Source organism: Medicago sativa, chromosome 3 (genome assembly GCF_051527215.1).
Source record: "Medicago sativa cultivar Bolivia chromosome 3, Bolivia_mono, whole genome shotgun sequence".
NCBI lineage: Eukaryota > Viridiplantae > Streptophyta > Magnoliopsida > Fabales > Fabaceae > Medicago > Medicago sativa.
The window spans coordinates 65,599,773-65,664,525 of record NC_140751.1 but is presented as its reverse complement, the minus strand read 5'-3'; the positions used below and the strand labels follow the sequence as shown (position 1 = coordinate 65,664,525).

Sequence of the window (64,753 nt, the reverse complement as noted above, 5' to 3'; positions counted from 1 at the left end):
TTCCCGGAAAGTTATGGTATGAATTGTTACTTCCATGTGCAAGCAAATGTTAAACAAAGGTGCGTCTTAGATTGTAAATATCCTATGGGAAAAAAGGATGGGAAAGAGGTGAGTAATCGCGATGTTGTCAAGAAGATCATGAGGGCATGGAAAGATATGGTTGAATCGTCCACTCAAGAGTTATATGCAAATGCATTAGTGGAGTTCCAAGATGCTTGTAGTGATTTCCCACCTTTCCTAGCCTATGCCATGACCACCTTGAATGAAGTGAAGGAGAAAATAGTGAGGGTATGGACAGACCGTGTGTTGCATCTTGGTTGTAGATCCACCAATAGGGTAGAATCGGCTCATGCTTTGGTGAAGAAATATTTAGACAATAGTGTGGGTGATTTGGGTACTTGTTGGGAGAAAATACATAACATGTTGTTGCTTCAACATACTGCGATACAAACAGCCTTTGGTCAGAGCGTTACCGTGTTGGAACATAGATTCAAAGATGTCACTTTGTACTCCGGCTTAGGTGGTCATGTGTCTAGATATGCTTTGGACAACATTGCTATGGAAGAGTCACGTTGTAGGGAAACGTTGTGCATGAACAAGGAAATTTGTGGTTGTGTTCAAAGGACATCTTACGGCTTACCATGTGCATGCGAAATTGCAACGAAACTCCTTGAAGAAAAGCCAATTTTATTGGATGAGATACACCACCATTGGCAAAGGTTACGCATGGGAGAAGAAAGTAATGAACTTGGTTTTTCGGTGGATGATGAGTTGAAGGGTATTGTAGAACGTCTCAAGAAACTCCCTTTCCAAATGAAGCTTGAAGTCAAGGAGGCTTTGCGGCAATTGGCATTTCCTGAAACCACCATGATGTCTCCACCACCACAAAAAGCAACAACCAAGGGAGCCAAGAAAAAAGTGGACATTGCGAGGTCTAAAGGAACAATTACATCCAATAGCCGGATCCCTTCTTCTTGGGAGGTTGTTGATTCCCAAAATCCAGATAGTCAACCGTCACCATCACCAACAACATCATCATATAAAAGGAAAAAAGGTGCTCGTCTTGGTAAAGCACCAATTTCCCCACTTCCACCACCTTCTCGGTATCCAAAGCCTAAGGTTATCCCGGTTATGAGGCCTATTGATTATATGCCACGCTTCATGCTTCCATTTATTGAAAAAGTGGTGGATGTTATTGGCGATGGACATTGTGGATTCCGGGCTATAGCCGAGTTCATGGGCTTAACCGAACAAAATAATCTCATGATTCGTACACATCTTATTCAAGAATTGAAAGATCATAGAGATGATTATGTTGAAGTATTTGCGGGTGAGGATCGTTATAACTACATTTTAAATGGCTTACATCCTCCTGCAAATACAAAAAGTTGTGCACATCTTGTTGATAAGTGGTTGACTTTTCCGGACATGGGGCACATTGTTGCTAATTATTACAAAAGGTGTGTGGTTGTGTTGACAAATCTTGAAGTTGGTAACTCAGAATCTTTTTTCCCACTAAGAGGGCCACCACCGTCGGGCAAGCAAAAAACTCCCATCATGTGCCTTGGGGTAATTCCTAATCACTTTGTGCTTATTTACTTGAGGAATGGTTGTCCACTACCTCCATCATCTACGGAGTGGCACAATCACAAGAAACAAGATGCGGTGACTTGGGAAGATGAGTATTTGGATCAACATGAGTTGTTCCGAAAGCTCATGGCTATTGAAAGTGGAAACAAACCGCCAAAACCACAAAAGGAATCAAACAAAGCGGCGCCTATTTTGTTGAACACTCCCGAAAAACCAAAGCAACAATTTGAAGTTATTGCGGAAGATGAGGAAGATTTTATGTCACTTGATCTTCTCCAATCACTTGGCAATTAACAAGGGATTTTTTTGTCGGTGTTAGTCCTTTTTTTTTGTAGAAATTACACCGACGTATATTTTGGGGTCAAAATTGTAATTCCAATTTTTTGTGGCCAATATATAAGTAACATTATGTAATTTATATTGATATATATGATAACATGACTTTTATTGACTTGAAACTAGTGCAATACTTATTTATAGCTTATTAATGTTTGCGCATTTGATTTATTCGTTATTACATTCCATTTAATTTTGTTCTAATCTATGATTATTTTGTTAAAGCTTTTGTCAAGTGAAACATGTCAGAGGTTGCAAGAATTGAAGGGCGTGTTAGGTATTGCGCGTTTAAAAAGACGGTTAAGGTTATGATAACACCGACGGACTCTATTGATGATTTGAAGACACAACTTAACACTTATTTTGAGCATCTTGGTGAAAATCAATATACACGTCACTTGTCTGCTCTAATGCCAATGATAGACCTAGGAGAAGATAGAGATGAATTCACATGGAAAACGGCAAGCTATATGCCTTGGCTTATTAAAGACGATAGCGACTTCGGATTTATGTTTAGGAATATGGTGGAAAATAATGTATTATATATATATGTTCGTTCCATATGCAATTGTAATGAATGTAAGTAGGGATTTAATTTAATGATGTGTAATGACTTGTAATGTGTTGTTTGATTATGGACACTATGTTCCGTTTTGATGAATTTCAAACTTTTGTGTGGTTTGAACCAAATGTCGATTTGATTTAATTATGGACATATGTAAAAGATATTGTATTTTTCTTGTTTATGACCGAGTTTCATTGTTGTATAATTTGAATTGCCTATGGAAATGCTCTGGTGAAATTACAGGTCAAAACTGGCCTAAAAACGGCTTGGTAAGGGTTAGCATTAATGCAGGACCTGCTGTCTGCATAAATGCTTTCCTCGGCAGTTAACTACCGAGGAACTCCTCGGCAGTTAACTGCAGCCGGATTTCAAATTCCTCGGCAGTTAACTGCCGAGGGGGCAAAAGCGTATTTTACATGTGTGTCCCAGCCTTCTCTAATGTGTGAACATCAATTTTCTAAAAAAATGGGCATTTACTTCCTTTTTTTGAAATTAAGGGGATACAGCACCAACTCTTTGACACAAAACTCAAACCTCTAGAAAAAATGGTTGTTCCTATATCAGCAAGCAAAGAGAAAGCGAAGAAATTTGGAACCAAATCAAACACATGGTTGATTTGGTCATGCAATAAGTTATAGCTCGCGAAACAATCTGCAACACGGGCCATAAGTACTTCTAGTACTACTCGTTAGTCCAACAGATCTTGGAAATGTAGGTTGAGCCATAAATCCTGTTGAATTTGACTTCAAATTGTGATGCTGTGAAACCCAAAATCGTACCGCGATTTTGGGAGGCGTGGCGCGATTTTTCCTGGCAGAATGGGTGGTTTCTGCTGAAGGCAAATCGTGGCGCGATTTGTGCAGGCGTGACGCGATTTGTGGATAAGGATGTCGTACCTTGGGTCGTACGCTTCAACCGTGGCGCGATTTTCACAGGCGCGGCGCGATTTTTGTCTGTCACTGTGTACTATTTAAGTGTTTCAGCTCTTTTTTGAAGGAAGAGGAGAGAGAACTTCAAGAGAGGAAAACTTGGGAAATCAAAGGATGTAACTTTAGGGTTGAGGGTCTTTGATTAGAGTTCTCCTGGGTTGGGAAAACATTGTAAACACCTTGGGTGAGTGAAAATCATTGAGTGTCTTGTTCATTTGTGAGAATGGGAAAATGGGTAGAAATTAGGGTTGTTCTTTGTGAGCTTGTTTAAGCTAATTTCTTGTAACCCATTTGTATCTCTTTGTAAGAACTCATTGATAGTGGATAGGAGAGATCAATCTCTCCCCCAGAGTAGGTCAAGTTGGACCGAACTGGGTGAACATTTCTTGGTGTGTTTTGTTTCTCTTCTCCCTTTATCTTTTGCTTGTGGTTTTGTGCTTTTCACTTTGATTCCTAGATTAGATCTAGGTGATGTTATTGTTGTTATTGCTTGTGTTTACTTTGATATTGGTTACTACTTTCCTTTGCTCCACACATCATAGTTTGTATTGGTGTGATTTTGAGTTCGAATTCACAACAAATCCTAAAAAACTTGCTTGCATTTTCAAGTCAGATCTGTACTTTAAGAGATGTAGCTCTTCTGAATGAGAAGATTAATTAATGTTCAACCAGACACAAAAGGAAGTTGAGTAAAAATCTAATAAAATATTATACTAATATCACCCACCTCTTTCAACTTATGACAATCTCTAAGGATATGAAGAATCGGTCTGGGTGGATGCATGAGGCAAATTGAACAATCAGTAAAAGTAGCCATAATGATCGAGATTTTTTCTTTTCCCTTTTAGTTGGTTTCCATATTTGACAATTAATGTAGTTTGTTTATTCTGTTGTGTAGTTAACTACTTAACTTGTGGCTAAGTGATTTAATATCATTTGTGAAAGCCTTAAGCATGGGTGTTTGAGAAGATCCTTGGTACTATCTGATTTTGGAAGGTCACCATAGGCATGCTCTTTTTTTCTGTTGATTAAATAAGATAATGGATTTGTTATTTTGTTCTAAATAAGTTTTAGTAGTGATTCAATACTGATGTAAGATTTTTCCTACATGTCATATAACTATGTACACGTGAGTATATATAGGATCGTTTCCACAGGGAGTTACGTTAATCATAAGCATTTACACAATCGTTCACATTAAGGGTTTGGATATAATTTGTTTGTTTGTAACACTATATCCATATATGACACTAACGTAAAAACGAGAGGGGATCGAACTATTTCGCTTGCGGTATAAGATAACGAGCAAGCATAACAGCAACAATCTCTCGATCGATTAACAGACTCTAGCTTTATAACCAATATTATTACAATCATTTCTACAATATCCTTCGTGTCCAAAGCGACATCGTTATTTCCAAATTAGCGTTTAAACATTCGTGTCCAAATTCCTTAAACGATAACAAAGTCGATCGGATAACTTAATCGACCGTGTCCAGCCTGATTAAGTATCCGAAAGCATTAAAATCTTGATTAAAAGTAATTATCAAAGGTTTACAAACTTGTCAAGAGTGATATAACATAAGATAGATTGTTATTCTAGTTCTAGATTCAAGAGTTTGTGTCCAAATCATCTTGAATCTCTTTGAAAGCATTAAAAGCAAGAATAACAACAATATTGAATCATTAAGCTAGAACCTTATATATTAAAAGATCAAAAGATTACATAATAGCTTGATTGTTACCTCAATACTACATAGAAGGTGATAGTTACATATAGACATGTAAACTAATGCAAGGAATGAAGGAAAGATGAAGATTCCATGCCAAGATCCTTGATGTCTCAATGAATCTAGGGTTGAATCTACTCCTTAATCACTTGCTTTGTGTTTCTCTCTTTGAAATAGCTCTAACCTCTCTCTAGAAATGTGTAAAATGTTTTCAATGGAATAGTGAATACCTAAGAGAGAGGTAAAAATGCTATTTAAATGGCCTGTGTTTTTGCACCTGCGCTAATAGCGCAGCTCACGCTAATAGCGTGGTAAGGCGGCCTATAATCTGGCCAATAGGAGTGTGCCACGTTGGCCTTGCCCTGCTGCTACGCTCCAGCCACGCCATTAGCGTAGCTCTCTGGAGTATTTACGCTAATAGCGTAGAATACGCCAATAGCGTAGTTCTTCATGGTCTGCTACGCTCCAGGTACGCATATGGCGTAGCTCTCTGGACAATGTACGCTATTAGCTCAGTATACGCTAATAGCGTAGTCTTCAAGAGTGCTCCAGATCCTACGCCCCAGGTACGCTAATGGCGTATCTCTCTGACCTTGGCCATTTCTTCATCACGCTAATAGCGTGGGACCTTGAACTTTGACGTTTCTTGCTCCTTGCTTGTATTTTCCTGCACAAAAAGGGTAGAATAAGGCTCAAAAGCATAAATGACATATTTACACAATAATTGGAGTTTTCCATAGAGAATCTTGCAAAACAAGTCACTAAAATGCCTAAACTCCTATATGAAATATATCACTTTTAAACACTTATCAAACTCTCCCCAACTTGGCTTTTTGTTTGTCCTCAAACAAATCAATTAAAAAGGAAACTAACAAGGCTTTGGACAAGGTTTTCAACATGGTGTCAAACAATTCAAAACAAAAATAAACAAATGGTGATTCAAATATGATCGCGTGGACAAGCATGAAGTCCTCCGCTACTCTAGGTTCAAACTAAGAATGCGAAAAATGTCCTAAGCACAAACTATACATCATAAACTTCAAGACATAAACATATCTATCTATGAACCACACCTAACACACTTCTTTGAAAGTAAATGCAATATAATGATAACAATGAATGAGGTAATGAACACACATCTAACAATCATGCTAACATCCTATTTAAGTTAGGTGTCCATCCAAATATCGTCTCCAAAAGCATAAAAGCATGGATCAAAAGGTCTTGCAAGGGTTATAACTTGGCCGTGCTACAAAAGAAATGTCATATGTGGGGCAATTGATCAGAAAGCCTATCAAAGAGGAACATTTTTTTGTATCACAACTTGAAATCCATATACTTCCCTACCAAGAATTAAAACCTTTGGTGATTAACAATCAAACTTATAACCTTGACAACTTATTCTATTTTTGATTTTTCTCTTTCTTTTTCTTTTCTTTTCTTTTCTTTTTCAAATGTACAATTTTTTTCTTTGATTCAATGTTGTCAGGTTATTTTACAACTTCACCAGAACTTAACATATAATGCCTCCTTTTCCTCCCCAACTTGAATACAACAAAACTTTAATTGAATGTTCCCCTATCCTAAGGCAAGGGACAAAGTACAAAAAAGGGTAAGGGTTCAACAAAGTAAAATTATCAAAGTCCTATAAGATTCAACCATGAACTGGATTTTTGAAAAATTTCAGGCAAATTCAACAAGCATTGTGCTTATGAATATTGACAGTTCATGTTTGAGGACTTGATTCATTTGGCTCAGATTGGGGTATCAGATACTCGCTCTTCTCACAGGTAGGCTTTATGTGGTCAAGTAGGTTACTCTCAATTCAAAAAGTGCCTTGATCCTTTCCATGCTTTCAAACAATTCAAAATAATTATCAGATTTAACATAACTAAAACAAGTTAGACGATGATTATCGGTCTCCAGCATATATACAACAGATTGAAGCTACCTCACATTTAGGTTAAGTACTAAGTGGTTCAAAGATATTTATGTTTATGAAAAGACTTACATGATATATATTTTGTGCAAAGTACAAGTTTCAAATTCTTATTAAAAACCTAGAATAACAGGAAACCAATACCTTGGCCTTACGCTTTCTCACAAGTAATATCATAATCACTCACCTGCTTTTGCTCAAACATGGCTCCATGGAGCACTTTAAAATTCATTGTTCATGAGCAATTTTCTTTTGAGAGACACAAGCAAGATGTAAACAAAAATTTCATCCAAAGCATAATTTAAGAACCAAAAAGCTAAGTGATAGACGATTGGCAAGTGTACCAATAACTATCGAAGTAGTAAAAATATCGTTCCCACGAGGACTGTTTTTAACTTCAATAATTCAATTGCGTTATATAATTAGGATGTATAAAAGTTATTTTTGGTTTGCCACTAGGCAGTAGATTTGGTTTGATTTTAAGAAATCAAATAAAAAAGAATAGATTTGATTAAGAAAATAGGAGAGAAAGATGAGATCAGATCCGTCGAATCCTCTAAGTTCCCCTAATTGGTCTACTGCACCTATTTGTTATGAATCCTTTTCTAATTTACGATGATTAACAAAATAGCCCTAATCAATCCCTTGAGTTAGGACCCTCTTCTTAAACTACAGCCCCTAATTCCTTAGGTGGTCTAATAATTCTTGAAGGTTTTACCGAACGTTAACCTATTATCACTAACAAACGATTATCTATTCCTAGACTAACCCTGTTTATTAGAACAATTCAATTAGGTCTAAGTTGAAAGCCATGGTCAGTGGTCATTCATTCTCACGAAATCAAGTTATATGTGATCAAGATATAAAAAGCATTAAGAACAATTGAATTGAATAAACTAGAATTGAATTCATAAACAAAATAGAGTTTCACAGCAACATGTGTCAATTAGGGTTACAAAGATTCATCTCGGATCTAATCTCTAAGAGATTTAGCTACTCATAATTGAGTTTACAAATAGCATAATCAATGAAATAATTAAAACATACATGAATTGGTAAAAGGATGAAGAAATCGCCCTTCTAGCCGTCTCCGATGTCTCAAAATCGCACTTTGCTCTCCAAAATCGTAACCCTTGTTCTTCAGATTGAGTGCAGTATTTATAGAAGTCATGGGCCTGACCCGTCAAAATCGCGCCGCGCCATGTATATAGGCGTGCCGCGATTACCCTCAAACAGGGAGGATGTAATTTTGCTTCAAAAATCGCAGCACGGCTTGAAATTGGCGTGGCGCGATTTCCTTCGAACAGACTTCAACATTTAAGCTTTTTGCACTCCAGAACAGTAGAAATTGCATAAGAACTCTATCAAAATGTCACAATAAGTCCCTAATATTACGTAATGACAGAATGTCATCACAACCCCAAACTTAAACCATTCCTTGTCCTCAAGGAATTTGCTTGCAACAGTGACAAACGACAGTAAAATAACAGTTACCTGACAAAACGATAGTACCCAAAAGTTCATTCTCCTTCTAGCTAAAGATGAGCTAGTTTGACTTGTTCGCATCCACCAATTCACAACTCCACGCAACAATATGAAATAGGGTTCTACCAGTCGACATGCAGGTCTACATATTACCATACGCTTGAAAAGTTTCTAAACATCAATCAAAGTCAATATCATTACACACTTTTGAGGTCTTAGGGTTATAACGGGGCTTAGGTGAAAGGTGGGATATATTTGGATAAGTAGGCTACACAAAATTTGAGTTAGGCATTCCTACGGAAATTAAAGCACAAAATTCAATCCTCCAATCATTCACCTTGTGGAAATACAATCAATGCAAAGGTACTAGAGAATATTTTTAACATTTAGGGACAATCGAGTTTGAAGTTACTCGGATTTTCAATGTTTTGTCCCTTTTTCATCATTCAATTTCTTTTTTTTTTTTTTTGATACACCATTTTTATGGACAATCGAGTTTGAAGTTACTCGGATTTTCAATGTTTTGTCCCTTTTTCATCATTCAATTTCTTTTTTTTTTTTTTTGATACACCATTTTTATGTGTATATTTTGCATGACAATCTCATATTTCTTCCATTTTTGTTCTCTTATTCTCTAGTACGCCCACCCAAAACTTAGTTGGTTGCAAATTCCAATAGCAACCCCAAACTTAATCTTTAGCAACATTCTACAATGCCTTAACTCAGAAAATACATTAAGGGACAAGTCCTAAAAGTCTCTAGGCTTGTAATGTAGTTTGTCACCGAACAAAAAGTTCTAAAAGGCTCACAGGACCAAGCACTTTTGCCTCAGTGTGTAATTGACAAAGACCAATCAATAATAGAGAAACAATGCAAGTTCTAGAAATGTAGTTGCATGGAAAACTAATCTAAATATAAGTAAATTGAAAAACAAATTTGGCAATGAACCTTATGGCTGAGATTTCTGGGAGTATGTGACTACCTAGCAACGCCGTACACTTCGCCTTTGAATCAAGTCACCCCTCCTTTAGAACTTTTGGAATACCGTTTCATCAAACAACTGTTACTAGACTGGAATAGGTCACATGAAACAAAACAAATTCATTAATAATAAACAAGTGCAGGAGCAATTACAATAGGGGAATAAGTTCAATGGACTTTGACATTAAAAAGAAAATAAAAAACTGAAAGTATTGAAAAACAAAGTAAATCTAGTGGGTTGCCTCCCACCCAGCGCTTCTTTATCGTCACTAGCTTGACTGCTAAAGATCCTCAGAGGTCCTTCAGAATGAGTGCCACCCTTCCTTTAGGTAGGTCGCCACCTAGGTATGGTTTAACTCTTTGTCCATTTACTTTGAAACTTCGATCTCCTTCAGGTGTCACTAGTTCAACAGCTCCATATGGTGACACACTTTTGACCAAGAATGGTCCAGACCATTTTGACTTGAGCTTCCCAGGAAACAGCTTCAACCTGGAATTATACAACAAAACTAATTGTCCACAGTTAATATCCCTAGGCACTAAGTTTTTGTCATGATACCTTTTTGTCCTGGCTTTATAGATGAGTGCATTTTCATATGCTCTAAGCCTCATCTCCTCAAGTTCATTAAGTTTCAAAATTCTTTTCTTACCAGCGGCTACTTGATCAAAATTTAAGGCCTTAATGGCCCAATAAGCTTTATGTTCTAGCTCGACTGGAAGATGACATGCCTTCCCATATACTAACTGATAGGGTGAGAACCCAAGATGGGTCTTAAAGGCTGTCCTATATGCCCACAGTGCGTCATCTAACTTCCTGGACCAATCTTTCCTATTTGACGCAACTGTCTTCTCCAGAATCTGTTTCAGCTGTCGGTTTGAAACCTCTGCTTGACCACTAGTTTGTGGGTGATAGGGAGTTGCAACTTTGTGCTTAATGTTATACTTTTTGAGCACATTTTCAAGAAAATTATTGCAAAAATGCTTCCCCCCATCACTGATCAATACTCTAGGGGTTCCAAACCTAGTGAAAATATTCTTTTGAAGGAAGTTGACAACCGTTTTGGCATCATTAGCAACACATGGTATCGCTTCAACCCACTTTGTGACATAATCAACACAGACTAGAATATGGAGATAAGAGTAAGAGGAAGGGAATGGTCCCATAAAATCAATACCCCAACAATCAAATGGTTCAACTTCAATGATTCCTTTTAGGGGCATTTCATTCCTCTTTGATATGTTACCTGTCCTTTGGCATCTGTCACATCTTGTGACAAAGTCGTGGCAATCTTTGAAAAGGGTGGGCCACCAGAATCCACTTTGCAAAATTTTTGCAGCTGTTCTTTCTCCACTGTGGTGGCCTCCATAAGCTGAGCTATGGCAGTGCCACATGATACTATGTGCTTCCTCACCTGCAACACAACGTCTAATCAAACCGTCAGTACCTACCTTAAACAGATAAGGGTCATCCCACAAGTAGTGGTTCGCATCTTTGAAGAACTTTTTCCTCTGAGGATAGGTCATATCATCAGGAACTATGTTACCGGCCTTAAAGTTTGCCATGTCAGCAAACCAAGGTCTTTCTCCAATAGCAAACAGCTGTTCATCAGGGAACTCGGCCTTGATGGCCTTCTCCTTCTTTGTTACCTCATCATTTTCCAGCCTTGAGAGGTGGTCAGCTACCACGTTCTCGACTCCCTTCTTGTCACGAATTTCAAGATCAAATTCTTGCAATAATAGGATCCACCTCAACAGTCGAGGCTTTGAATCCCCTTTAGTTAAGAGATATTTGAGAGCTGCATGATCTGTAAAAACAATGACTTTGGAGCCTATTAGATAAGAACGAAATTTTTCCAATGCGAAGATTACAGCAAGCAATTCCTTTTCAGTTGTGGAATAGTTAACTTGATTTTCATTTAAAACCTTGCTTGCATAGTAAATTGCATGGAAAAATTTGTTCTTGCGTTGGCCTAGGACTGCACCAACAGCATAATCACTTGCATCACACATAAGTTCAAAAGGTAAATCCCAATCGGGTGCAATGATTATTGGTGCAGTCACCAACTTGTTTTTAATCAAAGAAAAAGCATTTAGACATTCAGAATCAAAATTAAACTCGTTTTCTTTGACCAAGAGGTTACAGAGGGGTTTGGAAATTTTAGAAAAGTCTTTTATGAACCGCCGATAGAAACCGGCATGCCCCAGGAAACTCCTCACTCCTTTAACATTGATTGGTGGAGGAAGTTTCTCTATAACCTCTATCTTAGCTTGGTCCACCTCAATGCCTTTAGCACTTATTTTATGCCCCAAAACTATACCTTCAGTTACCATAAAATGACATTTTTCCCAATTCAAAACAAGGTTAGTTTCAGTGCATCTTTTAAGTACAGCATTTAAATGGAACAAGCATTGATCAAAAGACTTACCAAAAACAGAAAAGTCGTCCATAAATACCTCAATGTTCTTCTCTATCATATCAGAGAAGATGGAAAGCATGCACCTTTGAAAGGTTGCTGGCGCATTACACAGCCCAAAGGGCATCCTTCGATAAGCAAACACACCGAATGGACAAGTGAAGGCAGTCTTTTCTTGATCTTCCGAAGCCACTGCAATTTGATTATACCCTGAATACCCATCCAAGAAGCAATAAAAGGCTTCGCCAGCCAATCTCTCAATCATTTGATCCATGAATGGTAATGGAAAGTGGTCTTTCCTTGTTGCGGTATTCAACCTCCGGTAGTCTATACACATTCTCCAACCAGTGACGGTGCGGGTAGGTATCAATTCATTTTTTTCATTTGCTACCACCGTCATTCCTCCTTTCTTGGGTACCACATGAACTGGACTTACCCATGAGCTATCTGAGATAGGGTAGATCATACTTGCATCTAGTAACTTCAGCACCTCTTTCTTTACCACTTCCTTCATTGTTGGGTTAAGTCTCCTTTGAGGTTGAACCACCGGTTTGTATTCAGCCTCCATGTGTATTTTATGCATGCAATAAGCTGGACTAATACCCTTTAAATCAGAAATGTTCCACCCCAAAGCTCCTTGATTGTCTCTTAACACCCTCATTAATTTTTCTTCTTCCAAAGGTGTCAAGGTATTGCTGATGATTACTGGTTTAGAGGCATCCTTAGTGAGAAAAACATATTTCAAGTGAGAATGGAGTTCTTTTAATTCTGGATTTTTCTCTCCTTCTCCACTCAAAATAGGAGCATCTATAGAGTGCTTACCCATTAATTCTTCTATTTTTACCGGACCCAACTCTTGCTTGCTTGCTGCTAGTTGCTTCACACAATCACTTACTTCAAGATCTTCATCATCTTCACCTTTTGCTATAGAATTCACAATTGCACGTTCAAGAGGGTGTGTTGGTTGATGTTCACAAGAGTCATCTTTAACTATTTCTTCAACAATGTCAATCCGGTAACACTTGGGATTTTCATCTTTGTGCTTCATGGCCTCAAATATATTAAACACTACTTGCTCCTTATGGAATCTCAACATTAGCTCGCCTTTCTCAATATCAATCAAAGCACGGCCAGTTGCAAGGAATGGTCTTCCTAGAATGAGTGGCATATCTTCATCTTCAGCCATATCTAAGATCACAAAATCTGCTGGAAATACCAAGTCATTAACCTTGACTAGCACATCTTCAAGTATACCGAAAGGATAAGAGATTGACCGATCAGCTAAAGTAATGGTCATTCTTGTTGGTTTTGGTTCCCCACACTTAAGCTTCTTCATCATTGAAAGAGGCATCAGATTTATACTTGCTCCCAAGTCACATAAAGCTCTTCCAATGTCTACCGGTCCAATTGAACAAGGGATAGTAAAAGCACCAGGATCCTTCAGCATAGGTGGCAGCTTCTTTTGAAGAATAGCACTACAATTTTCAGAAAGTGCAATATTTTCATCATCCTTAGGCTTCCTTCGTTTAGTCAACAAGTCTTTCATGAACTTAGCATACAACGGCATTTGATCAAGAGCTTCACCGAAAGGAATATTCACCTGAAGTTGTGAGAAAAGTTGCATGAACTTCTTGAATTGGCCTTCATCCTTTTCTTTCTTCTTTGAAAGGTGAGGGTATGGAAGCTTCACATATGATGGAATAACCTGTGGTTTGTCTCCATCTTTCAGAATTTGACTCTTTGACTTCCTCAAGATTGAATCTTCATCAATTAACTTCTCACTTTTTTCTCCCTCTACTTTTTTCTTCCTTTTGTTTTCAACTACTCCATGATCATTTTCTTTTTCAACTACACCCTCATCATTTTTTTCAACTACATCATCCTCCTCTACCTCTACTACATCATCAACCTTCTTTGGAGCTTTTGGAACTAAAGGTGTCAAAACCTTTTTGCTCCTCAATTCAATAGCATTACAAGACTCATTCTTAGGGTTATCTTTAGTGTTACCTGAGAATCCGCCTTTACTTTGTTCAGCCAATTGCTTAGCTAATTGCCCCAGTTGAGTTTCAAGCATCTTCCTAGAAGCTTCATTGTTCTTTCTTTCAGCTTCTTGACTCTTCTTCATCTCTTCAAAGTTGCCTTGAGTCATCTTCATGAAGTTCATCATAGTTTCCTCTAGAGCTGATGGCTTCCTTTGCTGTTGTTGAGGAGGAGTGAGCATCTGAGAGTTCAAAGCATTGTTATTTGAGTAGCTTAGATTGGGATGCTTGTTGATGCCTGAATTGTAGTATTGATTCTGCCTTTGATAACCTCCCATGAAGTTAGCTTCTTCATTTGACCCTTCTGGAACACATTCACCGTTGGGATGTTCTTCACCACATAAGTCACACTTGATTGCAGCTACTTGTTGTTGCTTATGAGCCAAAGTGAAGCCTTGAAACTCCTTAGTTAGAGCTTCGATCTGTTTGTTCATCGCTGCTTGGTTAGCAAGGATAGCAGTTTGTTCACTCACCCCAAACACTCCTCTTTCCTTCTTCTTAGCTTCAGCACGATACTCATTTCCAGCCATGTTTTCTATCAAAGCTTGGACTTCATGATCAGTTTTGCTCTTGAGACTACCTCCCGCGGAAGCATCTAAGAACATTCGAGTGTTTGGTGTTACCCCCTCAGTGAAGATTTGGAGGTATTGCTTCTCGGTGAACTCATGATTAGGGCATCTCTTGAGAAGCAAATTGAATCGCTCCCAAGCATCATACAATGATTCACCTTCTCCTTGCTTGAAGTTAGAGATCTCCATCTTCTTGTCCCAATACTTAGACATAGGGAAATATTTCTCCAAGAACTTCAGCTCCAACTCTTCCCATGTTTGGACAGTCCCGTTTGGAATTGTTAGCAACCAATCTTTTGCTCTTCCCGTCAAGGTGAAAGGGAATAGCCTTAGCTTCTTTTGTGCTTCAGTCACGGTGGCTGGTTGCACACAAAACTCGCAGGTTTCAGCAAAACGGCTCAAGTGTTCATGAGGACTCATAGCTTCAGTCCCATCGAATTGCTTGTCCCTTAAACCGTTGAGGACAGTTGTCTTGATGTCGAAAGCTACGGGGTTAGCTGGTTGAAAAGTGTGGGTCAGTTGACCGCGATGAGTGGCTAACCCGTAGTCTCCAAGCTTAGGTCTTGGTGGTACAACTCCTTCTCCTTCCATAGTTGCAGATTTAGGAGAAGAGATTGTTTCAGATTCACTTGAGAGTTGCTCCGGTACTTGTTCTCGAACACCCGGTGGAACGGATTGAGCTAACCTTTGTGATCGGACAGCTTTCCGAAGTGCTCTAGCAGTTCTTTCAATTTCCGGATCGTACTCTAAGTCGTCTGAGCTCTGTTTACCTCGCATAAACAGCAAAATACCTTAGTAGCACTGCACAACGCAAAGTAATCAAGTGAATATGAAAACAGAAAAATAAAAAATTAAAAACAGAAAAATTAAATTGCAAAAACCCTAAATTATAACGTAATTGCCTTGTTGAAATAATTCAACAGTCCCCGGCAACGGCGCCAAAAACTTGATAGACGATTGGCAAGTGTACCAATAACTATCGAAGTAGTAAAAATATCGTTCCCACAAGGACTGTTTTTAACTTCAATAATTCAATTGCGTTATATAATTAGGATGTATAAAAGTTATTTTTGGTTTGCCACTAGGCAGTAGATTTGGTTTGATTTTAAGAAATCAAATAAAAAAGAATAGATTTGATTAAGAAAATAGGAGAGAAAGATGAGATCAGATCCGTCGAATCCTCTAAGTTCCCCTAATTGGTCTACTGCACCTATTTGTTATGAATCCTTTTCTAATTTACGATGATTAACAAAATAGCCCTAATCAATCCCTTGAGTTAGGACCCTCTTCTTAAACTACAGCCCCTAATTCCTTAGGTGGTCTAATAATTCTTGAAGGTTTTACCGAACGTTAACCTATTATCACTAACAAACGATTATCTATTCCTAGACTAACCCTGTTTATTAGAACAATTCAATTAGGTCTAAGTTGAAAGCCATGGTCAGTGGTCATTCATTCTCACGAAATCAAGTTATATGTGATCAAGATATAAAAAGCATTAAGAACAATTGAATTGAATAAACTAGAATTGAATTCATAAACAAAATAGAGTTTCACAGCAACATGTGTCAATTAGGGTTACAAAGATTCATCTCGGATCTAATCTCTAAGAGATTTAGCTACTCATAATTGAGTTTACAAATAGCATAATCAATGAAATAATTAAAACATACATGAATTGGTAAAAGGATGAAGAAATCGCCCTTCTAGCCGTCTCCGATGTCTCAAAATCGCACTTTGCTCTCCAAAATCGTAACCCTTGTTCTTCAGATTGAGTGCAGTATTTATAGAAGTCATGGGCCTGACCCGTCAAAATCGCGCCGCGCCATGTATATAGGCGTGCCGCGATTACCCTCAAACAGGGAGGATGTAATTTTGCTTCAAAAATCGCAGCACGGCTTGAAATTGGCGTGGCGCGATTTCCTTCGAACAGACTTCAACATTTAAGCTTTTTGCACTCCAGAACAGTAGAAATTTCATAAGAACTCTATCAAAATGTCACAATAAGTCCCTAATATTACGTAATGACAGAATGTCATCACTTAGAAAGCTAAGTTATTAAACCAAATATAAAGTAACAAAGTAACAAATCAAGCACTAAAAACCACAGTGCTTGAAGAGTACAAAATAAAACCAAATAAACAGATGTTCCAACATGAAATAAAAACATAGAGTTTGAAAGGAAAAAGAAAAACATCACTAAAAACTCAAGAATCACTGATCATCCTCTCCAGCATCATCCATGTCAAGATCCTGGTACACATCATCATCATCATCACCCACAACTCCAGCATCATCAGGTGTCGCCTCATCATCAACAGCATCAGCCACCCCCACATAAGGACTTGGCCTGCCCTCAGGCCAATGAACATAGCTCTGGTACTGGTCAGGTGTCATCACCAGGTAATCAGCATTTCCCAGATACATGTGAGCATTGTAGAGGTCCTGGTGTATGCCCATGTTGCTCCTCCAAATTGCCTCATTCTGATCCATTAAGAAGCTATTCTGGTCCCTCACGTACTGGTTATGCATCTGCTGCTCCAGCATAAAGGTCTGCAAACCTGAAAAATCAAAAGAACCAGTGCCCTCAGATGGGCCAGCCTCATCATCAGATAAATGGTATTGAGCTGCCCTATTCTCTGCTTTCACCCAGGTACGAATGTGAGTGTCAGTAACGGTCCCCTCAATGTCTTCATCATAGGGTCCAGAAATGGGCACTCCATAGGCCTTCAGCAATCCCATGATAAGTCCCGGGTAAAACAAAGCAACCTTCTTAGCACCTGTGGCAACCTTCAAAGCCACAACTTTCATCTCATTGGCTATGATGCGAGCAATATCAACAGGCACTTCTTTCATAATGCACCAGATGAGTGGCAGAACGGCTTTTGGGGCATCGGATGTATGGGCTCTAGGAAGGGCATTGTGGACAAGAAACTGGAATACTAAGCGGGCCTTAGCAGTCATCTCCTTTGTGAGAGCATGTCTAACGTCTCCCTTATCATTCTTTACAAAGCACCTACCCTTGTTCATGATATCCCGCTCAATTTGGTCAAATTTCCAATTCCCCTGAGCATTTCTCTTAGCATAAGTACATAAAGTGGGCATAGTGGGATCAGGTGAAGGCTCAAGGTTTAATGCATTGTCAAGGAAATCATTAATGGAATCCCTATCAAATGGGATTTGTTTCCCTCGGACGTAAGAAGTCCAAGAGAAAACATCAGCAAGGGTGGTTGGGGAGGCATCAGGGGCAGCATTACAATAGAACTCCTTGATTAGGTCGGTGTTAATCTCAGTTGCGGGCACAAGGAGTTTGGTCCATTTGCGACCAGTGAAAATGTGGAGCAAATCAGAGAATTCACCACCCGGTTGAAGGTCAAATGTTTTCTCATGCCAGGTTTTGTACTGTGCCATCTTCTTAAACCTGGCAGAGTGGGCAGAGGTGGGGAAACGGTTTGGGATTGCAGGTGCAGCAGAGGTAGAGGCACCTTTGCCTCTAGGACGTTTAGTCCCGGTAGTTTTTTCAACATTTTTCGGTGCCATCTGCAACAAAACCAGGAAACACCAACATATTGCATAGAAAATATTAGCACAAACTAAAATTGGTCATTTAAAAACATCAAAAATTTTGAAAATCTGGGCAAGTACGAAGAACTACGCTAATAGCGCCTGCCACGCTAATAGCGAAATTTTTCTGGGAAACTTTCGCTATTAGCGTAGGCTACGCTATTAGCGAAATTTTTCTGGAAAAGTTGCGCTATTAGCGTATATTTCGCTAATAGCGTATTTCTTCGTTCCTGCAATTTTTCAAATTTTCAAAATCTTTGTTCCTGCAATTTCTCAGCACAACCCAACATATTTCAACCCTAGGTTTCATCCTATGTCTCAACAACACAATAGAATCATGAAAAGGAATCAAAATCACAACAATTGCACACAAATCATTCAAACCCTTGTTTTATTGAAAAATTTACAAATGGGTCATAGATCCAAAACAGAATGTTTGTTGCATGTGGGTTATGATTCTTGTTCCTTTTCAAACTATAATCAATGAAAAACAATCTCTAATCACAAATCAAAATTCTAACCCTAACCCTAACCATTGCTAATCATGTCAAAACATGTATTTTTCAATTCAAGTACAAGGAAAGGAAGGAGAATCAAACCTGTTAGTGCAGTGATTGGATGCAAGCAATAGAATGAATGATGCAAAGATGAATGCTTGGAACCAATTGACTCAAAAGAAAAGGGTTTTGATTTTTAGGGTTAGTGTGTGAGTGAGAGAAGTTTTTGTGTGTGAGAGTGAAAAAGGGAAGAATGAAACCGTAAAAGGAATAAGAGGAGTGGGTTGTGGGAAGTTAAGGGGAGTTACTCCCCTTGGGCCCACAAAAATTTTTCCCTCACGCCAAAACCATGCTATTAGCGTAGCTCTCTGGAGCTCCCACGCTAATAGCGAAAAATACGCTAATGGCGTGAGGCTTCAGGATCAGTTTTTTCAAAGTTTTTTCTCATTTTTGCTTTCTATGCTTATGTACTACTACTATATGCAATAAACATAAAAATACTTACAAAACTGGGTGTGCCTCCTAGCAAGAGCTTGTTTTACGTCCTGAGCTTGACGCATTTTGAAGAAATCATGGCTCGATTAGTGAAATCGTCGTCAAACACCGATCAATTTCACCACCGAAGTAGGGCTTAAGCCTTTGCCCATTAACAGTCCAGTTGGCTTTGGTGACTGGGTCCTCAAGTTCAACAGCTCCGTACGGTTTGACCTCTTTAACCATGAAAGGCCCGGAAACAATCTCAGTCTTGAATTGAAAAGTAATACCATTTGTCCCGGCATGAATTGTCTATTAGTGATCTTCTTGTCATGATACTTCTTGGTCCTTTCTTTGTAGAGCTTTGAAGATTCATAAGCTTGATTTCGCAATTCTTCAAGCTCATGCATTTGAACTTTTCTTCTTTCACCGGCCTTCTCTTGATCAAAGTTTAGGAACTTCAATGCCCAAAAGGCTTTATGTTCGAGCTCGACCGGTAAGTGACAAGATTTGCCATAAACCATTTGGAAAGGAGTGAGGCCTATAGGAGACTTGTATGCAGTCCTATATGCCCACAAAGCTTCATCAAGTTTAGCCGACCAATCCTTCCGAGATGTAGAGACCGTCTTCTCAAGTATGCGTTTGACCTCCCGGTTAGAAACTTCGGCTTGTCCATTCGTTTGCGGATGATACGGTGATGCTACTTTGTGCTTGACTCCATAATGATCTAGAGCCTTGGCAAGTTGTGCGTTGCAAAAGTGTGATCCTCCATCACTAATAAGCACTCTTGGTGTACCAAACCGGGTGAAAATATTCTTCTTTAGGAACTTCACCACCGTCTTGCTATCGGCTTTAGGCGATGCTACGGCTTCCACCCACTTTGAAACATAATCAACAGCTACCAAGATGTACTCATTTGAATATGAAGAAGGGAAGGGGCCAACAAAATCTATACCCCAACAATCGAACACTTCCACTTCAAGGATGAGTTGTTGAGGCATCTCATTTCTCTTTGACATTGATCCGGTTCTTTGGCATTCATCACAATGCTTGCAATGTAAATTGGCATCTTTGAATAGAGTTGGCCAATAGAACCCGGATTGAAGTACCTTTGTGGCGGTTCTCTCCCCGTTGAAGTGACCTCCATAAGGGGAATTGTGACATTGCCATAGGATCTTCTTTGCCTCTTCATCATCCACACACCTACGCAAGAGATTGTCCGCTCCAATTTTGAACAAGTAAGGCTCATCCCACACATAGTGGTTAGCATCATGGAGGAACTTCTTGCGTTGTTGCCATTCAAAATCTTCCGGAATGAACCCGGTTGCTTTGTAGTTTACCAAGTCGGCAAACCAAGGTCTCACACTGATAGCTAGCAACCGTTCATCTGGAAATTCTTCACGAACCTCCGGTTCATTCTTGGTTACCTCATTGTTTGTCAACCTTGAAAGGTGATCAGCTACAAGATTCTCCGTGCCTTTCTTATCCTTGATCTCTAAGTCAAACTCTTGAAGCAACAACATCCACCGGATGAGTCTAGGCTTTGAGTCGGACTTAGTGAGGAGATACTTGATAGCTGCATGGTCAGTATAGACAACAATTTTGGAACCAACAAGGTAAGAACGAAATTTTTCATGCTATTCACTATGCAAGTAAGGTTTTAAATGAGGCACAAATCAATTATGCCATAACTGAAAAAGAGTTACTTGCAATAGTTTATGCATGAAATATGTGTATAAGTATATGCATGAAAGAATTTTGTGCAAAATTGACTTAACATGACAAAATTGTTTCAATACTTATGATAAAAATTTCCGTTACTCCCCGGCAACGGCGCCATTTTGATGTAAGATTTTTCCTACATGTCATATAACTATGTACACGTGAGTATATATAGGATCGTTTCCACAGGGAGTTACGTTAATCATAAGCATTTACACAATCGTTCACATTAAGGGTTTGGATATAATTTGTTTGTTTGTAACACTATATCCATATATGACACTAACGTAAAAACGAGAGGGGATCGAACTATTTCGCTTGCGGTATAAGATAACGAGCAAGCATAACAGCAGCAATCTCTCGATCGATTAACATACTCTAGCTTTATAACCAATATTATTACAATCATTTCTACAATATCCTTCGTGTCCAAAGCGACATCGTTATTTCCAAATTAGCGTTTAAACATTCGTCTCCAAATTCCTTAAACGATAACAAAGTCGATCGGATAACTTAATCGACCGTGTCCAGCCTGATTAAGTATCCGAAAGCATTAAAATCTTGATTAAAAGTAATTATCAAAGGTTTACAAACTTGTCAAGAGTGATATAACATAAGATAGATTGTTATTCTAGTTCTAGATTCAAGAGTTTGTGTCCAAATCATCTTGAATCTCTTTGAAAGCATTAAAAGCAAGAATAACAACAATATTGAATCATTAAGCTAGAACCTTATATATTAAAAGATCAAAAGATTACATAATAGCTTGATTGTTACCTCAATACTACATAGAAGGTGATAGTTACATATAGACATGTAAACTAATGCAAGGAATGAAGGAAAGATGAAGATTCCATGCCAAGATCCTTGATGTCTCAATGAATCTAGGGTTGAATCTACTCCTTAATCACTTGCTTTGTGTTTCTCTCTTTGAAATAGCTCTAACCTCTCTCTAGAAATGTGTAAAATGTTTTCAATGGAATAGTGAATACCTAAGAGAGAGGTAAAAATGCTATTTAAATGGCCTGTGTTTTTGCACCTGCGCTAATAGCGCAGCTCACGCTAATAGCGTGGTAAGGCGGCCTATAATCTGGCCAATAGGAGTGTGCCACGTTGGCCTTGCCCTGCTGCTACGCTCCAGCCACGCCATTAGCGTAGCTCTCTGGAGTATTTACGCTAATAGCGTAGATTACGCCAATAGCGTATTTCTTCATGGTCTGCTACGCTCCAGGTACGCATATAGCGTAGCTCTCGGGAGCTTGTACGCTAATAGCTCAGAATACGCTATTAGCGTACTCTTCAAGAGTGCTCCAGATCCTACGCCCCAGGTACGCTAATGGCGTATCTCTCTGACCTTGGCCATTTCTTCATCACGCTAATAGCGTAGGACACGCTAATAGCGTGGGACCTTGAACTTTGACGTTTCTTGCTCCTTGCTTGTATTTTCCTGCACAAAAAGGGTAGAATAAGGCTCAAAAGCATAAATGACATATTTACACAATAATTGGAGTTTTCCATAGAGAATCTTGCAAAACAAGTCACTAAAATGCCTAAACTCCTATATGAAATATATCACTTTTAAACACTTATCAACCATAAACCTAAAATGAAAAGTGAATATACATGAAAGATTCAATAACCTTATAAGGAATCACTAACCAAAAAAATCAGTGACCAAAAGAATAAAAGTGGTGATGATGCAACTTGTCGTTTATATAATCATGTACATAGTAAGTTATTAGAAAGAAAAAAAAATTGAAATTAGATTTGCTAATTATATAAGTAACCGAATAGAAAGAATAATTGAGTTTAGCTTAAAAAACATGAGTCAAACATAAGAAAAATTAATATCGAAAATGTTACCTTTTTGTAGCATCGACTAATGTATCACATTTTTCACAAAAGTATTTAGTACAAACAGGTTCAACCTTCTTGAAACACTTATCACATGAAACGTAGCACCACTTCTTATTGGTGTCTATGTCAATAATTTTAGCCAAGACAACACATGCACCCACCTGCATAGTTATTAAATTTATTTTAAGAATAATAATTAGAAAATTAAAACGCAAAGATATGGATTAAGAATTATTTAACAACATAGTATAATAGCATAAGTCAAAGCAAATCAACATAAAGTTGTAGACCTGTTTAGCTTGTGTAATATCTGAAATTGTCATGTTTTTTGTTTGGAGTAGATCATTAGACAAAGAAAGTGAAGATTGTGCTATCATTTGGGTGACCCCTTGGGTCAAAGATGCATTGCCAGTTTCCATTCTATCGTAAAATATAAGAAAATCATACTTAACAAAAACAAAAAACAAAAAAACTTTCAATAATTATCAATATATAATATATGTGTAATAATGATAGGTTAGTGCATACCCTTTCTTGTAGGTGCAACATTCTTCAATGTTGGGATTTATAAGCAACTTGGTTTCATTGAATGCATTGGCAATCCCATACATACCTATTAAAACGATACACCAAAAGGTATTAAGTAATATATATCATTAACAATACAAAGAAATTAAAAATAATTACCTTTAAAAAGATAATCTAATTACCACCAAAAACTTTAAGTCGACATAGATGCATAACAACTACAATAGGAAAAGTATTTCCATTTGTGCTCATATAGCTATTCATTTGTTCAGCAAAATGACCCCATAAAGTACAAATGATTGTATTGCTCCTGAAATTTACAAAATAATTTTTATTAGACTAAGAATAATAATTAAAAAAACATTTATATATGTAGTTAAAACAAAGATAAAAAAAAAAAAAAACTCCACTAACTCAAGGTCTTCAAGAGTCAAGTCCAAGATTTTAGTCATTTTTCCTTTTACTTGAACACCCTTAATGTCAGTCGTTCCAACCACATGGCCAATGACATCTACAAATAAACATGGTTGTAGAATCATAAAAAAGAAATCATAAAAATCTAAAAATAAGTTAATATTTAATTTGTAATTTTAGTATAAAGTACTAACCCATTAAAACACCATTATCAGTACCACCAATAATGTCCTGAAATTTTGTGAAGTTTAACAAAATTGCAGGAATTTTATCATAAGATGTTTTGGTTATAATAGTGCTTCCTATCAAAGTTAGCTTGTATTTGTGATTTGTTGGCTTAAAATTTCCAAGTTGTTTGAAATCCTTGCTTTTAATAGAAGCTTGTATCTTTGACAACTGAAATAAATAAAATATTATGTGAATTTATGTGAATAAAAAGATAATGAGAATTATAAAACTGAAACAAATTCTTTCAAAAAAAATAAATAAAGGTGAAACAAAAAAAAACAATGATATAATCTTATCAACATGTCCATAGTATGGACAGTCATGAATCAAATTAAAAAACTTCTTTTATTATCAATTTATAATAGTTTAGGTTGTTTTTCGGGTGTGTTTTGGGCAGTCCTGTTAGATGCGGCTGTGCAGTTTGGCTGTTTAATTTTTTTTTTAACAGAGCCACCCAAAAAGAAAGTGTAGTGAACTCAAAATAACAAAGAAGATTATAGTGGAGGAAAAGGAACCCCGCGCACCCAAAAACTGCACAGCACCAACCAAAACAAATAAATCCCCACCTCTAAATTTAATAGGCTAATCATTTTACTAACACGTTCATATATGGTTCTTTTAATTTAATAGGCTAATTTAACTGTGATGAAAAACAGAAGATACAACTTGTGAAGTACATGAATAAATCAAAGATCTTTAATAATAAAAATGGATAGGTATAATAGAACCATATAAAAGTATATAGAGGGATGCTGTTTCATCACACATAACACAAACATGATATAGTAATTCAATACTGGATGCCTCTTTTGGTTTGTTGAAATCAGGAATTTTCCAAAGATTAACTATACGAACATGTATCTTCCAATCGATTTTTCCAGCAACAATGTCATCAATATCAGTAATATGAGAAGCCATTATTCAATCTACATAGAATTGAAAAGAAATAAATCATAGAAAGGTAGACAAAGTTAAAAATATTAATAGAGAGATACTTTAATCGTTGATATAAAAAAGAAGTTAGAAATAAAAAAAAGAGATTCAAAGCAATATGACGTACGATTAATTTGAAGCAAGATGATTTAATCGAAGGATGAAGGATGAAAAATATGACGTACGATTAATTTGAAGCAAGATGATTTAATCGAAGGATGAAGTATGACTTATAAATCCTATTTGCTGTTACTTATATTTTGAAGCAAGATGATTTAATCGAAGGATGAAGGATGAAGTATGACTTATAAATCCTATTTGATGTTACTTATATAGAGAGTTGAGAGATGATTAGTTTGGCATAAAGTGGCACAGATATAGACAGAGTTAGTTACCAAAGACAAACGTTAGATGAGGTTTTTTTTTTTCTTTCTTTGGTGGCACAAATTTAATGAGAAATTTTAGAAAAACATAGTTAACAAAAACAAAAAAAACATATGGGGATCGGTGTTTATATTGCCAAATAAATAGAGAAAATAGCACTACCAAAAAATAGAGAAAATAGAAAAAAAACTATGATGTTCATCAAACAAAAAACAAAATAAGATTATGAAAGGAAAAAAAACAAAAAAAAAACAAACTAAGATTATGGAAGAAAAAAAACGTATTTAGTAGTTTATGGCACAAATTTAACAAAAGTTTGTTCAATTGCTTAAATATATATTATTAAATAATAATGTGAAAGAAAAACAAAATAAAATTATGAAAGAATAAAAAACGAAAAAAAAAAACAAACTAAGATTATGGAAGGAAAAAAAAACATATTTAGTAGTTTATGGCACAAATTTAGCAAAAGTTTGTTCAATTGCTTAAATATATATTAAATAATAATAACAATAATGAGTTGTCAATATTAAATTTAGCAAAAGTTTGTTCAATTGCTTAAATATATATTAAATAATAATAATAATAATAATAATAATAATAATAATAATAATAACGAGGTGTCAATATTAAAATGACAAAATTCACCTCAATTTTTGGCTCCAAAAAGCTGTTTAAGACAACTTAAGACCTTTTATAAATAAGATAGTGTGTGCAATCAGCTTAAGAGTTGCCACAACTATAGAAATGAGAATGCAATTGGTGCAAATTAAAAAGTTGAGGGTGTGCAAAATTAGTAAAACTATGATTACTGGTGCAAATATAAAAATCTGAGGGTGTGCAGCAGCATACCCTGGTTATAGGGTAGCTCCGCCCCTGCCTCCAGACACTAGGCGGCGGCTTCCATCTCAGCAAAACCGCAGCATCACAGTCGTCACATTGAACTCAAGGAACTGCATGTATATTGGGTTCAGTTTGGGTATGCATCAAATGCGAATTCAACCGGCTTCTGTCATTCGCCGCTTAAAGTTGCAGATTTTTCATATAACTTTTTGGTTGGTAGCATACCAAAATGCTTGGAGTATCTTCCAAGAACTAGCTTTCAAGGGAATTGCCTCCATGTAAACGTTTTAAAACAACGGACTAATGTTCCATGTGATGGAGCTTCACCTCATCCAATAGTGAAACCAAAACACTTGTCTAAAGCTGAGCATGAATCAAAGCATGAAGGAGGCGCTGTGCTTAGTACTGTTGATATGCAATCATTATTTCTATTGATAGGACCAAATGGTGGTGGTAAATCAAGTTTACTTTGGTCAATTTGTGCTACTGCACTACTTGGGATATGTGGACTTATGGTCCCTGCTGAATCCGCCACGATTCCCTATTTTGACTCTATTACGCTTCATGTGAAGTCACATGATAGTCCAGCATATCACAAAAGTTCATTTCAGAAATCTTTGTTGAATCATACAAGCATAGCTACAAGAAACATGGCTTGTTGTTGAATGACTTTTCCAACAAAAGATGCTGACATTGTTTCTTAATTTGTCAATAGAGAAATCAAGGATTCTAGTCTAGCAGGTTCACTTGTTCATTTGCATGGTAATCTCAAGTTGAAAAACAAACAAGGACTTCCTTATTTTTTGTTTAAGGTAAATTCCCCAGAATATGTCTTTGTTGCAAAGATATGGAGAGTAGGTAATGCTTTTAAATTGGTTATATACCTTTCACTCTTTTGATACTAGAATGAAGAATAATGCAGGCTTGGGATCTCAACAGTGCGACAAAGATTCGTCATCAAGGGTAGCACAAATGCTAGTTTCTTGTAGTTTATGTTCTGAATTAGAAGATGGAGTATTCAAAAACTTTTTGGTTACAGAATTTGTGTTGTATGATTTTACTCATTCAATAGAAAGAGTTACACCAAAGAAAAGGTTTTACAACAAACAACATGCTTCTAAAACTTTGAATGCTCCTAGCCTTGAACGTGCCGCTATTGTTTTGCGAATACCGTTTTATAAGAGAGAAAGTTTGAAATACAAAAGTGATGATAGAATGAATACTAAAGAATATTCTAAACCAAGTGATATCTCTCCACTTGTAAAGCAAGTGAAGGTCGTATTACTAATTAGAAACCATGGTTTGCAAAGTGATATCTCTTCATTGTTGCTTGATCAATGGAAACATGGTGGAAGTTGCGACTGTGGTGGTGGCTGGGACATGGCATTCCCTCTTATTCTTTTAGGTAATCCTAGTGTTCAATTTCGTGAAGATAGCCCTCTTGTGGAGAAATATCAACCACTGGAACTTTTCTCTCAGCCTTAGGGAACCAAAGAAAGTACTCCTACCTTTGGCATGACATTAGTTGAAGGGGGTCTATATGTAGTTGATTTTCATGCAAAATTATCTTCATTACAAGCATTCTTCATGCATCAGGTTGATAGTAAATGCTTGGGTATCTTACCAAATCTAGTTGACTTCAACTTGTTCATGGTAGTTTATACTCAAATGACTGTGATGGATTGCCACAACAATATGCATATACTGCCTTGATAACATGTCCACTTTTGAGAGCTACACTAGATGTCCGAACTATAATGCCGGGGTTTGGATTACGATGTTCACATCCTAATTCGTGGTCCTTACAATTCTACCAAGGAGCCAACATGGAGGGGAAACTTTTTATCAAAATGAGAACTCGGGGTCGAGTTCTTCAGAGGTGGAGGAAACTGATGTAGGAGGGTTTTCTTAGTAATTTAGTAGTGTTTTATTTTAGCCAAATCTTAGTAATTTTCTGGAACTTTCTATTATTATTTCGTTTTGTTTTATGTCGGCCCACAAGTTTGTTATTTCTTTCACTATATAAGCAGAACTTATGCAGTCAAAGAGGCACACTTTTATTCATTAACTAGACTTTTGACCAGTGCGACGCACGGGTCTTATCGACTATAATAGAGATCAATAAATAATCTTTAACCCGTAAGATCATGGGCCGATCAATAAACACAAATTAGATTATTCGAGATACAATATTACAATCAAATGATAATAAAAAAATTATAAAGAAAAAAGATAAAAAGAATACAAAATTATATTGTTGCACGGGTCAATTTTTTTTTTTGTCAAGTAGCTCAAACATATTTAATTGTGGAGAAGTGAAGTGTCCGGGGTTCGAACCCCGGCCCCTGCATATAAAATGCAATATCCCTACCAACTGAGCTAAGCTCACGGGGGTTCGAACCTCGGGTCAATTTTATTTATTACTTTTATAGTCAAACATAAAAAATTAATGCAGTTCATGGTTCCTAACAAATTATTTAGGGTAGCCAAGTTTGCATGAAAATTAGGGTATTCTGTTTGCAAACGTATTAAATAAGTGTACACCAAATTGTCAAAAAAAAATCTACAGAAACAATATGTTAAGTTGTTGCAGACCTAATAAAATTAATAAATAATGAGGATAAGGATTAAGATATCTATTAAATTAATTTTTTTTTACAGAAACAATAGGTTAAATTGCTGCAGACCTAACAAAATTAATAATTAATATGGATAAGAATTAAGATACCAAACAAAATACTGTTAAAAAAAAAGACATAAAATTGGTGCGATGCATTTTTTTAGTATTAAATAAGTGTACAAAATATTTCTTTAAAAAAAAGTGTACAAAATATTGTCAAAAAAAGGCATGAAATTAGTGCGATGAATTTTTCTAGTATTGTGTACAAAATATTGTCAAAAAAAAAAAACAAAGAGGCAGGAGGATAGCAAAAAAAAAAGGAAAGAGGATATGAATGAAATTGGTGCGATGCATTTTTTTTAGATCGAATTTGTTAGGTTAAATTACTGCAGCAAATGAACGGGAAAATATTAGGTTAAACTGCTGCAGACGTAACAAAATTAATAAATAAGGATAAAGCAAATGAGCGGGAAAAAATTAGGTTAAGTTGCTGCAGACGTAACAAAATTAATAAATAAGGATAAGGATTAAGATATCTATTAAATTTTTGCTTTGCAAAATATTCACGGTTATTAGAGAGAGAAATGAAAAACATATATGATGCAAATTTTAGGATATATCTGTTGCAAACCTAATAAGGGATTAGTGGAGGGAAAAAATTAGGTTAAGTTGCTGCAGACGTAACAAAATTAATAAATAAGGATAAGTGTAGAAAATATTTCCTTAAAAAAAAAACAAAGGCAGGCAAGAGGATATGAATGAAATTGGTGTGCGATGCATTTTTTTAGATAGAATTTGTTAGGTTAAATAATTGCAAACCTAATAAAGCAAATGAGCAGGAAAAAATTAGGTTAAGTTGTTGCAGACGTAACAAAATTAATAAACAAGGATAATATTCGAGACTTTTCTCTCAATTCTGGTGGGTTCCGGAAACCCTTATTTGATAGCTTTGTCGCTTGCAGCCTGTCTGTTTATCATTTAGGTTTAGTGTTTGCTAACCTTTGCTTCCGTTCTTCGTCAGTTGGTACCAGAGTATGTAATATCTCGCCTGTCAGTATCGGTATATTACCAGTCGATCGTGTCAGAGGATTAAAGTTTAAGGAAAGTAAGCGTAATGGAAAATATTTATTATATGATGCCAGGTAAGCACGAGTTAAGTATCAGAGACGTATGTAGCACGTTTAAGGCAAGGGCAATTTGGTAATTGCGCGGGAAAGGATATTTATTTGGAAAGGCACCAAAATATCTCACAATTCCTATCCTTTTCTCTCTCTAAGTTTGGGAAAGCAATTTTCTCTCCCTTCTCTCTCTTCTCCTCCACGCCACTTCTTCTCTTTCTCTCCACCAAATCTTCCAAATCTTTTTCCTTCCATGGCAAGTGAGATCATCTTGCTCCCTCTTGATCTCTTAACCCAAGGAAGCTTGGGTTTTGTTCTATTTCTCTATTTCTCCTCTCCTTAATGGGTTCGAGAAGTTAGGGTTTGGTTGGATTGAGTGAAGGTTATGTTGGAAGCTTGGGTTTGTACATGATATGGTCTAAACAAGAACAAGGAAGCAATATGAAGTTTGGTTTGAGATGATTTTACCACTCCTCCTTAAAAAAAATAATTTCATGAGGCTAGGGTTTGTTTATGCTATGGTTTCATTGTTGATTCAAGTATGGTTTCTTCATGATCAAGCAAGGATCATGATGTCTTAGATTGCAAGAAAATAATAAGAAAGCAAGTGGATCAAAAAGCTAGGGTTTTGGTTGCTTGAGCATGGAACTTGGAGCTGCCATGAGAAACTTGTTTATGTGAGTTCCTTAGATAGTTCCCACCCTTGGGATTATGTGATTCATGCTTGCAAGAAAACATATTTATTTAGTGTTTATCATAGAAATCATTACCCCATTTGTATGCCATGCCTGCTTGACTTGGGAATACTTGTTAAGTTCATGTTTTACAGGTTTCTAATGATCCTAAGGGTCATATTGCACTTGGACATGCTTGGTTTGAGGTTTTTAAGTCAAAAATATCAATTTTGAGGTTGCTGGACTGTCACAACTCGCCACGGCGAGCAAATAGCTCGCTAGGCGAGCTAGAGGGCAGAACTGGGGGTCATGCTCGCCCCCAACTCGCCATGGCGAGTAAGAGCTCGCCTCCCACACCAATTCACTCGCCTAGGCGAGCAACACAGTGGGGAAACCCATTGTTTTGTTCGCCTCAGGTCGTTTCGGCGTTTCGCGAGCGGTTTTCTTGTGCAGTCTTTTTAAGAAAAATAAACCCCTCAAACCAAGTTTTTAATAAGAGTGTCATGTCTCTTGTAATCCTTCCAAGGTTGGATTCAAGGGGTTCCCCAAGGGGAATGGTTAAGCCGAAAGGGAGCCGCATTTCACTAAGTTAAGGTGCCGTGTCTTTTGTATTCCATCCAAGGTTGGATATAAAAGGTTCTCCAAGGGGAACGGGGTAAGTCGTAAGGGACCCGCACATCACTAAGGGAGTCCGGTACGCCCTTGCTAGGCATTTTACCGGTAGTAAGGGATTAACTTCCGGGGTTACTCCACCCGGGACTAATCCGTAAAAACGAACTCAGATAATATTGTTTGTTACACGCTAACATAATCAATGAAGCTGACTATGCATTTTGTTCATACATTTAAATGTTATGTCATAGAGCCTTGACGTAGATCGTCAAGAACAAGTAGAGACTTGGCGTAGATCGTCAAGAAGTAGTAAGTTAGCAAGAATCACTTTTGTGATAAGAGATGATATGTTCTGATACAACATACTAAGCATGTAGAAGCAAGTAAAGAAAGATATGCCGGTGACGATCTTAGGTTTCCCCTAATCGTCCGGTTTAGAATCGTGTCATGATTATGATAAGCTTAAGCCTCGATACATAGAGCGTATTCTTGGCATTGCGGTTTTAGTTTCCCTTAACCGCCATGACACGTATAAGTAGAGAAGCCTATAACAAGATAAGAATATTATGACGGCCCTAGCAAGCACAGCCGTCTAAGTAAGCAAGTCCCCACATACGTCTAAGTAACTTCCGGGGTTACTCCACCCGGGACTAATCCGTAAAAACGAAATAATAATAGTAAGATTACTAAGATAAAGTCTCCTACAACCGTAAAAGTAAAATCAATGTTTTTTTTCCCAACTCTATATGTTTCTCCCCTCTATATTAAAGAAAGACAATTATGAATTTTCCATACTCTATATTTCTTCCCCCTATGTTAATCAAAATTATTTTTTCTCTCTCCAAAACCGCTTTCTCTACCGCTACCTTCGACGACTTCATATTCAAACATTATCTTCGCCATGTAGTCTCGTTGGTGGTGATGCAACGAGATTGTTCCCCGCACCACAATGCCACCTCGTCATACGATCGCCACACTAGATCTTTAAAAAAATAATGCTAGTGGTTTGAATTTTTAGAGGTTCCACATCGACGAGTTTTATGTTTTGTGTTTTGGTTCTTCTGCTTGATTTGCTTTTCACTTTGGGTGGATTTGAGGAACTTCTTTCTCGGGGACCCTCTTTCCCATGCGACGGTCCCTCATTCTCGATCTTCATGGGTTGTCATATGAGTCATTGCAAGATTGTTCCAATTAGAGTTGTTGGTTGAAGAAGATTGTGGATTTCAAGATCATTTTTTACTAGTTAGATATAGTTTCGTGGGCGTGGTTGCATTTTCTGGATGCAGGATCGTGCCTCTACCTCTTTGGACGGTTGGGGTTTGTTTAGGAATGTGGTGGCCTTACCGTGGCATTGGATTCTAAATGGTTCCATCTCAAACCTGGTTCTGTTTTCGCCACCGTTGACTGCTTTAGTGATTTGTTTATGAGTTTTGGTGGATCGATCGCTTTTGATTCAATACTGGGAGTCAGATGCTAGATTCAAGATTTTGGGTACCATTGACCGCCTTAGTGATCTATTAATTTATAAATTTAATTTAATTTTAAATGAATTTTATCTAGAATTGATTTCCAATCAAGATTGAGATTATCTAAGAATTTACAATGCATTTTTTGCATGCGGTTTACCCTGTCCCTATTGATATGCCTTTAGTTTTCTTGTCTTTTATACACTGGTGGGGACTTTGGATTCCGAACATGATTCATGTTTTTTTCTTTGTTATTACTGTATTTATAGTTGCTCTCAGCCACAAAATCATTGAGACGTTAAGCTCCAGTCAATTCTATGTAAATCTAGACTAGACTCCTTACCTAAACTTGTCTCAAAAATAATTTGTCAAATTTTTTTTTTTTTGAAAGCGCATTTGTCAATTTTGATAGGTTAGATAAACTCTTAAAAAAAATAATAACATGCGAACAACTTAATTTTTTTTTAAAAGAAAGTGATTTTTGTGGATAGTAAAATTCCCAAAATAAATGAGTTAATTTTTTTTTTCAATAATCGCTAAAGAAAATTATAAAATTTTTAACACAATTTATTTTTCTTAAAGTCAAAACAAAAACACCTAATATGATAAATTATAATTTCCATTATTTTCAAATGGTCATTATGACACCCACCCATATTTGACCACATGTCAATTATTTAATTAAATATTCAAATAGGAATCAAATATCAGTTTAATTATTTATTTTCCCTTAACAATTGTTTGATTTAATTTGAACATTAATCAAGTTCCTATATAAGTGTGGCCAGTGTTGTGCTTAAACGCATGCGCATAAGAGCAAAACTACTATGAAAGAAACAAACAAAGAATAAATATAGAAAAACTAGAATGGAAGTAACTCAAGTACTACATATGAATGGAAGCGTTGGAGAAGCAAGCTATGCAAACAACTCCTTACTTCAGGTATATTATATCTATTATTTACTTATCATATATATATATATATGGCTTAATAGCAGTTTTGGACCCCTAAGTATTAGGAAGTTGTGATTTTAGCCCCCTAACAAAATAAAATACAATATAGCCCTCTAAGTACTGCCCCTTTTGTAGTTTTGGCCCCAGGCCAATTTCGACAAATTCAACGCTGACATGGACGTCACATGTGTAATTTTCAGTTTAAAAATAAATAAAAATGTCACGTGTGTAATACTTAGAGAGCCAAAACTGATATTTTTTTTTTTTTTGAGAGAAGAGCCAAAACTGATATTAAAGGGTCAAATATCATATCAATTATTTAATTAAATATTCAAATAGGAATCAAATATCAGTTTAATTATTTATTTTCCCTTAAAAATTGTTTGATTTAACTGCAAATGGTTATATGCTTCCTATATATATATATATATATATATATATGTATGTATGTATGTATGTATATATGCTAATTTACACATATCAAAAAACACTAAAGAGTAAATTACCATCCTACACCCATTTGATTTTTACCAAAAAACCAATTTTCACTATTTGAATTCATTTAAAATCAAAGGATAGTTTTGTTAATTTTAACTTTGTTTTAAAAGAAAACACATAACCTAAATTGACTGATCCAACGAGTACACTTTTTCCTTTTCCCTTTCATAAAACATAAACAAGTTCACTTCTTGTTAATTTTATAGTTTGTCATCTAGAGTGCATGACCTCGATAGGTTGCTAACTTACTTTTATCACAAATCATGAAGTTAACAAACCTATTTCCAGTTTTTTTTAATTAAAAATTCAATTCTATTAGTTTAAGTTGTGTGTGCGCGTGCATGGGCATTCACACGAGTCTTTTACTAATTAATGATCAAACACACAAAGTTTCATATAAATATAAATTTTTTAGCTATAAATATAAATTACTTATATTGAATGAATTCTTAAAATAATTTTAATGTTTTAATTTTTATTGTTATGGATGTGTTGTATTCCATTTGTTTTTTTTTTTTGGTGTACTTGTGTTGTATTCCATTTGCAGTTATAGAAGTACATCAAACAAAAATAAAAATTATAATTACCACTATATTTAGTACATAATCAAATAATTTGAGACAACAAAATATGTTAAGCATATAACCGGTCTATATTATATATATGGTCTGAATTTTATACATCAATTGTAAATATATAGCGAAAGGTGATTTCTTTAACAAAACATTTGAGAGACGAAGCCATAACCAACCTATATTGCAACACATTCCCCGGAAGCTTGGCAATTGCAGACTTGGGTTGTTCTTTTGGACCAAACACTTTGCTGGTGATATCAGAAATTATCAAAGTTGTGGAAAAGCTTTGTCAAGAGCTTCATCATAAATCTCCCGAATATAAAATATTTCTGAATGATCTACCAAGGAATGACTTCAACAACGTATTTTTGACCCTTGACACCTTTAAAGAGAAACTAGGTGATGAATTGGAAACTGAAATGGGCCCTTGCTACTTCTATGGGGTTCCTGGTTCATTTTATGGCAGGATTTTTCCAGATAAAAGTTTGCATTTTGTTCACTCATCGTACAGTCTTCAATGGCTATCTAAGGTTTGTTTATAGTAATTATCTTTTCTCATTCTTTTAGTACTTTATAATGTACATTTAGTAAACATTTCATCCCAATGTATACATTTCACTTTATTTAATTTACTCATAAAGAATCGTTAAATATGAATATTTGTGTTGGATGGTGATTCATTAGGTTCCTGAGGGTGCCGAAAACAACAAGGGCAACATTTACCTGACGAGCACATGTAATATTATTATTCAATATTATATGAGATAGAACACACTTACTTGTCGGATTCGATGCCATGGCTGAGTCTTCCTTCATGTAATATTATTATTCAATATTATATGAGATAGAACACACTTACTTGTCGGATTCGATGCCATGGCTGAGTCTTCCTTTGCCTTTCACGAGCTCCGGTTCTTAGGGTTGTCGATGGGGCAAACCACTAATGAGCGTATTATCAGAGTGATGGCAAAGGGGACCTAGCCTTTCTATTTATAACCGTGCAACCCTAGGCACCACCCATCATGGGCCTAGTGTTTGGGCCTACACTATGTTTCTACACAAATCAGATTAAGTGCCCAAAAGCCCATTATTAATTTGATCACTTTTATTAGGGCCTAAGCATCATCAAATGGATCACAACATCAGTCCGTTTTTATTAAAACCAAAACCAACAATTGATTGTAGCCCACAAAATATTAGAAGAAATTCTAACATTCTCCCACTTGGGCAAAATCAATTGTGTATTTTAAAAATAAAATAAAAATAAAAATTTAAAAAATAATTTTTGAAAACGACTCTCGGACTGATAACAAACTTCCTAACGTGGCCACTACATGATCCCATGATGCAACACTTAATAAAGACTCCGTCCAACTACGAACTGAATGATATTGAATCATGGCGGTAGTTATATCCTTAATTGATACAACACCTTCCATGGTTACAAATATCACCAATTCCGTCTACTAGTCATCTGTGTAGAGTGTAGCAAGAAATGATATGTCAACGTGATCATCGACCATACTATCATTTTCATTGTCGGTCCTCAATTTCTCTCAATGCCTTAAAGCCAGAGAAACTTATTAAATTTCTCTCAAATGCCTTAAAGCCAAAGAAATTATGTGATTTCTCTCAAATGCATTAAAGCCAGAGAAATTATGTGGTCCACGGAAAACCACATCGCCTCAGCTCCAAAATAGTGTCGACCACCGGCGTAGTGATCCCAATGACACTGAGCTATGATATTTCATATTTGATACATCCATACAATCATATAAATTTTATGGAAAAATCGACTTTATTGATAACAAGACAATTAAATGAAAGTTCTACATCAATAAAGTTCTACATCAATGTATCAAATAACAATAATTCAACATTCGAACTACAAACACAATTTAAACTCCCACTAACCAAGAACATTAAAAGAACTCACTACTCCCATATTTTCAACATGACTCTTGAAAACAATGGGCTTGAGCCCCTTGGTTAAGGGATCAGCCAACATGGAATTTGTGTCAATGTGTTTCACCACTATATTTCCCTCTTTAACAAGGTCTCTAACGGTTAGATACTTCAAATCCAAGTGCTTCGACCCACTAGAAGTTTTGTTATTCTTTGTGTGGAACACCGCAGCGCTGTTGTCACAAAAGATGGTTATTGGCTTGTCAATGGAGTCAACAACACGAAGTCCTGTCACTAGATTCTTTAACCAAACATCATGAGTAGCGGCAGCATAACAAGCAATGAACTCTGCTTGCATAGTTGAAGAGGCAACAAGAGTTTGTTTCTTGCTCTTCCAGGATATTGCCCCTCCAGCTAACATAAAGATGTATCCAGAAGTTGATTTCCTGTCATCATGGCACCCACCAAGATCTGAATCTGTGTACCCTTCGATCTCCAGGTTGTCAACTCTCCTGTATGTCAACATGTACTCTTTAGTCCTCTGCAGGTACCTCATCACCTTCTTGGCAGCTACCCAGTGATCATTCCCAGGATTTGACTGATATCTACCTAGGACGCCAACTATGAAAGCGATATCCGGTCTAGTGCAAACTTGAGCATACATGAGACTTCCCAAGATACTCGCATAAGGTCTATCATTCATTTCTGCTCGCTCAACCTCATTCTTCGGACATTGCTCCATACTTAATTTATCACCTTTGACAACAGGAACTTCACCAGGTTTACAGTTCTGCATATTAAATCTTTCTAAGATTCTATTAATGTAAGCCTTTTGAGATAATCCAAGTGTGTGACGCGATCTATCTCTATGAATCTCAATTCCTAAAACGAAAGAAGCCTCTCCAAGATCTTTCATGTCAAAAAATCTTGTCAGTGTCTGTTTTGTCTCACACAGTAAACCAAGATCATTGGAAGCTAACAATATGTCATCGACATACAACACAAGAAAAATAAATTTGCTCCCACTGACCTTAAGGTATATACACTGATCAACTTTATTTTCTTCAAAACCCAAAGATGTAACCACTTCATCAAACTTTAGGTACCATTGTCTAGAGGCTTGTTTTAGGCCGTAAATTGATCTTTTCAGCTTACAAACCAAATTGTCATTTCCACCAACATGAAAACCTTCAGGTTGATGCATATATACTTCCTCGCTTAGATCACCATTTAGGAAAGCTGTCTTCACATCCATTTGATGTAATTCCAAATCATAATGTGCTACAAGCGCCATAATGATTCTAAAGGAATCCTTTGTGGACACAGGAGAAAAAGTTTCATTGAAATCAATACCCTCCTTTTGTGTGAAACCTTTTGCCACTAATCTAGCCTTAAACCTTTCAATGTTGCCATTAGCATCTTTCTTTGTCTTGAAGACCCACTTGCAACCAATTGCCCTACAATTGTCAGGTAACTCAACAAGCTCCCATACTTTATTTACTGTCATGGATTGCATTTCTTCATTCATAGCATGCTTCCACTTCTCAGATTGAGGGCACGTCACTGCTTCGTGATAACACTTTGGATCAACAATATCTCCTATATCAAAGGCATCTTCACTGAGATAAACTAAAAATTCATCTCCAATAGTGGGTTTCCTTTGTCTAGTAGATCTTCTCAAAGGGACAGCTTCATTTGGTTCAATATGTTGTGGTATTTCATTCTCAATGGGAGCATTTACATTACCATCATCATAATCATTATGAGGAGCATCTTTATTATCAGCTTGAACATTTGTCTCTGTTGAAACAATTGGCAAGGACAAACTCACAGATGATGGTGGAGGAGTGTTGTTTTCATTTGATGGGATAACAGGATCGGCTACATCAAGCTCTAAGAATTTTGCATTTATAGATTCCACAATTTTTGCACCACCTCCAGAACAGTAGAATCGATATCCCTTGGCACGTTCTGGATATCCAATGAAAAAACAACGACTTGTCTTAGGATCTAATTTCCTTTGAAAAGGATCATAAATCTTTACTTCTGCCGGACAACCCCACACTCTAAGATGGTTAAGACTTGGCTTTCTTCCTGTCCATAGTTCAAAAGGAGTTTTTGGGACAGATTTGCTAGGAACTCGATTCAGAATGTAAAGGGCAGTTTTCAAGGCTTCACCCCACAAATATTCAGGCAAGTTACGTTTACTCATCATGCTTCTCACCATGTCTTTCAGTGTCCTATTACGCCTTTCAGCTACACCATTTTGTTCAGGAGTTCCAGGCATGGTGTATTGTGGAACAATTCCACAATCCTGCAAGTATGAGGCAAATGGTCCCATATGTTGTCCTGCAACACCATGTTTGCCATAATACTCTCCACCACGGTCAGACCTTACAATCTTGATTACTTTTCCCAATTGTTTCTCTACTTCAGTTTTAAAAATCTTAAATTTATCAAGAGCTTCAGATTTCTCTTTGATCAAATAAAGGTAACCATATCGGGAAAAGTCATCAATGAAGGTAATAAACAACTTATTGCCACAAATTGTAGGAGTTAGGGGTCCACTAATGTCAGTGTGGATAATTTCTAAGAGTTCAGAACTTCTAGTTGCACCTTTTCTATTGGTTTTGGTGAACTTACCTCTAATACAATCTACACAAGTACCTAGATCATCAAAATCTAAGGAAGGTAGAATTTTCGCTTTGGTTAATCTCTCAACCCTTTCCCTAGAAATATGACCTAGACGCTTATGCCACAAGGAGAAGGAATTTTCCTCAACCTTAGATCTTTTAGCAACATGATTTTCAACAACAAAAGATGAAGCAAGGTTATTTGAAGACAAAGACAATTTATATAAACCATCAACTAAAATTCCAAAACCAATAACTTGGGAGTTTAATGTCATACTTATTTTTCTACTACCAAAAGTGAAACTGAAACCAAGTTCATCCAACAAGGAAATGGAAATAAGATTCCTTCTAAAAGAAGGTACATAAAAGGTGTTTTTCAAAATAAGTTCAAAACCAGAATCTAAAACTATGCTGACATCTCCCACTGACTCCACAGCTACTGCTAGATCATTTCCTACCCTCAGTGTTCTTTCCCTTGGACTGGGCTTTCTCAGGTTTCTGAACCCCTGCAAAGACACAGCAATATGGGTTGTTGAACCACTATCAAGCCACCAAGAATCTATAGGCACATCAACAAGGTTAGACTCAAAACAGACAAGGGCAAAGTTATTACCTTCAGACTTTTGCTTATTTTCTAGGTAAGCTTTCAACTTTGCACAATCATGTTTCTTGTGACCCCTCTCCTTACAAAAGAAGCACCAACCTGATTTCTTAAACGAATTTGGATTAGGACCTCCTACAAAGTTGTTATGACCTGTGCCTGGTTTCTTAACATCCTGACCTTTGTGAGAAGCATGAGATGAGTTTTTGTTTTTCCAGTTATTCTTGCCAAAACGGGGTTTGGAATGGACAGACAGCAAGGCTAATGCATTCTTTTCATTCTTAAGTTTCTCCTCCTCAGCAACACATTTAGCAATAAGATCATTCACAGTCCAGTCTACCCCTATGGTGTTATAGGCAGTCTTGATTTGGGTGAATTCAGCAGGAAGGCAATTCAGGGCATGTCCTACGATAAACTTATCGTTCAGGTCAATCTTGTGGTTTTTCAGCTTGCCTTGAATGTGAACAATTTTTAGAATAAAATCTCTAACACCACCGTCATCATTATCATATTTTTCATCCATTAACTTTTTCAACAGACGGCCAGATTCAGCATTGTCAGACACTGTATACCTCTCCTTTAAAGCGTCAAGGAATTCCTTAGCAGTGCACTCCTCAGGCAAACCACCAAGAAGATGCTCGGAGATAGTCCTTTTGATAGCAATTAGGCTTAACCTGTCAGCTCTCACCCACTTAGCAAGACGTTCTCTCTGTTCAGCAGTACTTTCAGCATTGACCACAGGCTTATCCTCGCGTAATGCTATGTCTAAGTCAGCAATCCCCAAGGAAAAATCTACATCTTGCTTCCATTTCTTATAGTTCGACCCATTCAACATTTCGATGGAAGCAGAACAATTGTTCACAGAAAAATTCACTGTAGAGACAAAACATGAATGCATTATAAATAAATAAATCATATGACAAGATATAGCTCAAAATTAACAAGCTATCACAATGAGGCCAATACAATAGTACAATCACCTTTGGGCAGAATGTACAAACTAAGGTTAAAACCCCAGTCAAAACCTCAGGTAAGTTAATCAATGAGCATGTATTGAATTCAGAAATTTGTCACCTTTGGGCAGGCAAATTCCTTAGTTCAAAACATTCTCCAATAACTTATCCCAAATAAATTTTTAATTGTAAAATGCAATAACCACCTTTGGGCAGGAAACTACATGTTACAATTAAAAACATTCCTCAAACTACAAAAAGAAATTTCATCAATCAATCAATAGAGGCGGTCCCACTTTGGTGGTAACGGCCTATATTAACGCAAGAAATTCTTTTGCATAGGAATCAACAACTCTTGTCAAAATACGACACAGAAAAAATATGCATTATTTAAATGCATCTAGACTGGTCAGTATCATTTCAATTCGCATTCATCATAATTTTGTTTACTACAGGATTGCTGAACAATTTAATAATAGTGTATAGGGAACAAAAAATTAACTCATAATCATGAGTCATTAATTAGGGAGAGTGAACAGTTCTGTTGAACTCAGAATATCAAATTCTAATTTTCCAATATACTTTTCTATTTTATAAATATTATAAAACTGTTTAAATAAACATATCAATGTCAAATAATTTACGGAAAATATTTACGCAGCGGAAAAAATTGTGAAAAGTATATAGAAAAATCAGAAATTTCATTTCGAGATCAACGCAAAAAACGGAATCGAATTCGGACCTACAGGGAGGTCACACGCGCCTGCACTCTCTCTGGGTGAGAGTGGGCTTCGCATGCAGGTGAAGAAAGTTCATCTTCAACCTCTGGCGGGTCAACCCGCGAGCCTGAACCGGGTCGGACACGGGTCTGAGTTGTAAAAATGGGTTTTCGCTCAAAACTTAACGGTTTTATGCGATTTTTGATGGGTTTCGACCGGAATTCAATTTCCAATTCACCACACACAAGAATCGCAAGGAAAAAGCAACATAATCATGTTATTGAATACAAAAATAAACCGGATTTATTTCACCAAAAACAACATGAATTCATGATTCGATTTTCAAAAGAAAAATATGGTTTTCAATGATAATCGAATTTCTAATCGTTTGGTAGCAAAATCCCCAATTAATTTGAATCGAAATCATGAGTTCATGTTCCACATAAACCCTAAAAGTTTTAATTGATTTTATTCGAAATTCTCTCTCTACAGACAACGAAAATTAACGATTTTGATCTCATTGAATTCGTATGATCATAATCTACAAAAAATCTTTGAGTTGCATAAGCCAATTTTCAACGAATCATGAGATATTAATTTTAGGGATCACAATTTCGAACAAAATCAATTAGCAATTCAAAACAAGTGATTATTAGGGTTCTAAATCATATAATAGTGGCTCTGATACCACATGTAATATTATTATTCAATATTATATGAGATAGAACACACTTACTTGTCGGATTCGATGCCATGGCTGAGTCTTCCTTCATGTAATATTATTATTCAATATTATATGAGATAGAACACACTTACTTGTCGGATTCGATGCCATGGCTGAGTCTTCCTTTGCCTTTCACGAGCTCCGGTTCTTAGGGTTGTCGATGGGGCAAACCACTAATGAGCGTATTATCAGAGTGATGGCAAAGGGGACCTAGCCTTTCTATTTATAACCGTGCAACCCTAGGCACCACCCATCATGGGCCTAGTGTTTGGGCCTACACTATGTTTCTACACAAATCAGATTAAGTGCCCAAAAGCCCATTATTAATTTGATCACTTTTATTAGGGCCTAAGCATCATCAAATGGATCACAACATCAGTCCGTTTTTATTAAAACCAAAACCAACAATTGATTGTAGCCCACAAAATATTAGAAGAAATTCTAACAGCACAAGCCCCTCAAACGTCATCAAGGCTTACTACAAGCAATTTCGAACAGATTTCTCTTTTTTTCTCCAATGTCGTGCCCAAGAATTAGTTGAAGGTGCTCAAATGATTCTAACACTTTTAGGAAGAAAATGCGACAATCCATCAAGCAAAGAGTGTTGTTACATTTGGGAACTAATGGCTATGGCCCTTAATGATATGGTCTTGCAGGTAGACTATGATATATATATATATATATATATATATATATATATATATATATATATATATATATATATATATATATATATATCAAATCACTAAGAGGGATTATCACATAACCAAGTGTGAGCAGGAGGTAATGTAAACCACGTGATAACCCCTCTTAGTTGGAGGAGCTAACTTGGTTTACATTAACTCCTTTTACATTCACCCTCAAATAACACTAAATAAATGAGTGAAAGTATGAGAAAAAATTCTAAAATTTTGAAAAAATAATAAAAGTTAACGATATTAATATGAATTATTCAATGTATGCTCCAGGGGATCATTAACGAAGAGAAAATCAATACTTTCAACATCCCTAACTATTACCCATCTCCATCTGAAGTGAAGTTGGAAGTTCTCAATGAAGGATCATTTGTCATCAATAAACTGGAGGTTTCTGAAGTTAATTGGAATGCTCTTGATGATTGTAATGCCTTTGACTTTGAATCTGAAATGTCAGAATCACTTAGAGATGATGGATACAATATGGCACAATGCATTAGGGCTGTGGCTGAACCTTTGCTAGTTAGTCACTTTGGTGAAGGTGTCATTAAGGAGATTTTTGACCGCTATAGAAAAATTTTAACTGATCGGATGTCCAAAGAGAAAACTAAGTTCACCAATCTTAGCATATTGTTGACAAGAAAACCATGAGTAAAACGATTTTTGGTTTCAATTTTATATTTGCAGTCGAAAATAAATTGCAAAGTCGTGTCAGTGGTTAATTTGCATTATTTTCCTTGTCAGTGATTAGCTAGGGAATGTTATGATGGGGGAGTAATAATTTAGCAGTACCAATATAAATGTTGTTAGTTATTTGTTGTGATATATGTTCTTGATTGTATGTTGAAATCATTTATGAGGAGTTTAATCAGTGGCGTTGTCAGTATCCTGAAAAAGGGGGTGCAAATTTACGAAACACTAACACAGACACGGACATTAAACATGATATTGATACAAATATGTCGACATTAATAGTAATTAATGCAAATGTCAAAATTGATTTCCATACAAAAATCAAAACTAATTAAATTAATGTAATCACATGTATTTCTGTTGTATCGGTATCAGAGAGGAATGTGTGTTAGTGCTATATAGGTGCACACTTTATAGTTTCCTTAATTATTATTATAAAATTACCAGTTTTGTTAAAAAATTATTTAGAAGTTGAAATTATGTTATATACGTGATTGTTTTTGTTAAAAGAAAAAAAAATTGATTGTTAGTCATAGTGAAAAAAAATCCCACTTGTTCTATACTAAATTTCATATCCATGTTTTTACCTTCGAGAATTTGGAGTTTTAGTTTTAAATAATGAAATAGATGTTGCATATGCCTTGAATCTTAAGGATGGGTTCAACCTATTTTGCGATGTCGAGGAAGACTTTGCGACACGTAGCTCAAAGGGTTGCCTACACGCGGGAAAGCTTCGTGACACGAAGGCGCAAGTTTTTTGTTTTGTTTGCCGCCAAGTTTTTAGGGGTTGGATGAATCATATAATAGGTAGGTCATGTTTAGGGTTTGGTTGAGTGAAACACATGGTTTTGTAGCCAACACTCAAACTAGGGTTAAGAAAGTTTTCTTTGGTTTTCTCTTCGTAAGAACTCTGGGTTAGGAGAATCAGCTTGTAGGATACGACTGATTATTGTGATTCCTTTTGGAATCTTTGTGTAAAGTTACTATGTTGATTAGTGGAAAAGGCTTGAATATTTCAAAGGGGTGAAGAGAGAATGGAGGTAATAGAAAAGGAAAAGAGGCCATGTCAAAGTCCAAATCAAGGAGTGTTGACAAATCAAAGTTCAAGTAATTTATCTGTCACACCCCAGGCTATTTCAAGAAGGATTGTTCAAAGAGGGGGCAGTAATAACTCTTTTGCTCAGATTGTTGTTGCCAGAGATGAAGGTTATGAAAATGTGAGAGCACTAGCTGTTACAGGTTGGGAACCTGAAAGGAGCTAGTTATGGACTCGGGATGCTCCTATCAAACTTGTCCAAGAAAGGAGTTGGTTTATGCCGTCATATTCTTAGGTTTTATAAGGAAATTATACTTGTCCTTAAATCCTGAACAAAGTCAGTGACAATACTAAAAAACCTTTTCTTCTTGAAGGAAACCCAACTCTTGTGCCCATATTGATATGTTCTTTTTGTAGGCTAAAGACAAAGAAGGAAAAGGTATAGTGGGGTCCAGTTCAAGGTACTCACACATCAATTTAAAGGACCGAACAAAAGCCATGGAATTGGGATGAAGCTGCGAAGAGGCTAACTCCAACCACATGAAAACCTCCTTCTGAAAATCTAAGAAGGGCATTCTGAAACCCATGTCTTTAAAGACAACCTTATACATATGTATCATGTTCCCCTCATACCAAGAACATATCTTGCTTTCTACCGAGGGAATACTCACTTCCCAATCCTCGGTCACCCTAGGTTGAATAGCTATGAATGAATGCTCATCCGTTTCAGGGAGAGTGTAGATGGTGGACGTCGTCAAAGGTTCATCTTTTATCCAGTCTTTGATAGGTTCCTCAATTAGGATATGGCATTTCCTTCTTCGAGCAATATGAAACATGAAAGGGAAGAGGGAAAAAGTAAATTCAACATTGAAATCCACCATTCCCACATCGATTAGACCGATTCAGTGAGGAATAGCATAAACGTTCCTCACGAATGAGAAGATCCCTATGAAAAACTAATGAAAACCCAATTACCCAAGGGTTTAGGATTACGATGAAGACCACCTCTTAGAATGGCGTCTGGTTAGACTATAAGTCATAAACCACCGTCTAACGCTAACATTCTAAGCAAAACAAAAAAAAAACAAAGAAAGACGTATAAATTTCCATACAACGGTTATTCTCTAAAAAATCATGAATTAAATAATCAAAGCCTATAACCAAAACATCATATTCTACCATAAGACATGTTGAACAAATTCTAAACTGAAAAGCTTAAAGCATCAAAGAAGTTAAGTATGAAAACAGCAACAACTTGTTTGAATAAACAAAAGATGAAATGGGAGAGTGATTAGATCTTTCTGAAATCTGGAGACAACCATTGGATGTAGAACCTTCAAAAACACAGATACAACAAACAACAAGAGAGTTGAAAGAGAGTAAAAGTGTTTCACAAAAACCACCAAAATCTTATATGCCCTCCCTTAAAATGAGCAAAGATTATCCTAGAACTATTAATTCCTCTATCCATCACAAATTCTCTTTGAAGAATCAAGCTAACTAAATATTTTGAACAGATGACAAGTACAATACGAGCATAACGTTGGCTTACAAATCAGTCCCCATGAGCACGGGTTTTATCCTAGCATAGAATCTCAAAACTGCTCGAAGTCATCTTTTTTACTCCAAGAATGATGACTTGGGGGGCTACTCTATTTTGGATTGCTAAAAAGTTTGTGTTCGGAGCAGTCCAAAGTCTAAGAGTACTGCTCTTTACCCAAACGGTTTCACTCATTCCCAAAGTAAATGACCAAAATGCCCCTGTGTGACTTAACTACCGTAGCGTGAGTTAACTCACGTTAGTTTTTCACTGCAGATTTCCTTCTCTTCTTCTTCAGAAAGCGATATGCGGTTTACAATTTAATCCTATTACAACATCATATTCCATAAAGATCCATGAAAAACGTGCGATTGCTATTGTTTCATGAAAAATTGCATGGAATGTTTTGATTTATGTTTTATGAATTGTTTTGAAAAACGCGATTGCTATTGTTTCATGAAATCGTATTGTTTGGATTTATGCATTCCATGAAACGTTTGAAAAATTGCTAATGTTTTGTTTTAAAAAATTCCATATATGAATGCGATTGAATTACAACATCATATTCCATAAAGATCCATGAAAAAAAAACTGATAAATCAAAGATGCAATTTTTTATATGAATTTGAATGTGGAAATTCAATTAAGAAAATTCTGGTATATATGTGTTAATTATGAAATTAAACAATCAGAAAATTGAAACAAGTTGATGATGAGATGATAGGATTTAAAAAAGAAGGGGATATGATGAATTGATAGAGATCAATGATTGGAATGGGAAAAAGAAGAAGAAGAGAAAGAAAATGACAGTGAAAAACTAACGTGACTTAACTCACTTCATTCACACAACCTTTTAACACATGTGTGACTTCAGTCACGCAGCGTGAGTTAACCCATGTAAATTTAACACTAGCGTAAGTTAACTCACACATGGGTATTTTGGTCATTTACTTTGGGAATGAGCAGAACTGTTTGGGTAAAGAGCAGGATTCAAATTCTAATACACAAGCCCAATTCAACATTGGACCATTTTCTTAATTCAGACCCCCTCTCTGCGAGGGGGTGCTCACGACAATACGAAGCGATGGTTCAAATCCTGAAACCATAACCGTCTCCAATTATTGCAAATCGTAACGTTCGACGGTTACGAATCTTGTATTCGTAACCGCCGATCAACGATTACAAGGACAACAAACTCACAATTGAGGGACAAAATTGTATTTAAAACAGTGAAGAAGCTCACAATAGAGGGACAAAATTGTTTAAAACAGTGAAGAAGCTCACAATAGAGGGACAAAATTTCTTCCTTTGTATATATTAAAGAAGGAAAATATAGGCTGAGAACACCAGTCCATACATAGGTTAAATTCACGTTTTATCAACAAATTAATTAAGTAAAAAAGTATTAAACTCGATATTTATTAAGAAAAGAACACAAAAAAATTGTTTCAAATTTTTTATTTTCAAAATCATGTACGATCTTTTTTCCACCACGTTAATTAATCGTATCCTCATCCATGGTTTATAGTACTCTCTAGTTTGATTGTTTCGTGAAAGAAAAATCCAATGGTCCCTTTCAATTTTTCATTTTTTTAGAAAACAAAGAACAATTTGATTTTTTTTGGTTGCATAAGAATTAAGAATAGTTTGATTTGACACCTATTGAGAGACTATTTGCTTGAATTAGAAAGGAAAAAAAAGAGAGAAATGATATTTTGACAACCACTTTTTGACAATTTTTGGACAACTTTCTCTCTCATACTCACATGATGTTGTTATTCTCTCTCTTCCTTTTTCTCTCTCCATTGTTTTTGACCAATAAGAAGTGAGAAAAACAAGGTTGTCAATAAAGTTGTCATCAAATGGATGTCAAAATATCATTATTCAAAAAAAAGGTGCTAGCTTATATTGCAAAACCTGCCGGTGACGTTGACTTCTTAACTACTTTGATTTGATAGTGGGCACCGGGCATTGCATGCATGAGGCATATCACATCAAGGGTCTTTTTCTAAGAGATAACTCGAACCGGTGAAAATATGAAAATTGCAAAAACTGCAATTTTTTTTGAGAGATGAAAATTGCAATTCATTATTGTTCGCTGCATATAGAAATAAATTACAAGAAAAACACGGTGCATAAATGGAATGCAAAACCAAGACATAAAACCATATGTTTAAACACACTTAACACACAAACAATCCAACAATCAATAGTTTTTCTAACAATATTAAATCACTTATAAGTCAACAGCAATACAATTAAAATTCTACATCATTAGATAATAACTTAAAATTGATCAAAAATACACCAACAATTGAACATTACAGAAATTGACAACATCACACAACAATTCATCAAATAACTTACAAATTTACAACATAATATTAAAATTTTTACCGATAATTTAGACAACTGCATTTCAAACAAACTCAAAGATATAGTTTACCATCTTCAAATACCATCCAGAATAACATGGATACTGCATCACCATAACCCTTAAGCTATCATATGACATATCATGATAACATATAGTTCTTTGTCGTTATTATCCCCCGACTCTATGTGTGGTACATGTACACCAACATGACACTCAATATGATTTTCACCAACATGAACAATATATTAGTTGTGTCTTCAATTCATCCAACTTGTCGGTGTGGGGTAAATAAATCTTAACAATCTTCTCGAAAGCTTAATATGAGAAATGACCTTTCACTCGATCAACTGGAGAGAAGTAGATACAGGAGAAAATATCAGAATAAAACGAAATAAAAGAAACGATAAAATGACACGTAGATTAACTGGAGGCATATATCTATATAATTTTTTTTTTGCAATATTATCCGCATAAACTTTCAGTGCATTGTCCACTATATAAAACATAAAAGATAAATATTTGCATAACATTAGTGATATATTCGGCACAAAAAAAATGTCGATGCATTATTGACTAGAAAAATTATGTTGGTGCATTATCAACCATAAAAACTAGGAACACAAAAAAAAAAGTGGCATATCGTTTTTCATCTTCACTATTCCATAGAATTGGATTTCCTTCATTTGATTCTTTTTTGTGTGGTTTCTATCGTTTTTCAATATTCACGAGTTCACGAAACCAAGTTTATCTATCAAAAAAGTATCTTCCCATATCTCAGCTTCATCTATCTTGTGTAGTTTGCACTTCGTACATAGTGGAGGTATTGGAAATTCATCTGGCAATAACACATGAAAAAAATAATCGGAGATTAATCCGAGACACATAGATTGAGAATTTGGGTTTTGTGGTAGATGCCTTTTAATTGGGAAAAATGTTTCAGAAACACCGTTTTCGAGATTTGTCAACTCAACTACGACTTTATTGAAGCAAGTTGCAATAATGTGACTCATATTCTGTAACAAAAACTGTTGTTTTTCGATTTAAAATATACCGAACGAAATTACTGGGTGAGTCACGACCAGGTCGCTTTCTTTAAGACGTTTCGCGGCACTACCCTAGTTTGTGCAAGGTAGACTAACAACCACGCCGTCTCCAGGATAAAACAGCCCAGATCACTGTTACGAGTATATACTGCAGAGTATATAGTCTCTCGAGAATTACACCTCAAAGTATGGTTCAATAGTTTGATCGAAGCCACTCGATACGGTACGTAACCGCTCTATTCGAAACCGTATGGTTCAATCGTTTGATCGAAGCCACTCGATACGGTATGTAACCGCTCTATTCAAAACCGACGGGACAGAAAGGAGTAGAAGCAGAAGAAACTTGTTAAAACAAGTCGGAGGGAGAAGAGAGGGAAAAGCACAGGAAGCATCGACTGTGAATTTTCGGTGTGAAGAATAAATGGGGCGAGCTCTCCTTTTATAGGGAGAGTTTGTAACAAAAAACGAGTGACTTGGGGATTAAGTTTGCTTAATCCTTAAGCAAACGCGTTTTGTTTCTTAATTGGATATATCCGGAAGTTTCTGGATACGCGTTTTGGATCGGGTCGGATCGTAACAAATTTATTTGTTACGCGTAACGCTTACGGATAATGATTAAATTAATTATTTAATTAATTTAACATTTTCAAGTGACAAAAAATATATATATCATTTTTTTATTCCACGACCCACGACCCAAGCCCGGCCCGGCCGGTCGGACGGACGGCGACGTCGTCGTCGCGCGTGATATATATATTTTGTAAGCGTTCACCCGTTCACAAAATTGGGTACCCCAAGGGCACACCCTTGGAGGTCACTTTACCCATATATAAACACTTACTAGTTTGGGGTGACCCTCCAATGTGGGACATTTTTAAGTCACACTGTAACGCCCGTCTTAATTATTCGATTATTTAAAAATATATTTATATATATGATTTACGTGATTTTCATGATTGATATGTGTGAATTTTATGATTCATGAAGTTGAGTGGGTTATATGATTTATAACTGCATAATGTGGAGTATTTTGTTGTGGTGAAGTTGCTATGTTGTTATGACTTATTTTATTATTAAATAAAATAAGATATGAGAAATAAAATAAAAATATTAAAGATTGGGCTGCGTGGTGAGATGAGCAATTAGTAGTGAGAAGAGTAAAAAGGAGAGATAAATAGACAGACATAAGTTAGGAAAAGTAGTACGTACGTTTTTGGAGAAAAAGGGAGAAAAGTCAGAAAGAGAGAAGAACCAAGGAGGGCTGCGATTCTGCTATTATCAGGTAAGGGTGAGACTAATTTTCAATATTATTAAGGGTATAATTCTATAGGATGAATTTAGCATGATTAGGTTAAGTTTTGGTGAGAATTGAGAATTATGTTTATGATCAATTTTGATGAATGAATCAAGAACAGATGTTAGATTGATGCAAAATTAGTGTACAGACCTTAGATATGACTTAAGATGATAATTAGATGCTATTTGGATGAAGGAATCATGAATATAGGTGAAAAGTTGTGATTTTTAGGTTTCTGGCCGTACTGACATTCATCGCTCGCACCTGCGAGCAAGAACACTCGCATCTGCGAGCTAGAACCCAGAACTCGCAACTGCGAGCAATGCAACTCGCAACTGCGAGTGACCTGTAAGCTCGCAACTGCGAGCAGAATAACTCGCCACTGCGAGTAAAGACTTAGGAACCCAGAATGCACGCTTTGCTCGCCATTGCGAGCAAAGTTACTCGCAACTGCGAGTTAGGCCGTTAGTTGCCCAAAATTGTTCTGATGCGATCCTTTCGCACGTGTAGTCATGAGTTGATCTTAGAAGTAAGAAAGAGGGTTGTTTAGGATGCTTTCAGAAGTCCCAGAAGTCTGTTTAGGTGACTGAGATTAGTAGTGATGTTGTATAAGAATTATTTAAGATGCTTTATGATGATAAGTGGTTATGATTCATTCCCTTTAATGTTGTTATGTTATTTAAACACTGTTTTGCGATGTAAATGTTGCTGGTTGCTGCTGTTGACTGTTAGTGTCTTGAAGTTGCATGAGTCGGTCTATGTTGTTGGAATTTTAAGAAGTTGTCCATGATTATGAGTCGTATGAGTTGTTCACGTCGTCGTCTAAGTCGTTGGAAGTTTGAGTTCATTGCATGCTCATTAAAGTTGGGGGCTTTAGGCCCGGCAGCCTTTGTGCTCATTAAAGTTGGGGCTTTAGGCCCGGCAGCCTTTGTGCTCATTAAAGTTGGGGGCTTTAGGCCCGGCAGCCTTTGTGCTCATTAAAGTTGGGGGCTTTAGGCCCGGCAGCCTTTGTGCTCACACGTTGAAGAGCCTATTATGCTCATTTTGTTGTTGATTGGTACCACATGCATTTGCATATCAAGAAGTTCATGATGTTTAAGTTGTCAAGTTGTTGTAGAGTTGATAGAGTTGCATGGTCAAAGATGAGTCGTGTTGTTAAGTTGTTGTTGAGTTGATAGAGTTGCATGGTCAAGGATGAGTTGTGTCGTCAAGTTGAGTGTTAAGTTGATTATGATTTGTGATGAAAATTAGTAATGGTATTTGATGATTGTATTTGTTATGTAATGAAAATATGCTAATTGGTAATTGTTGATATGTTATTAATGTTTAAGTTGTTAAATGCATTTTATTGGATTATATGCTTAATGTATTGATTATGAAATCTCACCCCTTCTGCGTATATGTTGCCTCGACCGTGGGTAATGTGCAGGTAATAAAGATTAGAGGCGTTCATGAGTGGACTCTCAGTTGGTGTCTAGGTGCTCTGATACGTAACGGGATGGGGGCTTGCTTTTACTTCTATTCCTTACGTGTCTCTTTTATGAACTAATTTATGAGATTTTTCAATAAGGCCTGCGTGCCAAGACTTTTAAATGTTGAACTATTTTCCGCTGCAATAGTTTAAGATTTTTCATGATGTTGAATTTGAAGGATAATTATTATTATCCATTTTATGATTTAAATGAAGTATGTGACATTCCGTTGTGATCAAAATACTCTGATTTTAAATGAAATTTTTATGTTGGGAAAACGGGGTGTTACACACACCCACACACTAGTTCCTTCATATTGTTTTTTCTTTCCAATTTTCTTCACTAGAATGACTAGTGTTCCAACAATCCCCCACTTGACTTCAAAATGGTTTCGAGAAATAACGTAAAACGTTTCCATAAGATTTGCTAATATACAAAGGTGTCGCCAACAACTTGAACCTTTGTGTAGTGGAAGGTATTCTGATTTAACAAGAGTTGCTTACTGCATTGAACTCTATCTTAGACATAGAATCCACAGATAAACCTTTTCATAGGTGTATTCTAAAAGCCCATGCGTTTTAAGGCCCTGCACGTGTATCCCGGTTTTAACGAATGCTCTAGGAATTCTGCCTCGAAATTCCATAGGACCGTCCTAAGTTCCACATTCGTATAGGTGAGTCTATCAAGGGTACTCCTGTAGCTGTGTACCCCACTCAACATAGAGTATAGATCACATTAAGAGTTACTATTACCTCATCCTTCTTTCGCTGCAGGATCATGCTTTTTATATTTTTTCTCTCATAGCATGTTCTACCACTTCATGACTTGTTTTTACCCATTGAACCTAAATCTTGGGATCTCCAGTCATATAGGTCGGGTTACCATCATTCAGTGGGCTATAAACATTAGTCCCATCCTACTGGATGTTTCTCGGACTTTCTCTCTATTAAGTGCTTTCGTCAAAGGATCAGCTAAGTTTTCTTTTGTACGTACAAAATCAACTCTAACCGCTCCATTAGAGATATACTCTCTAATCGTGTTGTGTTTTTGCCTTATCTGTCGTCTCTTACCATTGTAATAACGATTCTTAATTTTTGCAATAGCCGCGGTACTATCGCAATGAATTAACACAGCTGGCAACGATTTCTCCCATAAAGGGATTTCAGCTAGCAAGGATCTTAGCCAACTTGCTTCTTCACTAGTGTTATACCCTAATTTTGGACCAAAAAATACTAACTCAATTCTTCTTTTCTTGCATTTCAAGTCATTTGATATGTCTTTGATCAGTTACATCTTTCTCTGCATTTTATTCCAATGTTATTTGCAAAATTCACATAGAAGGGCATTTTAGTCATTTCCTGCATTCAACTCATTTTAATCTTTGAAAATTGTTTAAGTCTTTTAATTTGGTTTGTATAAGTCCTTGTTTCAATCTCATGTCAAAATTCATTTCAAAAATATCAGTTGAGTCATTTTTTTAGTCAGTTTAGCCCCTAGGGGCATTTTAGTCATTTCCTATGTTAAAATTTCTTTCAGTCTTTTAAAAAATTTGGTTGAGTCCTTTCAAATAGTTTGAATAAGTCTTTATTTCAATTCCCTGCCAAAGTCCATTTTAAAAAAATTTGCATTTGAAGTCATTTTGAGTCAGTTTTGCCCCTAGGGGCATTTTAGTCTTTTCAAGTGACAAAACTCTGTTCAAATCTTAAAAAAAATTGTCTCTGAGTCTTTCAAATTGGTTTAAATAAACTTTTGTTTCAATTCCCTGTTAAAAATCCATTTTTAATTTGCATCTGAGTCATTTTCAGTCGTTTTAGCCCCAGGGGCATTTTGGTCATTTCACACGAAATTTCGGCAGAGAGAGGTTACTTTAAAGTACCTCATTTAGGCCATTGGTTCGTTTTAGTCCGTTTTGTCCATTTTAATCGTTTCACTTTACGTTATCTTCCGGTTACCAATTTTAATTCATTTTATTTTTAATTTTCATTTTCAGTCTTTTTTGTTAAAAATTGCAGTTTAATCCATTTAGTTTAGTTAATTGCATTTTAGTCCATTTTTGTCCAAGTCATAGTCCAGTGCCACGTGTCAGGTCCTAATTTGTCCAAGAGTTAGTTATGCCACATGTCATGTTCATATTGGTCCAGGCAGTTACACATCAGCTATAAAAGCTGACTCAATGGTCAAAGTCAAGATGAGATCCATTCATTACATTACAACTCAGCACTAACAACTTTTCTTTTCTCTCTCTCTTTCATTCGGATCAAACACCACAAAATCACAGAAAAAACCTCAAGAACGTTCAAGAACTCCCTTGAATGTTCAAACCCTAGTCATCCATTGCCAATTCCAGAATCCTCATCAATTGCATGAGGCAAACACAAATTATCAAAAAACGAAGCAAGAACAACGCCAATTCGGAAAATTTTTAGCAATTTCGAACAGTTCTCAGATGATCTTCTTTGAAAATCCTCATCATTGAACTGGTGGATTCCTCTCCTCGCAATCCAAGCCAGAGGCGATCACGAGAAGAAGATCAAAGAAGAGAAGAAGGAAAAATGAAGAATCAGTGAGTGTGAAGAGAAACGGTCCAGCAAAGTCAAATTCAACAAAGATTTGAGGCAATTTCATCAAAATTGAATCAGTTTCGTCCAAGCCGAATCAACATTCACAGCAAAACCGGTTCAAATCCTCAATTTCGCCTAATCCAAAACCCTAGGGTTTCGAATTGGACACGAAATCAAGAAGCAACGGCAAAAAGATCCCAAACCTGCAAGAGTTGGAACGGTTAGGGTTGAACAATTCCCAAGGAATCAAGAAGACGTAGACGAAAGAACGAAGAGGAAGGACAAACAAAAACAACGATCGTTCGAAGCATCTCCAAACAGATCGAAGAAGAGGTAACTCGTCTTCTCCTTGTTCGTTTCTTTTCGTTTCATCCTCAAAAGCCGTAAGCATAAACACACGGATTCATAACTAGTCTTCCTTCCTCCTTCGAAATCGAGCTTGGATCCATAAAGAACATGAAAAAAGATTCACAAAAAACTGAAAAAGATTTGAAAACCATGGAGGTTACCGAGCTTGACGGAGAAGATGAGAGCTTCTCTCTCTTCTCTGCATGTTAGAGAGAGAAGGAGAGGGATATCATGAATCCTTGGACCGGTTTTATGCTTATATAGGAAGGTGAACCGGACCGGTTCACGTGAACCAGTCTGGTTCACCTTTGGTTTGTTCTCCTAAATGCCTGGCCGTTAGATCTGAGCCAATATGATGTGTATGGCCTAGATTCGTTCCTGTTGTGTACTTGATCTGTGTTACCATGCGCCTTTCAATATAGACCGTTAGATGTAGGGTTTGCTAGATCTGGATCGATCCAATGGCCCCTGAGGCATCTGGATGATCCAGATCCAGTATTAGTGTTGGGCTTGGGCCTAATGTTGCTGGTAATTTCGTCTTCCTTCATTTTTTGGCTATTTCTACACTGTGTGTTGATGTTTACACCCCCCTGCCTTGCCTAAAATCCTTTAAAAAATTCCTCAAAATTTTTTCAATATTTTCTTGATATTTTCATTAAATTTTGATGTGTCTTACATATGAATCTTGATGAAAATACACGAAAATATTTCTTTGTTAATTCAATTCTTGTTTTCATTTTCTTTGTTAAAAAATTTGTTAAAAATTTGTAAAAAACCTTGTGATTCCTTTTACATTTGTTTTGAGTGATTAAGACTTGTTTCTTGTGACCTTTTGCATGTTGAAAATTGTTAGAAAAAATACATGTGAAATTGTGAGTGTTTTGTGTTGTTTTTTATCATATTTTGTGAAGTCTTTTTGCACATCTTAATTCCAATATTTTAGCTCATGATAATTGGTGCTTGAAGAGTAATTTTGGGGCATTATTTGTTGTTGATCTGGAATATTTGGTGCTGTTTGTAGTGTATGATATTATTTTCTTGTGTTGTGATTTGTTTGAATATTACTATGTGCAAAATTAGTGCAAAATAGGTCTAAAGTATGCCAAAACTTTGGAAGCTTGATGTGGCCTTGTGATTTTCATGTCATATGCTGAAATAAAACCCTTTGGAAATTTGCAAAAGATATGAAAATTATAGGTCATGATCTTACTTTCATGTCATGGTAAATTTTAGGCATGTCTTTGACACTTTTTAGTGCTAATTCTCATTGATTTGCTTAATATTTTCTTGCCTATCTCTTCTATCATTTTGTGCCTTATATTACTAACCATTTTGTTCATCATTTCATAAAGCATCCCCATCTCATCCCATATTCATCTTATTTCTTATACTTTAAGATTCATGCAAAAATTAGAATGTAAAGACTTAGGAGTTCTTGTAATATTTTACTTTTATGCCTTTAAATTCTTGCAAGACCATAGAATGTATCTAGGCCTATGATGTAAAGGACAATGGACTCTAATAATGTACACCGACACAAGCACCGACACATACACACACTCCACTTTAGATATATAGTTAGAATATGCATGTTTAGATGTATGTTTAGGATTGTATGTTTAGATGAATGCCTAGGATTTATACTTAGAAAAATCAATTTTCCAAAAGAAATGTGAACAACATCACTCAAACCTTTTTCAAAATAAACCTTGGGATCAAAATCCCATTGAATTTTCCTTTTTCATTTTCTTAATCAAATTTCAATGAAAAAATAATCATACTTAGACCCTTTTTGCAAAATAACTAATTCCACCTCACCTTTTTCCAATCTCATGCCCTTGAGGCCTCTTTCTATTCTTCAAAATTCCAATTTTCAAACTTAAAATCAACCAACAAAAACAAAAACATTTTTTGGAAGAGAACTACGGTGGATTTGATCCCTTAAACGGGTACGTAGGCAAGGAACAAAATTCCTTCAATTCAAATAAAATAAAAATCCAAAAACATTCTTCTCCCTCCAATTCTTCACTTAGAACATTCTTAGGCTTAATATCATCTTTCAAAATAGCATTTAAAAATAAAGCGCGCGCGTAGAAATTAAAGACGGTTCCTATAGGATACTATAGTCGTTATGGGTGCCTAACACCTTCCCGTAGCGAAAACAACTCCCGGACCACGATTCTCAAGGGTTTTGCTTACTTTTTCCCTTCCCAAGAAAAAATAAGATATCACCGGTTTAAAAGGTTCAAACGTAATCAATGTTTGACACCCGAAAACCAAGATAAAACAGCTGGCGACTTCACTGGGGATTTTCGAGAGTTACGCCTAGTCTTTATTTCCACGCTTGCGCTCTTTTTACTTGTTTCTTTTACTTGCTTCCCTATGTGAATAAATGTTTAATTTCTTGCAAACGTGTGGGGTGAGAATATCAAAAGTCCTGCACCCGGGCTGAGTGAACTTAGGATTTAGGAGGGATATAATCGACAATTCATTCCGGGGGTTGCCTCGTGTTTTGGATTATGCGATCAATCCCACATAGCTGAGGCATTTTGGGGCTGATGTTGTCGGCGCGTGTTGTCGCGTTTAGGCACTTTACTTCTAACTGTTCTATGACGCTATGAACCGTAGATAACCAAACCCATCCATGGCCATTTTCTAGGATGTAGTGCGGAGGCTAAACCGAGTGTTGTCTCGAGTTTTAGTCGTCACGCGATACTACACTCAAGTTAGACCTTCCACGTATAATCATGGAGCGAGTGTTGTCTCGTGACACCGTGATATATGTCGGAGAGGTTGCAACTTGGGAACCTTTTTAGAACCCGGTTACTATTATCCTAAAGCCCTAGTTTCACCGGACGCCGTGTCCACCCGTGACTCCTTGACTTTGAACTTCAACCCACCATGTTTTCTCCGAACTTGAACATAATCATGCATTCATGCATACATGCATACATGCATAAACCTTTTTCCCATGCATTGTTATCGAAGGGCTTAGACAAATTGAATTTGTAAACATTGTAGGAATGAAGAAGACTAAGTCCTACAAGTTCAAGGAAGTGGATTTGGCTAGTTTGAGAGATTTGGCACTCAAGATCGAGGATCCGACTGGTTTCCGACATCGTTACGGGGCTTTGCTTTCTATTCTCCAGACTAATGTGGATGAGAAGCTTGTGCACACTCTAGTGCAATTCTATGATCAGAAGTATCGGTGCTTTACCTTCCCAGACTTTCAGTTGGTGCCTACTCTAGAGGCTTATTCTCACTTGATGGGTTTATCTATTGCTAAGGGGGTACCCTTCGCGGGACTTGAGCATCCTCCTACTTCTTTGGTTATTGTTAAGGATCTCCATCTTACAACCTCCGATGTCTCCAAGAATCTTGTCACTAAGGCACGTATCCGAGGGTTCACTTCAGAGTATCTTCTTGGAAAAGCCAACCTCAATACCACTCGTCAGGACACTCTTGAGGCTATTCTTGCACTTCTCATCTATGGGCTTATTCTCTTTCCAAATCTTGATGACTTCGTGGACATGAATGCCATTATGATCTTCCACTCCAAGAATCCGGTTCCTACTTTGCTAGCTGACACATATCATGCTGTTCACGATCGTTCCGGCAAAGGTCGTGGATATATTCTTTGTTGTGTGCCTCTCCTCTATAGGTGGTTTATTTCGCACCTTCCGAAGTCTTTCCACGACAATCCGGAGAATTGGTCTATTTCACAGAGGATTATGGCTCTCACTCCTAATGAAGTGGTTTGGCTCACTCCCGCTTCTAGAGTCAAGGAAATCATCTTCGGTGGTGGAAAGTTTCTTAATGTACCTCTTCTTGGTACCCGGGGTGGAATTAACTATAACCCGGAACTCGCCTTGCGACAATTTGGTTTCCCGATGAAAGATAAGCCCATTAATCTTGCTACAGCTCCTTACTTCTTCCACTACTCCAATGCTCCCACGGGGATAAGAGAGGATTTCATGGAAGCTTGGTCTAAACTTCGGAAGAAAGAGGTGAATCATATGGGTGTAAGGTCCGGTGTTGCTCATGAGGCCTATACACAGTGGGTGATAAACCAAGCTGAGGAGATTGGTATGCCTTACCCCTCTATGAGATATGTGTCTGCATCTATTCCTACCATGCCTTTGCCTCTACTCCCACCTACCCAGGAGATGTATCAGGAGCATCTAGCTATGGAGAGTCGGGAGAAGCATCAAAGGAGGGCTAGATACTATGAGGCTGAGAACTTGATCATGACTTTGGATGGAAAGGATGAGCAGCAGACTCATGAGGTCTTGACACTGAAGAAAGAGTTAGCTAAGGCTAAGAGAGAGATTGAAGAAAAAGATAGGTTGCTTATGAGAGACTCCAAGAGGGCTAGGGGTGCCCGTGACTTCTATGCACGATACTGAAGCTATGAGTCTGGGTCTGAGGATGATGCTTCCACTTCCTATGCTTGAGGATTTCCATTTCCTGTTGTTATTTCCAGTTGTTTGTGTTGTTTTACATTTCAAAGTCTATCCCTTGAATCGTCCTGTAAAACTACATTGTTGTTTAGTAATGTTTGCAAGTTTCTAGTTTGTCTAAAACCCTTCGATAACACAAAAAGAGTCTTTTTGCATATGCATTAACACATTTCATGCATCATATGCATTCATTGGTCACAAAAAACTTCTCTCGTGCTCATTGCCTCCTGGTTTTGTCCGCCGCAGTCTGAAAAGTGGCTCGTACTCGCAAAGTCTACCAACCAGATAGAATTCATCAAACAAGATTTCACAAGAGAAGAATGATGGCTAACTTTGAAGAAGAAAATGCTCAGCTCCGTACCGAATTGGCTGCTATGAAAGAAGACTTGGCTAAGGCTCATGACACTATGTCCACCATGATGGCTGCACAAGAACAACCAGCCACATCTGTTCCGGTTTCTACTGAAGTGATTCCCTCTATCCCACTCTCTACTGTGGCTACTGATGCTCGGTTTGTTATGCCCATCGGCCGTCCTTATGGCCTCTCAGCTTACTACTCTCCTAATACTGCTGCTGGTGTCTCTGGGTTTGCTGGTCAAGGACAGATTCCTATGACAACTTTTGCTGGTGCAAGTACTTCTATGCCTCAAGTGACTACTGTTGTTACCGATCCTATTGTACACACTGTGCAACAGGTGATGATGTTGACACTCCGCGTGGACAAGATCCCGCAATGGAAGCTATGAAGAGACAGTTAAGGGAGTTGGCTGGAGAACTCCGTGAGGTCAAGGCTAGCCGGGGAAGCAGTGGTGCTCCTGCTAAAGCTCGTGATCTATGCTTGGTATCCCGATTTGAGGTTCCTAAGAAATTCAAAGAGCCAGAATTTGACAAATACAATGGGACTTCTTGTCCACACAACCATGTCATCCGGTACGTCCGAAAGATGGCTAATTACGCAGATAATGATGCACTGATGATCCACTGCTTCCAGAGTAGCTTGACAGATGATGCAGCAGATTGGTACACTAGTTTGAGCAAAGACAACATCCATACTTTTGAGGAACTCGCTGCTGCGTTTGAAAGTCATTATGAGTTCAACACTCGCTTGAAGCCAAATAGGGACTCCCTTAAGGCCTTGTCTCAGAAATTAGATGAAACCTTCCGTGAATATGCTCAGAGGTGGAGAGGGGCAGCTGCCCGTGTTTCTCCTCGACTTGATGAGGAAGAATTAACACAGACATTCCTGAAGACTCTGAAGAAGGAATATAAGGAAAGAATGATAGTCTCTGCTCCAAACAACTTCTCCGACATGGTAACTATGGGAACTCGTCTAGAGGAGGCTGTCAGAGAGGGTATCATTGTCCTTGAGAAGGGTGAATCTTCAGCCAGTGCACCAAAGAAGTATGGTAATGGTCACCATAAGAGGAAAGAATCTGAAGTAGGGATGGTATCCGATAACCCGTCTGCAGCTGCCACACAATTACCTCTGCCCTATCACTACATGCAGTACTCTCAACATCCTTTCTTCCCACCATTCTACCAGCAATATCCTCTGCCACCGGGTCAACCACCAGTGCCCGTCAATGCCATCGCTCAGCAAGTACAACAACAGCCTCCTGCTCAACAGCAACGGCAGCAACAACAGGGTCCCCGACCCAAACCTTCTTTTCCACCAATACCAATGCAGTATGGTGAGTTGCTCCCAACCCTACTTGCTAAGGGACACTGCGTCACTAGACCAGGCAAGCCTCCGCCTAATCCATTGCCTCCCAGGTTCCGACAGGATCTTACATGCGAATTCCATCAGGGTGCTCAAGGCCATGATGTTGAAGGTTGCTTTGCTCTGAAATATATTGTGAAAGACCTGATAGAAAAGGGACGGTTGACTTTTGAAAACAGTGTCCCTCATGTTCTTGACAATCTACTTCCAAACCATGCTGCTGTTAATATGATCGAGGCTTTCGAAGGAATCTCTGTTCCTCAAGAGGATCCCACATTGAATGTCCGCAATGTCGTTACTCCTTTGGTACCGCTACATGTCAAACTTTGCCAGGCTTCTTTGTTCAGTCACAATCATGCTTCTTGTTCAGAATGTCTTCAGAATCCTATGGGTTGTGGTGTGGTGCAAGATGATATCCAGAGCCTGATGGATGACAAACACTTGATTGCCAGTGATGTATGTGTGATTGTGCCAGTGTTTCATGACTCTCCTGTTGAAAGTGTATCTCAGACAAGGAATGTTGAGCCCTTGGTGATCAGATTACCTGGTCCGGTATCTTATGCCTCTACAAAAGCAATCCCTTACAAGTATAATGCAACCATGATTGAGAATGGAGTGGAGGTGCCTCTGGTGTCCCCAGCTACAGTTGACAATGTTGCTAGTGAAATTACAGCTCTGAGAAGCGGGAAAGTCCGTCCATCCTTGTTCCAAAGGAAGGTGGTTACACCCATTGCCACAATAACTCCACCAGTTGCTCCTCCTGTTGACAAGAGCCCCGGTCCATCAGGCCAATCTATTGAAGAGTCCAATCTGGATGAAATTCTGAGGCTTATCAAAAAGAGTGACTATAAAATTGTTGACCAGCTGCTGCAAACTCCGTCAAAGATATCCATCTTGTCTCTGCTCATGAGCTCAGAAGCTCACAGGAAAGTGTTGATGAGGGTGCTGGAACAAGCTTATGTTGATCATAAAGTCTCTGTGGATCAGTTCGATGGAATAGTGGGTAATATCACTGCTTGCAATAACTTGGGGTTTGGTGATGATGAACTCCCCGAAGCAGGGAAACACCACAACTTGGCTCTACATATCTCGGTGCACTGCAAGTCTGACCTGATATCCAATGTGTTGGTGGACACTGGATCATCCTTGAATGTAATGCCTGAATCTACACCAAGGCAGTTAAGTCATCATGGAATCTCTCTAAGGGGTAGTAGCTATCTGGTTAAGGCTTTCGACGGATCTCGCAAAGATGTTCTTGGGGAAGTAGACTTGCCAATTACCATTGGTCCTGAGACATTTCAGATTACTTTCAAGGTCATGGACATCAATGCTTCTTACAATTGTCTCCTCGGAAGGCCGTGGATTCACGACGCTGGAGCAGTAACTTCTACTTTGCATCAGAAGCTCAAGTTCATGAGGAATGGTAAGATTGTCACTGTGCATGGTGAAGAAGCATATCTGGTTAGCCAAGTGTCATCTTTCTCTTGTGTTGAAGCAGGGTCCGCTGAAGGGACGTCATTTCAAGGCTTGACTGTTGAAGGTGCAGAACCCCGGAGGGCTGGTACCAGCATGGCTTCATTGAAAGACGCCCAGAAGGCCGTTCAAGAAGGGCAAGCTGCCGGCTGGGGCAAAGTGATTCAAATTTTGGAAAACAAGCGTAAAGAGGGCCTTGGATTCTCCCCAACCTCGGGTGTTTCAACAGGAACTTTCTACAGTGCTGGGTTCATCAATGCTATTACTGAAGATGCTGCTGGAAGTAGTTATGTGCCTACATTTGTTGTACCAGGAGGCACTGTGAGAAATTGGGAGGCCATTGATGTTCCTTTAGTCATGCATGCTTCCATGTAATGTGTCTTGTTGCTCATGTTTTTCTTTGTTTTCAAAATAACAATCCTTTCGCTCTGCCCAAGGCGAAAGTGATATCATTGTAAGGGCGTGTTTGTTTCGGCATTGCCGTTATCAATAAAAGTTGTCGTCTTTCTCACGACTCTTTGTTTTTTTTTTTTACTTTTTAGTGCCTTTTTCTTGGAAATAATGGTAATGCCAGAAAAAACCAAAACATCTGTATTTTCTTATTAATTTCAAAAATCTGCATAGAAAACATTTTTCTAAAATCATCTCAATCATATTATGCAGATTGAACCATAATAAACCCGTTGAACACAGTGACCCTGTGGTTCCTCCAAATTTTGAATTCCCGGTATATGAAGCTGAAGATGAGGAAGATGATGAAGAGATACCGTATGAGATCACTCGACTGCTCGAACAAGAAAGAAGAGCCATTCAGCCTCACCAGGAAGAGATTGAACTCATCAACCTGGGTACTGAAGAAAACAAGCGAGAGATCAAGATTGGTGCTACACTTGAGCCAGAAGTGAAAAGGAAGATTACTCAGCTTCTCCATGATTATCCAGATGTCTTTGCATGGTCCTATGAAGATATGCCGGGACTAGATCCCAAGATTGTGGAGCATCGGATACCGACAAGACCTGGATGTCCTCCTGTCAAACAGAAATTGAGAAGGTCTCGTCCAGACATGGCTCTTAAGATCAAAGCTGAGGTGCAGAAGCAGATTGATGCGGGTTTCCTCATGACAGCTGAATATCCTGAGTGGATTGCCAACATTGTGCCAGTACCAAAGAAAGATGGGAAAGTTCGAATGTGTGTTGATTACATAGATCTGAACAAAGCCAGTCCAAAAGATAACTTCCCATTGCCTCATATAGATGTGCTTGTTGACAGTACCGCTCAGTCCAAAGTGTTTTCTTTTATGGATGGTTTCTCTGGTTATAATCAGATACGAATGTCACCTGAAGATAGGGAAAAGACGTCCTTCATTACTCCGTGGGGAACGTTCTGTTATAAAGTGATGCCGTTTGGCTTGATAAATGCTGGTGCTACCTATCAAAGGGGTATGACTACTCTGTTTCATGATATGATTCACAAAGAGATTGAAGTATATGTTGATGATATGATTGTGAAATCAAGTGATGAAGAGCAGCATGTTGTGTATTTGAAAAAGATGTTTGAAAGACTGAGAAAGTACAAGCTGCGTTTGAATCCTAACAAGTGTACATTCGGTGTAAGATCTGGAAAGTTGCTAGGCTTCATTGTCAGCCAAAGAGGCATTGAAGTTGACCCTGACAAAGTCCGAGCCATCAGAGAGATGCCGGCCCCTCAAACTGAAAAACAAGTCAGAGGTTTCCTCGGACGTCTGAACTATATTTCAAGATTCATATCCCACATGACTACTACTTGTGGTCCAATTTTCAAATTGCTCAGAAAGAACCAGCCTGTTGTATGGAATGATGAATGTCAGGAAGCTTTTGATAGCATTAAAGAATACCTGTTGGAACCACCTATCCTTGTCCCACCAGTGGAAGGAAGGCCTTTGATTATGTATTTGTCAGTGTTAGATGATTCAGTGGGTTGTGTTCT

General features: G+C 37.2%; 3 protein-coding genes, 1 long non-coding RNA gene, 1 other non-coding gene and 1 pseudogene across 5 annotated transcripts; 4 read left to right on the top strand and 2 right to left on the bottom strand.

Moving 5' to 3' along the window:
- Positions 1-14,668: 14,668 nt before the first annotated feature.
- Positions 14,669-14,775, top strand: LOC146939261 (small nucleolar RNA R71). Its single transcript, XR_015033772.1, has one exon. It is a non-coding gene; the product is annotated as a small nucleolar RNA R71 (small nucleolar RNA).
- A 7,918-nt stretch (positions 14,776-22,693) lies between these two features.
- LOC146939260 (uncharacterized) lies at positions 22,694-23,789 on the bottom strand. Its single transcript, XM_085749748.1, has 5 exons — positions 23,634-23,789; positions 23,405-23,529; positions 23,220-23,304; positions 22,982-23,111; positions 22,694-22,852 (listed from the first exon to the last, which is right to left on the bottom strand). The coding sequence occupies exons 1-5, from the start codon at positions 23,756-23,758 to the stop codon at positions 22,694-22,696; spliced, it is 624 nt and encodes a 207-aa protein (XP_085605874.1). The 5' UTR covers positions 23,759-23,789.
- Positions 23,790-25,925: 2,136 nt separating this feature from the next.
- On the top strand, positions 25,926-27,734 carry LOC146939259 (uncharacterized; annotated as a pseudogene).
- A 5,575-nt stretch (positions 27,735-33,309) lies between these two features.
- LOC146939257 (S-adenosyl-methionine 4-1-methyl-2-pyrrolidinyl-3-oxobutanic acid methyltransferase-like) lies at positions 33,310-43,664 on the top strand. The gene is made up of 5 exons (XM_085753004.1): positions 33,310-33,453; positions 34,664-35,068; positions 35,223-35,273; positions 42,526-42,729; positions 43,042-43,664. The coding sequence occupies exons 1-5, from the start codon at positions 33,379-33,381 to the stop codon at positions 43,417-43,419; spliced, it is 1,113 nt and encodes a 370-aa protein (XP_085609130.1). The 5' UTR covers positions 33,310-33,378; the 3' UTR covers positions 43,420-43,664.
- Positions 39,281-41,479, bottom strand: LOC146939258 (uncharacterized). Its single transcript, XM_085753005.1, has 2 exons — positions 39,690-41,479; positions 39,281-39,582 (listed from the first exon to the last, which is right to left on the bottom strand). Exons 1-2 carry the CDS (start codon positions 40,591-40,593, stop codon positions 39,524-39,526), a joined length of 963 nt encoding a protein of 320 aa, XP_085609131.1. The 5' UTR covers positions 40,594-41,479; the 3' UTR covers positions 39,281-39,523.
- Positions 43,665-50,341: 6,677 nt separating the features above from the next.
- On the top strand, positions 50,342-52,467 carry LOC146939256 (uncharacterized). The gene is made up of 2 exons (XR_015033437.1): positions 50,342-50,739; positions 52,184-52,467. It is a non-coding gene; the product is annotated as an uncharacterized LOC146939256 (long non-coding RNA).
- The last annotated feature ends 12,286 nt before the right edge of the window (positions 52,468-64,753 follow it).

What these genes read in the sequence shown, in the direction of transcription:
- LOC146939260 (XM_085749748.1), bottom strand. Translation starts at nt 23,758, where the DNA reads ATGATTCTACAACCATGTTTATTTGTAGATGTCATTGGCCATGTGGTT. An exon ending in TTGACTCTTGAAGACCTTGA is followed by an intron (nt 23,530 to 23,633) that starts GTTAGTGGAGTT and finishes TGTAAATTTCAG; the next exon opens with GAGCAATACAATCATTTGTA. An exon ending in ATGTCGACTTAAAGTTTTTG is followed by an intron (nt 23,305 to 23,404) that starts GTGGTAATTAGA and finishes TCGTTTTAATAG; the next exon opens with GTATGTATGGGATTGCCAAT.
- LOC146939257 (XM_085753004.1), top strand. Translation starts at nt 33,379, where the DNA reads ATGGAAGTAACTCAAGTACTACATATGAATGGAAGCGTTGGAGAAGCA. An exon ending in CAAACAACTCCTTACTTCAG is followed by an intron (nt 33,454 to 34,663) that starts GTATATTATATC and finishes GTAAATATATAG; the next exon opens with CGAAAGGTGATTTCTTTAAC. An exon ending in GTCTTCAATGGCTATCTAAG is followed by an intron (nt 35,069 to 35,222) that starts GTTTGTTTATAG and finishes GTGATTCATTAG; the next exon opens with GTTCCTGAGGGTGCCGAAAA.
- LOC146939258 (XM_085753005.1), bottom strand. Translation starts at nt 40,593, where the DNA reads ATGATTTATTTATTTATAATGCATTCATGTTTTGTCTCTACAGTGAAT. An exon ending in AAATAAGCAAAAGTCTGAAG is followed by an intron (nt 39,583 to 39,689) that starts GTAATAACTTTG and finishes GTGTCTTTGCAG; the next exon opens with GGGTTCAGAAACCTGAGAAA.